Below are 72089 nucleotides of genomic sequence, written 5' to 3'. Positions count from 1 at the left end.
AGGTGAGAAGTCTCACTAATAAACAAAAAACTCTATAAAAACATGTCCATATTTTAGTTAATAACACAAAAGAGCATTAAAAACCCATTATTGAACTTTTTTTATAATTAAAGATTTCATTACTACTTACTATTAAGGCATCTTCTTGGTCCAACAAAATGTTCACCCTCTCATCTATCTAAGAAATTTGAGGGCATATTTTTGACAACTTAAGAACTTTGAATTTAATATATTGAATTTTTTTTTTCATCGTTGTGACCGCATCAATGGATTTTGCAATAATAGTATCATAGTCTTCATCAAAGCTCTCCTCCACGATTGTTGTAGATTCCAATCCTTTTCCTTGATCATCCAATTGTGACAACAATAACATTAACACTATCAAACTTACTCCGATACACTCAAAATAATAGCATAATAAAATAACATTTTTCTTGTGTCTAATTCAAGCAATTACAATGAGGTTTACCTGCCAGGAAGAAGAGCTAGGAATATCAATGTCCCTACCAAAGCTATGTTGATCCATGTGCTCTTGAGACAAACATCAATATAAAAGTGTTAGCAAAAAAACTTAATAATAAAATTTTGTGTTTGATTCATTGTTTAGAGGTTGGCTTAAATGTTGCATAGTATGTGCCACCCCCATGATAGTAGATTTGTTTGTATCTAGGTGATTTAAATTGTAATCAATGAGAAACTCTTCCCTTGCACATATTGATTTTATTGCACATACAAACACACAATTTCCCTTGCGCACCTCAAATATGTAGTTGGGTTTCTTAAGAGTTGACCCAAGTTGCATTCTATTTATAAAACTTGCAATATTTCTTGTTTCTCTTGGCCTTCCATCAATGTATTCAGCCAATCTTTAACTTTGGTTATTGGCTTAGTGTATGCAGTTAGGAACGAAGTACATACAACATAGAGAACTAACACATAATCTGTGTGAACATGCACTTTGGGAAAAGAGTTAATAAAGAAGATCCTAGATCAAACTGGTATATGTAAAAAGGAGGCATCTACTATGGCTGTAAACTTGAAGAATATGTAACATATAATGAACTATCACTCTTTTGCATTTTTTTTTGTGTCAAGTGTGCATCTATTGTTGCCATATCTCACTACAGTCTCTACCACATAAACTCTTCTATTCATATTCCATGTGTATCTTCCCTTTATGATCACTATAATGTAAAGGAGGAATTGTAGTAGAAAACAAAGTTGTACGATTGAATCCAAGGGAAGAAAAGGGGATGGGTGTTTTAACAAAGCTTTTGTTTCCACTGGACTTTGTGTTGACAATCTTGAGCAATCAAAGTTCTCAATAGTTGCACAAGACACCTAGAGATTTGGAAGGAGATTGTATACAATACTGAATCCTACAATATTCAATGTACAAGGCAATGCCTTTCCAAATGCGTAAGGAACAAGAACGAATCTCCAAATTTTTATTTTTATTTTAGATTACAACTTGGAAGCTCTTGAATATGCAAACTGAATTGGAGGATTTACTATGTGATTGTGTATATTGGTAACCCTTGAAAGGAATATTTTCTTGATGCAAACACTAGTGATGATTTAGCATTTTTAGAAAGTCAAGTCCATTGAGATGATTGAGAGGGGGGGAGGGGGGGAGAGGGGGTAAACTAGTTAACTCTTATTGACCTTATTAATTTTGAAACATATGATCAGCAAGTACAACAACCACAAGGAGATAACCCATAAAATGATGTACTAATATATAAGTTCCTTGTAAGAAGATGGACCTTGTTAGGAGTCAATGAAATACATTCAGTATATATTAGTCCCTGTCAGGAGACTTTGAATCCTTGTGTGGAGATTCCAACACTGTTTGTGGAAGGCATAAGGATCCATTGTCTAAACAACTTTAGGCGCAAGACCATCGAACTCACTATCCAACTAGCCTTTGTACTATCCTTCACAAAATAATACTAGTAAACAACTATCCACAACAACCTCTTTTCCAATGCAATCTCTCTACCATATTGTTGTGCCTAATCCACACCAAAACACTTATTTGATCTCAAGATATTCAATATCAGTTTCACTAGATCTTACATCCAGATTCGTTCACTCGCATTACATATACTTCTCTCACAACCACAATTGCAATTACACTTAACCAAAAGGAAAATAAATTTCCTTTATATCAAGTCCTAAAACTAATTTATTGAGCAGTCTTGAGGCTTTCTCACTTCACATTGACAATAGGACCACATTAAGATAATACAATGCATCTTTTATTACATCTTTTCATAATTGCATAACATTGTCATCTCATGGTCTTCACAAGTTCAACCTTAGACTTAGTGTGATCAACCACGCCATCTTCATCATGTCTTCTACCTCTATCTAACTGCACTTAATCATATTCTATCTTTTTTAGAAGATATAATCCAATTACCAAAAACCACTTCTCAAGAACTTTGCTAAAACTTCATCTTCAATAAATCTCAAGTAACTGTCAATTGTCTTCATATTTCTTCATACGCTCTTAGCCACATCATCATGGCACTTTATAGAACATATCCTCTACCCTTTTCCTCATCTTCAATCCTTGAACCTCACAATCTCAATCTTTGTATGTTGCTTTGTCAATTTTTACAGAATCATTAGTATGTTGGCATCAATGACAAAACACAATCATGAATACAACACACAATCATGCTAAAAATCTCCCAAATGCTCCAGTAATGCTAAGATACTCCCCCATAGGAATATCATCAGCATTCATGCTAGCAATTCCCCCCCTTTGGCATTGATGGAAACATAAATGAAAAACATCTAAGTTCTATGAATACCAAATGTATATCTTTGCTTTTGTACTCTTTCTTTTCAAATCATCTTCATCAATCAAATCTAAATTTTAGGATCAACTCTCCCCCATTGATATGCTTCCCCCATTGACATCAATGACAAGGGCATCATTATGTCAATTCTACTACAAAAGATCTTCAACAAGTGAAAGTATCCAAAGGCATTGTTAAATACCAATTACCAAGAGTCCTTCATGACTCATCTCAAACACAGATACTCCCACATATACGAAGCATCAAGCATCTAGTCCAAATAAACAATAGTGATTTGTACCGCTAGACTGATGCAATCTCTACATCAACTAATTAGAAGTAGACAGGGGCATGACCCCAAGCATACATCTCAAGTACTCAAATGTATCCTTCGGCAAGGGCTTTGTAAATATATTTGCTATCTTCTCCTTTGTATTGATATACTCTAATATGATCGCCTATGTAGCTTTCTCTCTCAAGACGTGATACTTAATAGATATGTGCTTTGTCTTGGAATGTAACACAAGATTCTTCGACATACTCACTGTACTTATGTTGTCACAATGTATGATAACAGGCTCTGTAAACTCAACTCTGATGTCCTTCAATATTTTCTTCATTCACATGATCTAATTGCAATTATTTGTTGTTCTTACATACTCTACTTTTATTGTGCTCTGTGAAATACAGTCTTGTTTCTTGCTTAGTCAAGAAACCAAACTTCCTCTTAAGAAAAATGCTCCACCACATGTATTATTTTTGTCATCCATACTACCTGCCCAATCCGCATCAGTATATGCACATAAGGTAAAGTCATTTGATCTATCATACCATAACCCAAAATTAGGTGTACCCTTCGAATATCTAAAAATCTTTTTTACTATTGCATAATGTGATTCTTTAGGATCATCTTGAAATCTCACAACAATACCAACTACATTAGCTATATATGGTCTTGTATGAATCAAATATTGCGAACCTCCAATCATAGATATGTACTTGTTTTTCTCAACATTAGGTGCCTCATCTTTGCTAGATAACTTATGACAAGTTACTATAAGTGTACCAATAGGTTTACAACTTTCTAAACCAAATCTTTTCAACAAATGTTCTATATACTTAGTTTGTGATAGGAAAATACCATCACTATTATGCACAATCTGCAGTCCCAAGAAATACTTCATCTCACCAATCATGCTCATCTCAAATTCCTTCTTCATTTCACCAGCAAATGCTTCACTTGCTTCATCATCACCTCCAAAGATTATACCATCCACAAACACTTAAACAATTCATAAAACATTTTCAATTTCCTTCAAATACAAGTTACTATATGTAGAACCTTTAGCAAATCCCATTTTTTCAAAATATTTATCCGACATTGTATACTAGGTTGTAGGTGTTTGTTTTAATCCATGCAAAGCTTTCTTTAATTTACAAACCATATCTCCTTCTATTGTCAAAGGAAAACCTTTAGGCTACTTAATGTAAACTTCTTCCTTGAGTTCTCCATTCACAAATGTTGATTTGACATCCATCTGATACACTTTGAATTTCTTGTTAGCCACATAAGCCAAAAATATTCTAATTGGCTCTATTATAGCAACAAGTTTAAATGTTTCCTCTGTAATGACCCCTTTTTTAATTTTTAAACCTATGTTTCAATTTAGGTATAAATTAGGAAATCATCAAGAAAACAACCTAAGATCCTTTAATATAAAGTTATGCGAGGAGTGGAGCATTAACATTAATTAATTAGTTTCATGGAAGATTTCTCCTTCTAGTGTCAAGTAATCTTTCTTCCTGATTAGGATCATTCTGAGACAGTAGAATGACAGTGCAGAGGGCGCGTGAAACAAGGTCCAAGCGTATCCGACAAGTCCTCGAAATAACTCTGCCTTTCCCTCCACCAACTCCCTATCTCAGAATTTCATAATCCAAGGAAAGATACAACCTTTCACACTATAATTCAAAATACTCCTTAATGTTATTCTATTCCTTTACACATAAATGTATTACTCACATCAATATTTATTAATAGATTATGTATTAATATATGTTTTGAACATGTATCATCATGTATATACATGTGTGTGTGTGTATATATATATATATATATACATATATGTATATGTATATGTATATACATATACATATATGTATATGTATATGTATATACATATACATAGATATATGTATATACATATACATATATGTATATACATATATATATATATATATATATATATAAAATGATAGCATTCAATATATTGCAATTGTTCATTTATGCCTTATTCATGATTTGGAATATTTGTTATTATTATGCGTATCCACATATAGGCTAATGCTATGTTTGAATGCTTTATATATAAATTGGTATGATTACACCCAATGTATATTCCGACTCAGATCGGTGGGTGAAGAGCATTGTCTTTAATTAAACTCTGTACAACGTTCTCATAATACACTACACCCGCAACGCAAATGCAACTTTTTCATATTAAAATTTATTAGTGATGTTACCATGAATACTATAGCAAATGGAAAAAGATGGTATTGTAGCAAAATTTGGAGTTGTACCTGTGTCCACGGGAATGACTGTTTGTAGTGTCGTCAGACGAGACCACAGCACGGAAGTTGGATGGTTTCTCAGTTCAATGTGACAGTAGAATCGTGGAGAGTGGTCAACCGCCAAGACAGGTGATAATTCGCAGATTATAATATCCTTTTTTACTTCGCACTTATTGGTTTGTGTTATATTCTCCTCTCTTCCTTCGGATTAGCCCTAACCCTAAATATAACTTAGGGCAGACACAGGTGAAGGGTCGCGCCCTATTATATGCTTAATCTTTTCTTATGTTATGTTTATTAATTAATTTTATGTACATTTATTGTTTAAGCATAGTATCTAAGTTATTCTATTCATTTGAAAGGATTAATAATTTATGGTAAGGATATTGTAACATTAAACATAAGAGTATTTAATTAGAAAGTATTTGTAGTAGTTAATGGATTAGGGTATTGGAATATAATATTTTGTAATAATTAATAAAGTAATTATAATTATATTTGGTAATATAACTAATAGAATGATCAACACCTCTTGTTGAGTTTAATATGATATTAATGTTATTAATTTATTAATATTATCATGATTTTTTTAATGCTATTGGTAGATATGGTTCAACAATAGTGCTATCAAAAATATAGTTAAGATATTAACTGAAATAATAAACAAATATAAGTATATTTTTTAGGAAGAAAGAATACATTAATTAGGGTTCATTACATCCTCATAATCTATACCTTCTTGTTGTAAATAACCTTTTGCATACCACTCTTGCTTTGTTTCTCACAACCTCTCCTTGTTCATTCATCTTATTTCTAAAAACCCATTTAGTTCCTATAACATTCTTATCCTTAGGTCTAGGAACCAGTTACCATATATCATACTTTTCAATTTGATCTCATTCTTCTCTCATAGCTTTAATCCAGAAATCATCTTTACTAGCTTTATCTGCACTTTTAGGTTCTACATGTGAAATCAAGCATATTTCTTCTCTTTGTACCTTTTTCCTTGTCATCACTCCTTTGTCCTTGCTACCAATAATTTGATCAATGGGATGATTCTTTATCATATTCTTATTAGGTGTCATTGTCTCAACTCTTAGATTAGCTCTACGTTCACTCCTTGGTTCTCCTCTCCATTTCACAATCTGTATGGCATTCTGCAAATCTATGTCAGTCTCATAAAATCAGTAATCACTCAATATTAGCTTGGTTAACCTTTGGATTAACCTCTTCATTAGAATTATAATCAAGCATTCTTTCTTGAATTCCAAACTTCTCATCAACCTTAACATCCGCGCTCTCAACAATAGTCTTAATTCTTTGATTAAAACATTTGTATGATTTACCCTTCAATGAATAACAAAGAAACATACCTTCATCACTTCTTGCATCAAACTTACCAATATCATCTTCTCTCTTAATGTAACACTTACTCCCAAAGATTATGAAATACTTAACTAAGGGTGCATATCCAAACCAAAGCTCATAAGGGGTCTTAATAGTGCCTTATCTGATTTGTACTTTGTTCATGGTTTATAAATTGTATTAATTGTTTCTCTCCATAATATCTTTGAAATATTGTTCTTAAACATCATAGTTCTTGTTGCATTTGTTACTGATATGTTTCTCCATTCCGCTTAGTTGTCTTAGGGGGAAAAAGTTGTCTTTTAATGTCTTTTACTTCACAAAAATGGTTAGACTAGTTTGAAGTAAACTCTCCACCTCTATCAAATCTTAAGCATTTAATCCTTAATCCAGATCCATTTTCAACTCTATTCTTAGACACATCAAACTTCTCAAATGCTTCATATTTCTCTCTAAGAAATGTTACCCACATCATCCTAATAAAATCATCAACAAGAATCGTGAAGTACCTCTCACCATAGAACGCTCTTGTCTTTATAGGACCACTCAAGCCTGTGTGTACTCTCTCCAACTACACTAGTGTAGTAAACTTCTTGCTTGGAAAAGAAATTTTCTTCTTCTTTTCCATAACACATTCCTTGCATACCATGTTAGTAGGCTTTACAATTTTAGGAAAATCTCTAATAGCAAGTGTAGTGCTCACTTTCACAATGTTATCAAAATTTATGTAAAACCTCTTATGCCACAACCAATTTTTATCAACCATAGCAACTAAGCATGTCATATTAGTAGGATTCAACTAAAAAATGTTACCTCTTGATCTTGTTCTGGTACCAATCATCTTACCATCTTTATCCTTGATTATACATGTCTTCTCTATGAATTACAATGGATATCCCTTGTTGACTAATTTTCCAACACTCAGAAGATCATGTTTCAGACCATCAACGAAATAAACATCATTAATGATAGTTTTCCCATCAAGAGTAATAGATCCTATCCCTTTTATGTGGCAGGCCACATTGTTTCCAACTCTAACAATTCCTCCATCACAATTGTTGAACTCAATGAATTTATTCATATCACTAGTTATATGATGTGAACAACCATTCTCTATGATGCAATCAGATTTCGTTTTCTCAACTTGTGATGCTAATGCCTTTTCTTCTTTGATTACTTCTTTTTTAGGACTTTCCTTTCTTTATTGCAAAAAATTATATTTCATCACTTTCATTATCACTTTCACTCAAGAATATTTCCACACTAGCTTCTAGATCTTCATCATTTGCATAAAGACATACTCTAGGTTTCTTAGGCTTGAAATTCCTCTTATACTTCTTTATTCTCTTAGGGAACATAATAACATAATGATCATATTCATTACAAGTCCAACATTTAAATGTTTTATTACCTTTAGGTTCTCTTCTCACAAGTAGGGCAATTCCTTCTTCAATCTTCCTATCTTCTTCAGATCTTCCTCTGCTACTGGTGACATAATCTCCACTACTACTCGCAATCCTTGTCAATTTAGGTCGAACATTCAATGCACTAAAAGAAATCTCAACTCTAGGTAAATCACCACTTTGTCTAAAACTTATCTCAGTTGATTCCAATCTTCCAAGAAGAGTCTCTCTTGTGAACTTTTTGTGCAAGGTATAACTTGTTGAATCATTTGTGTTATCTACTTATATGCAACTATCAAAGTTTTCAAGATCTTCCATACAATTTCATCTTCATCTTTTGTTCCATCACAACCCTTAATTCTTGCAACAATGTCTGATATTCTACCAAAATAACTTCTTATAGATTCATCTTCCATCATTTTGGTTTCTTAAAATAAACATTTACAAACTACAGTCTAACCTTCTTAGCATGCTTATCACCTTCATAAGTAGATTCCAAAGCTTTTTAAATTTCATGTGCCAAATTAAAAGATTTTACCTAACTATACTCGTTTGCAAGAAGGGTTGAAAAAAGTGCTTCCCTAGCCAGCATATTTCACATAAACAATTCTATTTGAGGTTCAGTACATTCCTCAAGCTTATCTTCTTCAACCACTTCTTTATTTTCTTAGTGATCAACCAATATCTTGGACCCATGCATAGAAAATGTATCTTTGTCTTCTCTTTCCAACTATCGTAGTTGGTTCCATCGAACTTCAAAGTTTCTTTTCTGAAATGACTCGTCATTTATCTCTTTGAGATGGTAAGCTTTTCCTTCAAGGACCTAATGCTCTAATACCAATTGTTAGAAAGTAAAGTCCACCAAGATAATTGAGACGGGGGAGGGGAGGTGAATATGTTATCCAATTAAAAATCCTCTTATTAACCTTATTAAATCTGAAACATATGATTAGCAAGTGCAACAACCACAAGGAGATAACAATACATAATAACACAATATTTGTTAACTAGGGAAACCCTTGATCAGAGGAAAAACCTCAGTGAGGATGGTACACATAAAATGATGTACTAATACATAACTTCCTTGTAAGAGGATGGGCCCTATTAAGAGTTAATGAAATACATTCAGTACATATCAGTCCCTCTTAGGATACTTTATATCCCTGTGAGGAGATTCCAACCTTGTTAGAAGTTGTGTCAACCCTGTTAGGATTTGTAGAAGGCAGAAGGACCCACTATCCAAATCGCTTCAGGGGTAAGACCACCAAATTCACTATCCAACTAGCCTTAGTAGTATTCCTTCTAGAATAATACCAAATGATCAACTGTCCACTAACACTCTCTGTCAAATATATTCACTTTGCTAACTTATTGTGCCTCTGTTGCACCAAACACTTTTCTGATCTCAATAACAGGTTCGTTGGATCTTACATCCATATTCGCATACATGCATTACATAGAATCCCTTAGATTGCTTACTCACTTATAATTCGCAATCCATGCTTATAATTCACAATCACTTGCCACAATTACTCATTTAGCCGCAAGGAGACAAACCTTCCTTTATACGAAGTCCTAAAACTAATTATTGAGTTGGCCTTGAAGCTTTCTCAATTTACAATTACAATAGGACCACATTAAGATAATACAATACATGTTATGTTACATCTTTTCATAATTACATAACATTGTCAGCTCATAGTCTTCACAAATCTACACTCGTGCAACCTCTAACTTAGTGCAATCAACCACACCATCATCATCAAGTCTTCTACATCTGTCTAATTGTGCTTAACCAGATTATATCTTTGTTAGGATATATAATCCAATTACCAGAAACTGCTTCTCAAGAATTCTACCATAACTTTGTTTTCAATAAATCTAGAATAACCGTTAACTGTCTTTATATTTCTTCATGCGCTCTTAGCCACATTATCATGACACTCTACAAAACATGTCCTCAACTGCACTTTTCCTCATCTTCAATCCTCAAACTTCACAATCTCAATTTATGTTTGTTGCTCTATCAGTCTTCATAGAATCATAAGTATGTTGACATCAATGACAAACATAGTCATGAATGCAACACACAATCATGCTAACAATCTCCCAAATGCTTCAAGAATGCTAGGATACTCCCCCATAGGAATATCATTAGCCTTCATGCTGACATTACCATCCTTCCATTGGATATTATAAGGGAAATTTTGCAATTTGTTTTGTCTATTGAAATTGTTACCAAAATGTGTTTTATCACCAAAACTCCCTTTCTTTGTGTTGGTAATGATAGGTTAGAGGTCCTTTAACATGTTCAAAACCTTATCCATTTTTTCTTCCTCTGGTTTTGTATTTCCAACAAGCTTATCATTTTCTCTTTTGTTCCCTCGAGAATTGAACAACTTAGGGTCATCTCTTCTCTCCAACTTACCTAAACCCCTTCTATTCTTTTCAATATTTACTACAATCCTGAAAGCATCTCTCAATGTCTTGGGGTCTTTATCTCTAAGTATGTGTGTCATTTTTCTATCAAGTGCAATAAAATAGGTCGTTAGGCACACGTTCTCATCTAGCTTCTTTACTTGAAAAAATTTATACATGCCTTTTTCAAATCTAACATTAAAATCAAAAGTAGAATCATTCTGATTTTTATTGATGTTGTTAAATTCATTCAACACAAAACCAACATTGGTACTATCCCCATATTGTTCTCTGAAACATTCTTAAGATCATCCTAGGAACTAATACTATCATCAGGAAGTCTCCTAAAGAAATCTCTAGCATCCTCTATGAGGGAATGTACAAACAAATTAATGACTACATCTCACGTTCCACCTCATAGTCATTCAACAGATCAATGAAACTTATAAGGTGTTCCTCCCCACTAATAACATTGTTACTAGCAAATTTTGTAACATTATACCTCAATTCATTAGGAACAGGGTTAAGATACCCTGGAATCCCTACAAAGGTTATTTTCTTGTGTATTTCTAGATATACATGTCTTATTTGAATTCCTAAGTTACCACTAGCACTTGGCTCAACAGAATTAACGAATATTCCTAAATTAGTATTTGGATGTGGTCCAGACACATTTTGGCCTATTGTAGTAGAGGAAGTCAAAGGACCATCTTGGGAAATACCCATATTACTTGTTAAAAGACCACAAGAAACTCCAGAAGACATACTTTGAGAAGATGCAAGTTGTTTAGAAGCAAGGTCAGAAGAAGACTTGAGGAACTAGAACTTCCTTCTCATTTCTACTACTTGAGCTTCATTCTCAATATTTTCTAGTTACTTAGCAAGATCTTCATGTTCTTTTCTATTTTTTCTAAGTCAAAATTAATTTTAGACATGGTAAGGGTTCCCTTTGATGTCAACATAGGTTCATTGATCTAAATACCCACAACCTTCTAATTGCCTTTATCTTCAAATTTGATTATAGTGTCTGTGGTACTTGCTTCAACCCTAGTTTCCTCACCTGGTTTATATGGATGGATATGTGCTATGATAGGTCCTTATTTCTTGTGCAAAGCATGTTCCTCATCTTGAATCTTAGTTCTCAAAACCCCAAGGTCATCAAATAGATATGTATGCAGTGATGTACATCTCTCTTCCAATTTCTTGTTTTGTTCTTTCAACAAGGCTATCTGTCTCAACAAATTTTATCTCTATATGAGAGCATTCATGGTTATCCTTTCTTTTTCTTTCTCCAAATGCATGTATCTGGCATCTTCTTCTACAACTTTCTTTCTGAGAGGATCTAACTCAGTAAAGAGATCATCGGGGTTGACTAGTTATAGCTTCTCATTTGTGGTATCATCTAGATCTATAATATTTCTCTCTGTAAAAGTAATATGCTCTGGATGAGACCTTCCAAGTTGGGTGCTCCTTATTTTCCATGTTTATCCATATCTTTGGAACCACCTTGCCTAAAAAAGGCATCTCTAGTAGATGAAACTGTTGTATCCTGGTAGATTATTTCCTCCTGAAAAGGATTAGTGAAATACATTTAGTACATATCAGTCCCTATTAGGAGACTTTAAATCCCTATGAGGATATTCCAACACTATTACGAGATGTGGAAGGCAGAAATATCCACTGTCCAAAAAACTTTAGGGGAAAGACTATCGACTCACTATCCAATTGGCCTTTGTACTATCCTTTGCAGAATAATACCAATAAACAATCGTCCACAGTAACCTCTTTTCCAAATGCAAACTCTCTGTCATCTTGTAATGCCTTATTCACACCAAACACTTCTCTAATGTCAAGATATTCAATATCAAGCTCATTGGATCTTACATCCAGGTTTGCTAGCTCGTATTTCATATACTTTGCTCACAACCACAACTATAATTACTTGCTACAATTACACTTAACCAAAAGGAAAAATAACTTTCCTTTATACCAAGTCCTCAAACTAATTGTTGAGTCAGCCTTGAGGCTTTCTCACTTTACAATTACAATAGGATCACATTAAGATAATACAATAGATGTTTCATTACATCTTTTCATAATTACATAACATTATCGGCTCACGATCTTCACAATTATTCACATGTACAACCTTGGACTTAGCGCGATCAACCACACCATCTTCTTCATGTCTTCTACCTCAATCTAACTACGCTTAACCAGATTTTGTCTGTGTTAGAAGATATAATCCAATTACTAGAAAGAACTTCACAAGAACACTTCCAAAACTCTCTTTTCAATAAATTTTGAATAACTATCAATTGTCTTCATATTTTTTCATGTGCTCTTAGCAACATCATCATGATACTTTGTAAAACATGCCCTCAACTACGCTTTTCCTCATTTTCAATCCTTGGACCTCATGATCTCAATCTTTGTCTGCTATTATGTTAGTCTTCAAAAAATCATTAGTATGTTGGCATCAATGACAAAACATAATCCTGAATGCAACACAAAATTATGCTAACAATCTCCCAAATGCTTCAGTAGTGCTAGGATACTACTGCAAAGGAATTTCATCAAGATTCATGCTAACAAATATGGTTGCATGCATATGTTGGGATCCATTTTTTTTCTTATAATCACAGTCTTTGAATATGACATTTAGGCTAATTTCATGACTGACAAAGGTAAATGGAAAACAAAAGAAAACATCAACCCCCCCGTGACACTTAATCACAATAGTGCATGCATATTAAGGAACAAGACATGGTAGATCCCAACAAGACAGTAACTTGTATGAGTGCCCTCAAATGAAACTAATCCAATCAGAAGGAAAAACAGCTTAAGCAAAAATACAAATGGAATGTGGCACTTTATCTCAATGTGTTTTTAAAAATTATTACAAAAGATGTCAACAAAGATCAGAAGAGACATAAAGCTTCTACAATGGAAAGTACATCCTAAGATGAGTCATCCCATGAAACAAAAATGATCCTCACACCTAAAACAACCAAGATATCCACTAGAGTACGAAAATGCAAAAAAAAGGAATTAAAATATACTTAGAGTAGAATCTGAAAAAACAACCAGCATCACTAGAAAGAGCATAAAACAAGCTTTCCAATGATATAAGTTTTCCCGAAACAAGGATTTGATGCTCGAGATATGTCTAGTGGAGTGCAAAAATGAACCCTTGACTTTGAAATAAAAATGTCATCATAAATTTACATCTAAACTCAAAAATAAGTGTACCACTATGATGGGCTAGGAACCAACTTCCTAGAGATATCTCATTCGCAAAAAATAGGGTTTGTATGCCCGAGATATGAGCAAAAAATCAAAGGTAGGTCCAAACAAATGTAGAAGGGCTAGTAGGCATGTTGATGCAATGCTAGCTCCAACAAATGATGAACCCAAATCGGATGGTCAAATAGACATAAAGGTAAAAAAACATTAGTTGCTAAAAAAAATGTTGGAAAAACCAGATTGCCAAAAAGGGACATTCTGCCTAGAAAATGTCATTCTGCAAGGAAGAGGAGGTGATGCCAGAAAGAATTTCAAGTGGCCATAAAATAGCATGTGGGGAAAAAACACCATCGCTACCCAAAAAAAAACATAAGATCAAAAAATTGTCGAACAACCTAGGAAACAACATGTGATATACTGTTAAACTATCTTGGAAAACATCATTCATAAGAACTAAAAAAACCGTTGAAAATAACCTTTAAGTGCCTAGAAAAATAACCTTTTGGGGGTCAAAACCACTATAATGCGTGGTAAGCCTCCAATCAAAGGGAAAACGTTGAGTCTCAAAAAATTCGATGATAGGGCCATAAAAACCTTTGAGTATAAAATCCTTAAAAAGGGGCCTAAATTTTAAAAAATAACTATGCAAGGTCAGGTATGAGCAAAGAGAGTAAAGATGTCGACATTCGAAAAAAATGTAGGGTGGAGGAGATCCCATGACGGGCAGAGGAGAGCCTAAGGTAGAGGGAAAAACAAAGCCCAAGGTGGGCCATTTGGGCAGGGCCATGAGCTAAGGTGGGTGGTTGGAGCACCTAAAACATATTTCCTAAGTACGTAGGGGATGGGAAAAGCTCACTTAGGTAGCGCGGTAAGGGTTCCACATAGCATCTAGGAGGACAAAGTGTGGTGCTAAAACCAAGGACGAAGTGCATGGAAATAAGGAGGAACTCGCAAGTCAATGTACTCCTAAAAAGAAATTTAGTACGGCCACCCTTCTTCCTTTTAAAGGCATGCAAAAACCTTTTTTTTTTAAATCATGCATTTTTAAAATAAAAAAATGTCATGTGTTTCAAAAAAAAGTCTACACAATTTTTCTGAAAATAAATATCGTCACTTCGACATTCGTGTCCTAGGTCGTATGACCTTGTAGTAAAAAAAATTGCCTTGGATTTCAAGAGTAACTGAATTGAATATGCCTAATATGAAATGGGGGTTTCCAAGCACTAGGAATCCAACCCTAAGGTCCATTCAAACCCAAGGTACTCTAAAAAAGAAAAATAAAAACTCGCCCTTGGATCCAATCAAAAAACCTTTGAAACCATCAAACCCTTGAAGCTCCAAAATTCTTCAAAAACAAGAACAAGTTGTAACAGGTCAAAGATCTAATACCATGTAGAAGTTGAGAAATACAACTTCATGGTACTTGAAGAACACCTGCATAAAAAATAACCTATCACAAGGAAGAATGGAACAAAAGGTAAGAAGATGGCTCTGAAAATAGGAAAAGATCTATTTTATGGATAATGAAATTGAATTACAAAATGCAAAAGATCAATCCTTCTAAAAGGAGATCAAAACCTAAGAGGTAAACATTTAATAATTAAAGCAATTATTAAATGTGACAATGCATAATGTGAAATCTTCAAAAGGCATAAAAGACAACTTAATAAAACAATTGGATTAAAGCTTTTACCCTAACAAGATACAATATGGAAGGATGAATGCTTCACTAAGCATCGAGATAAATGTTTTTTGAAAGGGAAGAGAATGTTATGTATTATATACTCCTAAGAATAATAATGATAAGAACTTGTAGTATGCTAAACCCTAACATATATATAGAATTTAACACACTAATCCCTCTCAATTAGGATGAAGGTTATGTACCTATATAGTTAAGCCTATAACAAAGGAAGATAATCACTCTTGTGTCATTATATCATCTACTGTAGAATTCATACGTTATTATTCGATTATTGGAAGCCATCCCTTCAAAGTTGTCTAATTTATTTTTGCATTTATTTCCAACAAATATCATATCAATCTTTTTGATAAAGAATATAGACAATTTCATGAATATATCACCTTTAATATATGAAAATGTTTTTGGAATTAAGTCCTCAATATATACAATTTCAAAATGTACTTAGTTTTGTGAGTATATCAATTTGAATATACGAAAGGGTTGTGTGCATGAAACCTTCAATACATATTGTAATGCCTCTTTTGTTTTATTAGACATTATGTTGTGTTAGTGCCTCTATGTAGTTTGATGAATGTATTGTGATGCTTTGTTTTGGCTCTAGATGTTTTCTTATTTCTTTATGTAATTGCTTGAGCTTACCTTACGATTTGATGGATATGTTCTTATATTCTTATGCCTATTTTTGATAACCATTGTGGTGTGGCTTGTTACAAACCTGATTTGGGATGTTAGACCTTATGAAATTATTGTGTGAGTTATGTCAACTCATTGTATTCCAGGTTATTTACTCGTGAGCTTGATTATTTTATGTGATTCAGTGATTTTTCTCATATTATTGTGTTATGTTAGCAATATGAGATTCCACTAGTTCAAATTATTCTTTTGTTTATTTTGGTATTACTAACAAGGTTATGATGGTATCTAGCTTATATAGCCTTTGATGTGATTTGACAGTTTCACTTATGCATGTCCTGGTGACTATTAGATTATGATTTGACAGTTTCACTTATCCATAAGTCTAGGTTAGTTTGAGACCCCAGCAACTACATAACCATCATGATCTCGCATACCTTTGCCAAACTCTATTTGACAGCTTTGTGTACCATTTTATCTAGAGAGCTTAACATGAGAGAGTGCAAGGCCAACGGTCAAGCAAGCTTCTAGGCAGACTACCAAACCATGGACCATATTTTCACACTGCGAGCTATTATAGAGGAGGCACGCCACTACAAGATGAAAGTTTATTGTTGTTTTGTGGACTTTCGTAAGGCTTTTGACTCCATCCCCCATGCTGCCCTTTTTTAGAGGCTTAGAGATATTGGTATTTCTAAGATCTTACTAACAATGATCATGAGGTTATACGAGAAGGTGGTTGGTAGACTCAAGACCCCCAAGGGTCTCTCTAATCCTATCTAAAGCACCATGGGGGTGAAGCAAGGTTGCCCACTCTCACCCACCTTGTTTGGGATCTACATTGATGAGCTCAAGACCTTTCTTAGTGACTCCTCTTCCACGGGTGATGACTGCCATCTACGCCAGGTATTGATCTTCATCCTCCTTTATGTTGATGATGTGGCTCTTTTAGCTTCTTCTCCTAGGGGGCTTCAAAGGCTCCTTGATAGACTTGCATCTTTTTGTGACTTGACAGCTAGTTGTGAACCTTGAGAAGACTTGTGTTATGGTCTTCAACTATCTGAAGACCTCACATCTCCATTTCCACCTCCAGGGTCAGGAAGATGAGATTACTTCATCTTACACATACCTTGGGGTTAAGTTTTATGGGGCCCATTTCAACTTGCAACCAGTCATTCAGCCTCAGATTTGCAAAGCATTGGGTTCCCTTGCCATGCTTGAGAGATGGCACTTTCCACATCACTTCCAAGACACCTCGACTAAGTTATCCCTCCTAGATTCCGTAGTCAAACCCACAATGCTTTATGGTTCGGTGGTATGGGAGCCTTCCCTTTTAGACTCAGATTGGGCATTGATTGAGTGTATTCATATTTTTCTCCTTAGTTGGATTATCAGATTCCAAAGATCCACCCCCCACAGTGTTATTTTGGCTGAGTTTGGTGCCCACCCTTTCAAACTAGAGGCCATTTTTTACCTGATTTGGTTCCTCCACTGCCTTCATGGCTTTGCGGACTTTGTTGAAGGCCAACACAGATACCCTCACTTGGAATACTGCTCTTCAGTTACTATTACAGACTCGGAGCCCACATCTAGGGCCCACTATTGGTACACTCAAGCTACTATCCTACTGAGATCGGTTGGGATAGATATAAATTCCCTACCAGTTCTCACTGGACGCTCCAACTCACCTCCTTCCCTCTCGACAGGAGTTGAAAAAATATGTCAGACTTGACATCTACAAACAATATATTATTCGTACCTAAGTTGATCCTCTAAGGGGTTTACGCCCAAGGATGGCATTCTATGCCGATCACTTCTTGGATATTCGAGACAAGATCATTTGGCATCCAGACTACTCACATAAATAGTGGTCCCATGCCCTACTTATCTCTCTTGGCTCATTCAGGGTGGGCTCTCACCGACTCCAAATTCAAATCAACCACCATATTGATAGAGAGGATTGGGTTTGTAGACTTTGTACCATGGTAGAGTCAAAATCTATGACCCATTTCCTTTTTAGATGCCCCATATACTACAAGATCAGAGGGAGATTCTATTGTTTGTTTAAAGAGTGCAGATCCCTCTCGGACTTCTTCAGGTACACAAATCAGCATTGCCTTCCACTCTATCTTTGTGAATCCATACAACTTCACAACCATGCTTTGTAGCTATCTTTCCCCATGAGTTGGATCCAAGTATAGCTTATCATGTCCTTCTTCTCACCCTTATCTCCTACCTGAGGTACGAAGCGACTATATAGTTCTCTTGAACCAGCCACTTCAGATCAGTAAAACCCCATAGTGTTCCTCTCCACCAACGACACTCCTCCCACAACACTCAGTGATAGAACAGAGCCCCTAGTCGCCCTTGTCCATCTCATTCCTTTTTGTCCTTCCCTTCAAGGAGGGATCCCTAAACCTTAAGCCTATTCGGGGTGACTCTTGCTCTCTTCTTCATCTTCTATTTTAGGTTTTGTGCTTGCTCTTTTGTCAGCATTGTTTTGTGTTCCTTTTGGTGCTATCTTCTTGGTCGTAAACTCCCAATCCCATAGACCCGTGTTGTGGTCTCTTCTAGGACATTAATATTATCTTATCTTATCTTATTCATCATGTCTAGTTATTATCTAGATCAAAGAGCATTATACATGTTATCGTGATGTCATCTCTAATTTCCAATGGTTTTATGATTTATCTTGTTGATGGATATGCATTTGGAGTTCTCCTTGTTATATTCTTGTAGTGTCATAAAATTATTATTTAATGTTTAAGATACAATATTTAATTGTGTTGTACATTAAGGATTAAACATGGAATGACCAATTGCTAGCATTCTAATATATATGAATGACTATACCTCTAGAGCACCCTCTTCCATTAGGCACACTCTAATTGTTGTGTGCATGTGCTTTGGCTATATATATTATGTCCATGTTGTGGTTACTAGACATTGTCTCTACTTGAGTTGCATGTTCGAGTGCATCATTATTCCCAGTGTTGGTTACATGGGATAATCACATTGGATAGTATGCATACCTAGCAAATCTCATTCACAAATAGAACAATGTATCCAATTTGAATTATTACCCTCCAGTTGTTGTAGAGGCAAGAGCCGAGATTTCATGCATTGTGTTTTAACCAATATTCGTCTGTATAGTTGGGTGATCCTTAACAATCACAAACATATTATATATTAATATGTGTTCATTGATATTATTTTAGTTACCAAAAAATTGTGCCTTGGGTGTAATCCAATTGTGAGAATTTAATAAATTAATTCTCTTAGCTTTTGGGAGTGTTATTTTGGGATAAGTGAATTATTTTATTGATAGAATATATAGAGAAAGGTGTTTAGTCTTATAGGCCATAACATGTGTATAAAAATGAGTTAATAAATACCTTCAATACTACAAGGAATATGGGGAGTTTAAACATTGAGTAATTACATTAGGATTTGGATTTGATATACTAGTTGAAAATATGAATCCTTAGATTTATCCAATGTGTAATGAGGTAATTTAAGAAATTTGAGAGCTCAAATTTGTCTCAAGGGTACCACAATGCTTTTAGGTTTTTGTGAGACAAGTATAGTTCACAATTTTGAAACACTTGTTACCGATTAGAATAAGCATGGATCTATTTTAGTATAAGAATGCAAATTTTTGAAACATGAATTGAAAGGTTAATAAAATCAATCTCTAGACCTTGTCTTCGATATTGAGTTAGATAAAACTAAAGGGTCACACATGATATTTAGAATCCTGGGAATAACAATATGACCATGACCCAAAATAAGCACCTTGTCTAATCAATTATAAATATGGTCATGAATGCCTAAGGTAAAGAAATATATAAGGATGAATGTATGCAAGATTGTTGTGACGATGAATTTGATACAAATTTCATTCTACTTTTGAAAGCGTTTCATTCAAATGATAAAACTCGTGATTTGTCTGTGACACACATATATGCACATGCTCTCGCATGAGCACGCACGCAGAGACATGCAATCTCCAAATTATATGATCATAAATTGTGCTTATGTTTGTGTGGGCATGTGTTGTCTGTCAGTGTGTCAGTGTGTGTGCACTCGTACATACTTATGTGTGCATGTGTGTACGTGCATGTGTGTGTGTGTGTGAACGCATGAGTGTGTGTTTGTGCATGTATGTGTGTGCACATCTATGTGTGTGTATGCGCACATGTGCAAGTGGGTGTGTGTGAGCATGTGTCGATGCATGTGTGTGTGGGTCAGTGGGTGGGTGGGTGTGCGTGCGCATGCATGTGCAAGTGGGTGCGTGTGTGTGTGTGTGTGTTGGGGGGGGGGGGGGAGAGGGGGTGCGCACATGTGTATGTGTCAAGTCACAAACTATTTAAAAACCTTAAATCTCCATATTATAAATCAATTTTTCATATGAATATGTTAAAAACTCATTTTTAATCTAGGACCCTAAATAGACATGAATTTGAGTCTCAATCTATTTTGAAATCTTTATTTTTTAAATTGAAAATCCTAAGCAAAATATTTTAACATTTCAAAGATTGAATTCCTACTCCCTGACTATTAAATTCTTAAATTTTAAATAAATTTGTGTCCTAATTTTTTAAGGTCATACAATTTCACATTAAGGGATCATTTTAAGGATCCTTCAACAAACAATGTGAGGTTACAAATACCACTTGATTGATTTAGATTATTATTTTTGGTAATGACCTTAATTGATTTAGGTTATATCACTTTGGTGATGATTCCTAATATTAATACAAATTTGTTGATGATCATTTCTAATTAATTGATTAAATTTTATTTTTCATTTGAAACTGCAAAGGGAGTGGTATTTAGTGTATATCAAGAGTTATGTGAGTGTGCAAAACAAGTTACAAGTGTAGTCAATGGATTTGGGTTCTAACATTCAATGTGATCTTAGGTTTCAAGTTATATACTTAGGGTTTCAAAGTCATATAGCTAGAATTTCAAAGTTATGTGTTGGATTTCATTCTTATTGAATAAATACAACGAACTTAAGAATACAAGAAGAAACAAATACACGCCTAAATGAAAGATTTCAACAAGAAACAAATAAACATAATAATTTCAAAAAAAAAGAACGTACAAGAAATTTAAACAAACAAAAAAAAAAGAATTTTGTGTGCCTGGTATAATAGAACTAAATTGGAAAGTTTTGTAGTCCATTCATACCTTCCTCTACGAAGCTTTGTCTTATGAGTACAATCTAATGTCTTTAAGAGCCCAAGCTCTCAAGAAAATGGTTGTTTAACTATCACCTCAAGCTTATATACTTTTTAACAAATTAAACAAATGGGTCTAGAGATTTCCTCGAAGACACTGTTCAAGCGAACACCTAAACATATTAAAATATTCACCACTATCGTAGGCCTTTGTTTAAAGGCCTAAGCGAGAATGGGTTCATTCAAATCAATGTGTTCAAATGAAGGCTAAAAACATCTTCATTCAAACACCCTCCTTCATACAAAAGTGCTTAAAATTGCCAAAAAAAAAATGTTCATGGGTGAGTACAATTCACTATCGTGGGATCAGGCGCAACATAGGCACCACTCAACACATCCATTTAGACTATTGTCTTGAATTGTTGCATACATATGTGAATTAATTTTGAGAAGTGTGGTGTGTTCTTTAAAGGCTAGAGTGCATTTGTATTTAATTTTTAGAAGTGGTGTGTGTTCTTTAAAGGCTAGAGTGCATTTGTATTGCCCATACAATATATTTGATGGTAAATTTGAACCGCTTTACGGAATACACTTACATAAAAGATTGAAATGGTAAAATTTACATTCCCATTCCACTTTTCATTTAGCTTAGGATCCATTTTGACAAAACGTAGAAATACTACATATCTACAAGTATCAAGCTCTTGTGCTAAGTTTGGCTAATTACTTGATATTAACGTGAATCCCCAAAATTTTAATTAAAACCTACATTTATATCAATAATCAGGTTGGTCAAGCTAGTGGTTTATTTTGCACAAATCGAGTTAATCAAACTTTTGTTTTATTTTGCACAAACATGATCTCTAGAAGGGGTGATAAGTCGTACGATGTAGTGTCATAAGATAGTAACTTAGATGCTTCTATCTTCCAACAAATTTTGTTCTTTGAGTTGTCAATATACCTCAAATGCAAGTGCCAATGACTCAAATTGTGATTATTTTTATCCACTTACACAATCCAATGTCAATGTTATGATGATCTATATGGAAACTTTTTGTCATTTTTATTAATTTAATTTTTAAAAGGAATATCTATCATGACAAGTTTGGCAAATCGACATTGCAGTACTATTTTTAGTTCTTATCATGATTTTGATTATTGTGATTATTGTGTGGCATTTCAGACATAGTTGATACATTTAGATGGCACTTTATTTTGGGGATATATGCATTTGAATGGCACTTTATTTTGGACGGTATACGTATTTGATAAATATAAATCTTAAAGTGCTTTATGGCACAATACATTGTTTGATGCATATATGTAATTAGAGTTGCAAAACAACTTTGTTCGAAATAGTCCTACGTAAGTTTCAAAATTGTGCATTTCAGAAATCCAATGTTGGAATCAAAGTAATCAAGACACTCAATACAACAACGTTTTTATATCAACTATCTGAAAGTAAATATTTAATCGAAAGATAACTCATATCGACTGATTCTCTTATTACATTAAAGGAAAAAATCTTATTACATTAAAGAATTTAATCCCACTTCTAGTCATGATGAAAAGGCCTATATAAAGGCACCTATTAACTGGAAAGCAAAAATGTTGATGGCACAAATTAGAACTAGTTCACATCAGCTACGATGTGAAACTGGTAGATGGCAAGTTCCAAAGGAAGAGTGGGCAGACAGAACATGTTTATTCTGCAATATGGGAACAGTGGAGACAGAGCAACACTTTGTCATGGAATGCTTGGCTTACAACGACATCAGATCTGATTATACAAAAATTCTGCAGAACAAGGACTTCAACTATTTATTTGAGGAAGATCAAGTGAAGAGAACAGCGGAGTTGATTATCAAAATTCAGAGAAGAAGAGACAAGTTAACCAAAACTTTGCAACTGACTAATTTGGCTCCTGACTCGGGAGGGCGATTGCATGGGTCCCATAGACTACTTTAGTCTCGTGGACGTCATTAAAATATATCATATCATATCATATCTTAGTGATTCTCAAAATGTATAGGCAGGCAGAGGTCTGTTATTTCTAGGATATAGACTCCGTATTTGAATAAAATCCTGCCATGGACAGCATGTCTCATGCCAGAATTCTTATTTTTCTGAGTGCAAGTGAGCTTCTTTGTTTGAGTTGAATGATCACATATAATATTTCAGCCATAACATGTTATTACCACCAGCAGGACAAAACCTAGAGGGAACCGACGAACGGTGAAATCGAAGGATGATTGATATAATCACTAGTTTGTGAATATCTAAAATAAAATGTACGGGATACTAAGAAAATGATGATTCCAAGACGTGCATTATACTTAATGGTTCAACATACTTAAATTACTTATATGATTAGATCCTCAATTCACATGACAAACTCAGTTGAATTTTTTTCAAGGAAGCTGACATTAAAACTCTGTTGTAAAAAATATACTTTCATCTTTTCTTTCCTCTTAATATTGTGTAGAAAGAGGTGCAACCGTAGAAGAGTGGTAACTATCAGTTTAACACTGCTTCCAACTTTAGATGGACAGCACATACAAACTCAATCCTCTTAGATCTTGATCTTACTGCTATTCCACTTTTCCCTTAACACTTGTTTTCAATGTTGAAACAAAAGTAATGCCAGCTGTTCGTCGGAAATCTTTTCCAACTTGTACAATTTATGTGCATCTGCCATTCTTGCTGCCAGTTGATGCTTGCACTGCAAGTTCATTGTTTTTTTCCATTAATGAGATACGGTAGACAGAAAGTAATACGTCCCAGAAGTAAAAAATTGAGAAACATTAATGCATGAGTATTAGGAAGAAAAAAAATTGAGAAACATTCATGCATGAGTATTAGGAAGAAAAAAACCTACACATAATTGTTCTGCTTTATTAACAGTCTCGTAGAAAAAGGAATAGCATGTACAGTGGTGCTCTGGAAAACATATATATTGATCCTTGTTTTTGGATTCTCCAGCAACCTGAATGACAATAAATGAGAAAAAATCCCAATGTCTAGTGTTAAGATGAATACATAAGTAAATTGATAAAGCAGATTGGGTACCATGAAAACTGCGCGGTTACTCGGTTCGCCAATTATGAGCGTTACACCACCTTGATCTAATATCCGCATTGCTCGTTCAAAATTCCTCCCGTAAAGAAAGTGAAGGCTGTGTCATGAAAACCACAAGCTACACATTAAATGACATAATCAATGTGCCATCTGTTAAAGGAAAAGCAAAGAGAAGGTTTCAGTGATGTATAATGAATCTCTCTTTGTTGGGTGTTAAAGGCAATAATCACAAGGCAGCTTGTCTGTTCCTGGTAAACACAGAGTTAAGCAACTAACATGGCAACATTCCTATGCATTTTGTCTCTACTGTTTAGCTACATTAACTAGTACGGAACATTAGACATAATAAAGTAGTTGAAACAAACATTCCTAGCATTCTCCCCTAGACAAATTGGTCTGTTCGATCTGTTACATATACCTACATTGTGTCTGAAAAGCTGTTTACATTTCTTGTATCTTAAAGATAATTTTTGAAAATAATTTGCTCGTACAGTCTACACAACTTTGTATCTTACATATTTCTTAAGGGATATAGAATGGTAGCAGACATTCTAGGAATTCATCATATGCTGATCACCCATATATACTGTTATCTTCTGATGAAAAACACATTTTTTCTTCCAAATGAACCTTTCAGAAAGTATATGTCTCATTTCTCAGATCTGCAATGTCCCCTTTCTGAAATTATATTTAATAATTAACACTTAAATTGAAATTAAAATGTAAAACAATAAAATTAAATTTAAATTATATCTATAAAAGAACAAAATTATAAATAACCATGACCAAAGTTCAGTTAAGATTGATGAAGGGTCAAAAGATATGAGATGAAAAGCTGTGGCTCACTAAAACGTGAAATATAAAAGGGAGAAAAATATATATTTGAAAGGGAGGTAAGGATCGGGGAAGGAAGAATTGAAGTAGTGAGTCTTTCACAGGAGAAAAGAGAAATGGGAAGAAAATAAGAAATTGGTCCCTTGAAAGCAGAAATGAAGGGTTGTGACACTTCCAAAGGGTGGTAATTATGGAAGGTTCTGACTCCTCATAGAGCAGCATTAATGAAGGGTTGTAACTCTAAGAGTTGAAATTAAGCAAGGTTGTGACTCTCTCAAAGGGCATAAATGATGGAAGATTATGACATTACAGAGGCTGGTGATTCTGAAAGGTTGTGACCCTTGCAAAGGGGCAGACATGGCGATGAGGTGTGACTCCTTATATTGGAGAATGTAAAAGGAAGAAGATTTCATTTGAAGAGATTATCAAAGCGAGATTTATTCAGGGAATATTATATTATTTTCAAAGGGGACGGTGAAAAGTGGTGACTCGATTCTTATGAAAGATGGTGAAAACAACATTGAAAAGACGTAATAATAAAGCTAAGAAAATAATTATTGATGCTGTCAAAGATCACATACTTCCATCTATATCAAGTCTCACCTCTGCTTATGAAGTGTTCAAGACTATTCAAGGTACATTTGAGATAAATAATGCAAGCAGAATGCTAACTCTAAAACAACTCATAAACATATAATGAATAAAGGGGAATCAATTTCCTCCTATTTTTTGAGAATCTCTAAACTGAGAGACCAACTCTCTGCGATTGGAAACAAAGTAGATGATTTGGAACATTCAATAATAGCTCTTAGAGGACTTCCAACATCTTGGGAATCATTCATCCAATGCATTAGTCATCCAACTCTTCCAAAATTTGATCAACTCAAGAACGTCTACACCCAATAAGAATCTAGACAATTTTCAAGAGGGATTATGCCAGATAAAAAGGGAGATTGCATGCAAAATCAAGCAACAAAGGGAAGAAAACGAAGTTTAAGTGAAAAAGAGGAAACAATAATCATCATCATAAAAACAGAGATCTCTCCAAGATCCAATGCTACAGATGTGATAAATATGGGCACACTCGTAGGTTTTGTCCAGAAAGACAGAAAACGGAAGCCGCAGTAGCTGAAGTCAAGGAAGCAGAAAATTCCTTATTTTTCTTATCCTTATCAAGCAAGATAAACTCAAACGAGAATGTTTGGATAATCGACAATGGAGCATCACGTCACATAACCGGATTTAAAGACAACTTTGAAACTTTTGAAGGGCACTCCACAAAAGAAGTTATCGAAGACAATTCCACACATCCAGTAATAGGAATTGGTACCTGCTCTATCAAATTAAAAACCGGATTTACTTTACAATTGAAAGATGTTCTCTTTGTACCAGGCATAAAAAAGAATTTGGTCTCCATTTCAGGCCTGGCAAATCAAGGATGTCATATCTCCTTTCATGAAGACAAAGGCTTATCCTAGCCTAAAAACTCAAATATAAAGAATGCTATTACTATAGGATCTAGAGATGGTAGTCTATACAAATTATGTAATGTTCAAGAACATGCTCTAAGTCACAAAGTATCAAACTCAAATGAAATTTGGCATAGAAGAGTAGGACATCTAAGGTTTAGTACTCGTCCTACTATAGGGAAGATTACTACAGGAACACCCCATCTAAAATCTGATCATGTTGGCATTTGTAAAGGATGTGCTTTAGTGAAAAACTTGAAATGGTCTTTTCCTACTAGTGAGCATAAATCAAAAGTTGTACTAGAACTAGTCCACGCTGATTCGTGTGGACCAATGTCCATACCCTCCTTAGGGGAATCTTTATTGATGACTACTCTAGGAAAACTTGGATTTGCTTTCTAAAACTTAAAGAATCAATAAAGTACTATTGAAATTCAAAGAGTTTAAAGCTTTAGTAGAAAGGCAAACGAAAAAGAAAATAAAAACCCTAAGATCAGATAATGGAGGTGAATGTAATTCTAAGAATTTTAAGGATTTCTGCACAATTTGTTGGGATTAAGAGGGAGTATACAATACCTTATAATCCTCAACAGAATGAGTAGCTGAAAAGAAAAAAAAACTATATTGAAGCTTCCAAAGCCATGATACATGACCAAAATCTCCACATCTCATTCTAGGCTGAAGCTACAAGTACAGTTGTGTACATTCAAAATAGATGCCCTCACTCAATCTTTGATAATATAACACCTGAAGAAGCATTCATAGGAATTAAACCAGATTTAAGACATCTAAGGATTTTCGATAGTCTAGTATATATCCACATCCCTAAAGAAAAAGAACCAAACTAGAACCCTCTCGAAAGAAAGGGATATTTGTTGGGTATAGTGAAGCTACTAAAGGATACAGAGTTTATATCCCAGGGCAAAGAACCACTGACATTAGTAGAGATGTCAAATTCAAAAAAGACACTACTTTCAAAGGAACTCCAAATATAGAAGATGAACCCATCACAGAATTAGATGAAAATAACACAAATGAGAATCAGAGGGAGAGTAACATGGGAAGTCATGAAGGAGACCATGAAGGATCTTCGTTTAATTGTGAGGACGCTATAATTTTAAACAACGGGAAAGGGCCACTATGGGCAAGAAAGATGTTCAAAGAAAACAATATTGAACCTAATGAAATTTTCAGAGAGAGCAAGAAAACAAGAAGCATATCATGCTATGTTGCACTTATAAACGAGCTTACAAAAACTAAACCATGAAATGTAGAAGAGGCTCTTTCATATCACGCTTGGAAAGATGCAATGATTGAGGACTACCAATTTATCTTAAAAAATGATGTTTGGGATGTTGTACCTAGACCAAAAGACAAATTAGTGGTCTCTTCAAAATGGTTATTCAAGATTAAGTATGCACTAGATGGCAGTATTGAAAAACACAAGACCAAATTCGTTGCCCGAATTTTTTATCAAAAGGTTGGAATTGATTATAAAAAAAAATTTGCTCCAATTGCCCGGTATACCTCTATGAGAACCATTATTACCATTGCAGTGTCTAAAGGATGGAAGATTCATCAAATGGATGTAAAGACTGCCTTTTTGAATGGTGTCATTGAGAAAGAAGTTTACATAGAATAACCTGAAGGTTTTGCGACTCATGATAGAAATCTCTATGTGTAAACTAAAGAAGGCTCTCTATGGCCTTAAGCAAGCTCCTAGGACTTGGTATGAAAGAATGGACAGTTATCCATCCAAGCTAGGATATTCCAAAAATGAAGCTAATACTAACATATATTTCAAAATATTCATGGTGACACGATCATACTTGTTCTTTGTGTTGATAATTTATTGATAACTGGTGAAGATTATCTTACTGCAAAATGCAAGCAAGATCTTATAGCTGAATTTGAGATGAAGGATCTAGGTCTTCTACACTATTTTTTGGGTCTAGAAGTATGCCAGAAAGATAATTACATTTTCCTAAATCAAGGAATGTATACCACTGACTAGATTTGGCATGATGGATTGTAAACCTCTATCCACTCTAATGGAAACAAATCTTCATAAGCTTAAAAATGAAGCAGCAGATTCAAAACCTACAGACCCCACATACTATAGATGAGTTATTGGATCTCTTATGTATTTGGTAAATACTCGCTCTGATATTTGCTAATCTCTTATGTATTTGGTAAATTCACATGTTCGAACCTAAGAAGATTCACCTAATGGTTGCTAAGCATATTTTGGGATATTTGTGTGGTACTATTGGACTTGGTCTGAAGTATGAGAATGTTGAGATACAACTTCATGGGTATTCTAATTCCGACTGGGCAAGCAGTTCTATTAATTGGAAAAGTACTACTGGGTGTTGTTTCAGTGTTTAGTTGGAAACAATCAGCAGTTGCTCTTAGGCTCTACCAAAGCTGAATACATGGCAGTGGCCATGGGAGCTCGTGAAGCAATGTGGTTGAGGAAGTAACTAGTTGGGCTATTTGGGAAGCCCCTAAATCATATTGTGATTCACTGTAATAATCAAAGCTACATCAAACTTTCTTTAAATCCAATCTTTCATAATCTATCCAAACATATAGAGATCCCTTACCATTACATAAGAGATATGGTAGATGGAGATGTCATCAAATTGGATTATATCAGCACTGAAGAGCAAAGTGCTGACATATTTACCAAGCCTCTTGCGAAGCTGAAAATAGAGTACTTCAGAGGTAAACTTGGTATGATTAAATTGTAACTTAAATTTCTAAGATTGAATCTCAGTCTTGTGTAAGTTGATATACTCGTGAATATTTTAAAAAGATATATTGCAATATAGTAAGTGAATATTATGAAAGGTGACGATCGTTCATGTAATGTATGTGTAAAATCACTATTGTGAGGTGACAACCTTAACAATAGTAAACTTGTTATCATGAAAGATTGCATTCACTTGTGTGTCCCGGAAAGTGCCAGAATTCATGATAACGAATTTATCAAGATCAACTGCATTAAGTTGATGTCCTGGAAAGTGCCAGATATTTTGATACTAAATGTGTTGAAATAAATTGGTTATCACTAAGGTTGCTCCAAATTGAGTTAAAGATTGTGATAGCTTACTTATCATAATTAACTTCATTTTGTTGTTGTCCCGAACTGTGTCAGACATCATGATATTGTGATTGTTGTTTATTCATGACAGACTACATTAATTTGTTATCCTGAAATGTGTCAGAAGTCATGATAACTTATGTATCAAAATGGAATGTATTGATTTTTAGGTTGTGATATGTATGACCTTATTGGCATCCTAGGATCAAGTTGTTATCTAATAAGACTTCATTTCAATGTTGTCCCGGAGTGCTGGAAACCTAATAACAAGATCTAATATATTCCATTAGTAGATAATCCTCTTTTGCTAAGAGGGAGTGTTGGGAGTATAGCATCATTCGGATTGAAGAATGTATTATGATGTTATTAAATCAACATATATATATGTGTGTGTGTGTGTGTGTGTGTGTGTGTGTGTGTGTGTGTGTGTGTGTACTTGTGAAATATTAATATGTCATATATATATATATAATTGAATTCACAAATATATATATATATAGTTGAATGTACTCATAATAAACCTGATTATCGATCTGTTGTTAGACAGATTTATTTACTCTCAAATCAACCCATTATGGGGTGTCTAATTAAATCAGAATCAAGCCGACTATATTCAGTTTTGGTCAGGCTTGTATTAGTGCCAATTCATAAGAGGAATCACCCACGAAGGGCCATGACTCCTCATGGCTCAAACCACAAAGGAGTCATATTCCTTTATGGAACTCCTTCACATTTGTATATATGGTAATTGGTGATCTGCCTGGACAATATCAATTGAAGGCATATTGTCACAGTCAGATCATTCGACATTTATTTGAGAATACATTCTTAGAGTCAAGTCAATATAAATATATTGAATTTTGAATTCAGGTGTAAGTAAATACTATCAACATTGGAAATATTGATACAAGCATCACTTCAATATAATCTCGGTTAAACTGAGATATATTCTCAGGTCTGATACACACACACACACACACACACATTCTTTGTAAAAGAACATAAACCAAGTCTGAGGTAAATATATTGTGATTATATTATCTCTACCAACCCGATTCATATTCCTTAACAAACCTTTCACCACAATGTATGAAGAAGAATTCATTTTGAAATGGAAGAGAAGGTTGAAAATTCATTCCAATGAAAGCTGCAGGCTCGAAAGATAAAAGGCAGCTAATATATTAAATAGAAGAACAGTGAATACATTAAGTAGAAAAGCAGTGATCATTGAAGGAGAAGAAAATCAGAAATTGGAATAAGATACGATTTCAGAAAATATATTTATATTAATCTGCAACCCTGTACTTGTCAGTGGTATTATGTATATTATGTAATAAATTGATGGATCTTTGGACTTGCATCTGATAGAAGATGAAGTATTCCATGAAGTAGCCCAGATGAAGGTTGTCATTCCATGCTCCTGGGCTAGGTGGAAAGACTCAAGGAGCTTTGTATGGTCTCCCAATTAGAAGTGCAGAAATCATTTCGCTATTTCAGAAGCCTTCCAAAATGCATGTGTTCTTGAAATTTTATCTTTTAATTTCTCATTTTTAATTTGTAATTTAAGTTGATGAATTGGTTTTGGAAAAATAAAACTGTGTTTTAAGTATTTGATTTTAACAATGTTAGCTTGTCACAATCTATAGTTCTGGTCATTGCTGTTTCTCGGTTAGATTGTGTGGCAGTTTTATGCATCAATATTTTGGACCACACTCTCTAATCCCTAATCAGGATGAAGTATTTGTTTTGTAGAATACTTAGGTGACTTATGAAAGTGAGCAAGTAATGTCTCCCAACCAGTGCTCCATAATGACAATGAGTTGGATAGATAGAATGTCAAGGTAATCCTACATGTTGAATATTATGTCTAATGTCTCTTTTTTAAACCTAATATTCTGTCCTCAAAGAAAGAGTATCATTGTCCTTGTAAAAATAGATCAGATTTACTCTTCATTGCATATATTATTTGTTTATTATTTATTTATATTTTTCCATATTTTAATTTAAATATTGTTATTTACTATTAAATCCTTTTGCAGAAAGCAGACGCTACAGTCCTCCCATCCCACAATTGTTTGTCCTCAAGCAATGTTTGAATGATCATGGAGACCTATCCATAACCCACCTTCTATTGCACTACTTTGATATTAACATATATGTTCTCCCTTATTTTGAATGTGAAATATGATTGATAGAAGAAGCTTGCGAGCATAAGGCAAGTTTTCTCTCATCTTCTTAAAAAAGGATCCAGACCATCCCATAATGGTGCTAGTTGAATTTTGCAAATACCGACGTTTGCGTGATAGCATTCTTCACATTCATATATTTTGTTTACTCCTAGTTATTCTATCTTTTAGATCAACTAAAAATATAGAGCAAAACACAAAACATATACTTGAAAACATGGAGTATACACATGACTGCATGAAGACACAAAGCATAGACAAAGTAGACACATTAATGCATGAAGACATTGAGCATACACAAAGTACACACAAGAAAATATCCGAACATAAAGCATACACATGAATATGTATGTAGATACAGCTCACTTGGCTCACAAGAGGCAAAAATGTCCGACCAGGACCAAATCCATCTCTTGGAGTAACTAATCCACAGGAGGCAAGTGCATCCAACCGAAACAAGATCCATCTCTAGGAGTGATCAATCCACAAGAGGTAGGAATGTCCAAACTAGGACCAAATTCATCTCTTGGAGTAGCGAATCCACGAGAGGCAGGAATGTCCAACCGGGACCAAATCCATCTCTTGGAGTAGCGAATCCACAAGAGGCAGGAATGTCCAACCAAAACTAGATCCATCTCTTGGAATAACCAATCCACAAGAGGTTGAAACGTCCAACGAAGACTAATCCAAATCTTGAAGTAACCAATCCACAAGAGTCGAGAACCACCAAATGGACCAGATCCATCTCTCAAAGTAACCAATCCACAAGTGGCAGGAACATCCAACCAAGACCAGATCCATCTCTCGAAGTAACCAATAGACTAAGAGGTTGGAACATCCAACCACAGCAAGATCCATCTCTTGGAGAAATTAATTCAACACTTGACCCACAAGAGGCAGGAACATCCAACTAGGACTAGATCCATCTCCTCATATAATCTAAATTCCTTTTTATCCTAGACATACGACCGTTACTTTTTAGTACCCTTCCATGTAGGGTTAATTCTCAAAACCCTTGTCCCTCTTGTCCTCTTCTCAGTTTAGAATGTTGTAAATATCTCTTTTTGGATTGGCATACTTTCGTCCATGCAACACAAGGTTGGCTTTTCTCTATATGGACTGTTCTCTCATCTTTCAACTCTACCTTTGATATATGGACTGTTATCTTATCTTTCAACTCTACCTTTGATATATGTCTACAACTATGCTCTTGAAGTTTTAAATATAGACCAAATCCTTGGTTTGTTCGATTGTCCTAATGATCTTTATCCCTTAAGAAATCTTATCCAAATTTTCATTTATTTTCTTTGTAAATTTCATCAAATAGATTATTGACTTGCTTAAGTTTGCTTGAAAGAACCTTTTGTTGATTCTTCCTTCTCTAGAAGTCTCATGGTTGCCCAGATAGCTGTGCAGTGAAAGAAAATTGCCATCTCTTTGCAGCAAGTACTATGAGTGTAGCCACATATTATAACTTTGTGTGATGAAGCTGATTTTACACCCCCATGCAGGATGCCATTTTTTAATTTTGTCTGCTTTAGCCTAATATGCAAAATCTTGTCACAAACTTTATTCTTGTCATCAACCAACTCATCGTCCAACTCGATATTCCCCCAGTGAAGCCCTTGGCTTTTGACACGTGTGCGCTGCAGATATGTCTATGCAGCAAAGAATCGCCCACAAATCTGCAGATGTGCAAGCAACCGTTGAAGCATTGTGAATTTGCCAACCTACATTGTGACACTTGAGAATGATGGTTTCTTTGTGTGTAATCTGTCCGACTCCATCAAATACCCTTTTGCAACCCTCATTTGGCCTTCTTCCATGCTTATTCAAACTTCTAACAGCTTCTTGGACCGATTATTCACTCACTTGGTTGTTCATATCCTCCATTATCCACCATTATTGGCTCTATATACCACATTGTTGCTCTGATATCCTCTATGTGCCTTGAGCGTATTTATCTTTCTTATCTCGTCTCTAGCTTATATCATCTTTGTTTATTTTCTACTCGGTTATCCATCACCAAAACTATTGAGTCTAATGGTTGTTCGTAGAGGTGGAAACACCAAAGCAGGGGTTTGACTGGCAAGCCTCTTTATGGCCATAACAAATTTCCTTCTTCACTTGTGTGTAGGCTTCTATTACAAGTTTGTGGGTTCGAAAATCAGAACACATTATCAGCAATTGAATCAAGTTCTATTATCTCTACTCTTCTCCTTATTTTATTTTCTCATTAATCACTCGTAAACAGTTGAACCTTCCACAATACTAAGTTGTCTTAGAATCATAATCTATTTTTTTTATGTCATTTCCTTTTATTTCATACACTACTCTAATTTGACATCATCTATTATTGCTAAGTTGAAGAACTTAGCCCTTTGGAGAAACATAGAAACACTCCTAGGTTGTGGGTCACCCAAAACTTGAAATGAATCTCCAATGGTTGGCTTCCTCTTGGTTCTCATCTAACTACTAAACTTTTAGAGGGAAAGGGTTAGTGAGAGACATGAAACTAAAATCTAACATATAGGGTGACTCACCAAACTTAACAGGACCATGAGATTCATATAACTAGATTCTTGTTTGTAATAACTATGCTAGAACAGCACAACTCACTCCTATATATCCCTCCATACATATTTCATAACAAGGTTCTAATACTAGACCCTTCGAAGGAAGAAGAGAACTTCACAACTTTCACCTGAGACATAACTTATAACCTACAAGCAATATATTTCTTTGCAAAAGGGTGCTAAATATGAGACAAAATTAAAGATATTTACTAGCAATTTGATCAATCACTTATGAGCACACAATTAGACAGATGAGAAAAAATGAAACAACTAAATAATTGGTCTCCAGAGCTATCATTGATATTCATGTCCAAAGATGAGATACAAAAAATTATGAAAACTGTCACAAAGGGCTCCAAAAAAAGTCACTGAGTGCAAAACTGCATAATGAAAAATAACTTCAACAATGATGTTACAATATTTATGCTTCTCCAAAAAGTTGTTGTATGATAATATAATAGGTCCTCAGAGTCATTGGTCGGATGTAACCAAAATGCCTATTTTTCAGGCCTTCAAAGGACTCAAAAAAGTCTCATAATAGAAGAAAAAGTCAAGTTATGATCTTGTCCACCATGAAGACTCCTCAAAATGCTCCAACCCTCTCCTAAATTGACTCAAAACTCCTAGATACCCTCCATTAGCTCAGCGAACTTTCTCAACTTCCCCCTAGATGCTTGGCCCCTACTCATAAATGCTTAGCCATACCTTTATGACCTGGTGCTTGTCATCAATTAGAATCTACCCTCTTTGACTTTATAAATAAAGGCTATTCTATTTCTTTGCCTCATAAATATTATTGAAGTTATTTTACACATCTCACTTTAGTATTACTTTTACATTGAAACTTTGATGCAAAAGGAATAAAAGTATATATAAACAACAAAGAGCACTAATAATGGGGTTATGAAGCAAAGATTGTGATGGGACTCAAAAATGCATTCCCGTTTTGAGTTCCTTTCCAAACTTTTGAGTCACTTTGAGCCCTATAAACACATTTTCTTACTTATGTACCCGGCTGTCGTTTTAAGGCCTAACAGGTGTTTTATGTTTCTACCACCTTGCATTCAACATATCCATGCGTTTTATAATGATAAACTAACATTTTGAATCATTTCGCGAAATTCTGTTTTGAGTGGTGTTCATTTCTGCATTTTTTGCCCAAGTATCAAACAGCGACAGAAAGCCTAGTTTGCATTCGAATATCTTGTACCCGATAATGTTTCATGACTCGCCGCTTTGGGAGTATTTAGTATGCATATCAATGAACCTATGTTTCAATTTTCGAATCATTTCGATATGTTTTGACTAGGTTTTGAATCCCTCGAAGTCAATTACTTATCTCTGTCATGCTGATGTATATTTCTCAAAATCTGGGAAGCCCTATTTGACCAATTATAACTTTGACCCAGTTAACCATACTAAGAAAATTCCTTTTGCATTGCATTCTAGAGGTCACACACTTGCTATATTTCAAATTTGAGTTTGTGACAAATCCGTTTGATCAGTTTGCAAACACGATTCCGAATGCAATTTATAACTTTTTATTGGTGTCATAAAATGCAAACTGGTCAATACCCCTGTTCGAGATGTCATAACTCTAAAATCCGTGATTGCCTGGATCAAATTGATTGTACCATTGCATTCTACTCCAAAAATACTTTAAGTGTGCTAGTTTGTAAACCTTGAAGAATCCGTCTGCACACTTTCCCACAGCCATTCCATTTGCAAAAAACACTTTTCTACTGATGTTTCCAATCCTGCAATTCTGAGTACCTAACTTCGTACGCTTGCCAAATGCGTCCTGTTATTCATCATGAGCCCAAATCACAAAATTACATTCTCCTCATGGCAATGCACTAATTCCCCAATTTTTGAAGCTAAAAACAAATGCGTTTTATGGTTTTTAACATGTTATTTGCTGATAGTTTTTAACTAGGCAACTTTGACGGTCAATATTTGTTTACCCTGATGTCGTCATGCAACGAGATCTGGCAGGGTGCAAGAATGCGGAACAAAGTATCAGCATGCCAATTCTTAGAGCCTAGTTACTTGTTTCAATCAGTTTTTAAAGCTAGTTTCAGAGGCTCCCGGGCAGAAAATTCACAATTTGCAGATAAATTGAAAACATGTTCTAAATGATAGTTTAGTTGTCGAATTTGAATCCAATCAGTACCAATTGTTCAATGGATCACTTTGCAATGCCAGTTGTTCGAAAATGAATTTTTTTTAGGCGGGCCCAATTTGGGGCCCAACTAATTCCATCAAATTAACAATGACTATAAAAGCTATGAAATGATTAGTGGATGAAACATGCTTACTATATAGTAAGCACGTCATGGAGTTCTTGATCAATTTACTGAGCCAACTTCCCACTTGAAGATTTTTGAGGACTTTTATGGAAGTTTGTTCTGGCTAATTGCTACTTGAGTGCACTTTATAGATCTTTTTGAATATAACGTCTTGTGAGCATTGATCCTTTAACTTTTTTTTAAAAATGTGATGTAAAGGTATTTGATCTTCCCCGATGGCATAAATGAATTCATGTGAGAGAAGTGAGAAAAAAAGTCCTCTTTCAAAAAACTTGAGACCTTAATACAATACTATATTTAGTTACTCATACCGAAAAGCACGTTAAAAACTATAAGGCTGTCCAAATGCCCATCGATTTTTGAACCTCCATATATATGGAAATCTCAATTGCATCAAAGAGAGTTTAGGGGGGTTGCAGTGCACGGCAAAAAAGGAAGGCGTGTGCGATTTTTTGAAGGAGATTTTCAGACTATTTGATATGTGTCACAGGGAAAAGGGGCAGGGCAATCTACAATGAGATCGTGTTGTTGGTTTTTTCCCATCTGCGACAGGAGCAGAGTTTTTGCACTTTCCTCATAACATGGTAGGATGGAAGGCATTCTTTACACCTTCCTCACTGCTCTTTTTGATCAAGTTGTGGCATGCCAAACCCATAGGAAGGAGATGGCACGTTTGGCAAGGAAGACAACCAGCATGTAAGAAGAGCCCCACATTGAAGGAGAGAAACCTGCAAGCACAAGAAACAAAGTATCCACAGTGTTGGATGATATAAAGTCACGGCATATTGTAGGTATCTCTGACCCTTCAAAGAAGGCATTGGATGCTATCCATAGTGGTAGCAATATTTGAACCCAAGGCAAGGTAGAGCATCCCACAGAAAAAGATGCACTTAGAGATAAAGTTAGTTGTTACACACGTACATGGCCCCTCACTTCATTACCTATGGATACCGCATCTTAACCATGAAAGAACATCAATTATTTATCAAGTTTTCTCCTGCTTCCCAGTCACTCACCCATGAGGAAGGATTCACGCATTGAAAGCGATTGCCTCTGTTTTTGGAGCTCTTAGGCTCAACACTGTAATCCAAGCAGCGATTACACTGTTCCTTTGTCCCACATTGACAACGGCATGGCTTTTTTACCCTTTTAAATACCAAAGCACATTCAATACAAGTGTCGAAAGCATCTTGTTTTGTGACTCAAGATACAAGAATCGTGTGGATAGGGCCCGTCGTGGCCATTTGGATGGCAAAGTCAACGAAATTTTGACTAAAACCGAAAGATGAAAGTGATGTGGCAGATGAAATTATTTTGTGGGATCATAGAGCCTAATGAGAAGGGTCGCGATGCTACGATCCATCGTAAGATCGGAGTTTGAGTAATGAGGCTTTACAATACTACGAAGAGGGAAGTTTGGTGTAAGATCAGGAAAGGTAAAATTGACATTTACGAAGTTACAACGAGTTCGACCAACGAGCATAAGATCATAAGGCTCGAATGGTCAAGGGTCAGAATTCTCATAGTTTTGATCTTACACTTGAGGAAGATGGATGTGGGGCCCGCTCAAATGGTGATGGTCAAATCAAAAACCAACACTTGGCACATGTGGATTAGAGAGACAAGGTAAGGAATGAAAAATTAAAGTTTAGAAATATTCAATGCATTCAAAAGTTCAAATGTTGAAGTTGCAAATAAATTTAATGATTTTATATAGTTTATACTATATAGTTTTTTTAATTTTTTCGTTTTAAACTCTGTTCATGGCCCGAGGGCTGGAATTTCAAATCGACCTTAGAGGCATTATTTTTATCAAAAAAATGCACTATAATATACCGTTGGAATCAACAAGAGATGAACTATCCATTTCTGCAGTCAGTTTTTATATAGGTATTCACCAGAAGCAGCTATAGGAAGATTTGTGATTTCGAGGCATCTTCAGTGCAAAGGCAGATTTGATGTTTTTAGATGAAGTAATATCAAGGTTAGATCAAATTTTGATGTGATCAAGTGCCCTGAGCAGCTATAAAGGTAGAATTGAATGTTTTAAAGTAAGCAGTTGCAAGTGACAAGTGTTTGCCGACAGTACAATTGAATTTCATGGCAAAAGTAGAACATGACAAACCAAGATCAAATTTGAATCTTCAGCACATATTATGATGTGTATTTGATATTTTCTTTAGAGGATATTTTGCTGATTACTTTAAGGGGATATATCAAATATTTCTATAACAGCATTTATGGTTTTGATTACCAGCAGATGAAGAAGATCAGTTTCAACAATATCAGGATGAAGACAATTTCAGCAGGACACATGTCAGAATCAAATGGCATTTTTAAAAACTTCTTCTTGTCTATATTTTCTTCTTCTTTGCTTTTTGTAAGGGGTTCCAAGGGTTGGAGAATTTCCTAACTGCTGTAATACCATTCTCAGTATTTTCCTTTGTTATGAACTGCAGTAATGTAGTTTTCTTCTAAGCATTAGCTAATATAGTCATTCATTTTGTATTTTCTGAAGTTTTGACATACAGATGATGTATTGATTTCAAGGAATGAATACAAAATTTTACTGGAAATTTCATTCTAAAGTTTATCTCCTTTTCTGTGAGTTTTGTAGTTTTCTGTGATATATGCCCAAAGTGCATATTGTCCATTTGCAACTTGTGTTGAAGTTGTATGTCGTTGTGTATCTTGTTGTTGGGTCAAGAACCTAAGTAATTTCTTGATATGCCACTGATAGAACTGCAAGGATCATAGGGGGATTGGATAAGCACAAATTTCATTTGAAGATTGATGTCTATTTGCAAGTTAAATAGATTGATCAGATGTCTAGATATATGAGTATACTTCAGGTATCCATGTGTATGTTAAGGTTTAGTTGATGCCCAATGGATAAGGGACTGATCAGCTTAGAGGTTGTATGTTTTCTGCTGTTGCATACCTAGGTTATGCTGAAATCCAAATCTTTAATCAAATATCAATTTACCATTTTATATACTAAGAACTGAGAGTGTTGGTCATTGCTTATTCGCAGTTACTTTTTGGTTGTAGTTAGCTATTATGATCAAGAAATTTATCAGCAAATCATAGAAGAACATAGATGATTTCTGCTATAGGGGGTAGTTGTGATAAGAAGAATATCAATTAGCAAGATCAATCCCTAAGGTTTGCCTGCCTTGGCCCTGCAGAGCCTAAAGTGAAGTGAGTCTTGATGACTCTATTGATGTTGGCCTAGAACTAAGATTTAGCCCTGCTGAATATAGGATTTAGCTCATCCTTAGGCTTGTCCCTGTCTTATGCTTCCTAGTATTAGGATTAAACCCACCTAATATGTTCCTTACCCAAAAAGAACTCCAACAGATTGTAAAAGAAACGACAGAAATGCCTTAAGTGCTGACCGACATACTTCTTATCATTTTGTCACTTCTTTTTTCCATGTTCTTGCAGCCAAAGACTACTACAGGTTTAAAAATTTCTGGAAGTGTCTGTAGTGATTTCCTGGCCATATGAAGAACATTCTATGCAGGTATTGGTAAGTTTTTCTTCTAATTAACATCAACAGATTTCCACAATCCATTAGAAATGTGTAGTTTTATTTCTGGATTTGATTGTGTAAGTTTTTTTAGCATCAATGTTTCGGATCAGACTCCGTGATCCATCATCAGGATGAGAGAATGCAAGAATAAAAATTATTATGCTTAAGCTTGCATGTGCTTCCTGCAGATTCTATTTGTATCGAAATTAGTAGAACAATTGATATTTCTGTATCTTTTAAGCTCTTGAGAGCTATTGAGCTCTGTGGCCATTCATGTATCTCCACCATTTTTTGACAGGCATTTTTGTGAGACTGAAACCCTTGTTATTTAAATAGCCAAAAATGATGAATAAAGAGGCCTCCATTTGCTTGCAAACTGGCCTTGGTTTCATTGTCTTGGCATATTTATCAATACTCTGCTTTCTCAAATCAATGTATCATAGATTTCTATTTTTGATATTCGGTCAGCTCTCTGTGAAAGTTACTCAAGGATTTCTGTAAGGCCAGTGATTCTCACATTTTGAAACTCTAAGTCTTTTAATATCTCTGTGTTACTTGATTGGGAATAATGCCAAACTGTGAGATAAACCTGTGGGTTTACTTTCCCTGCTGGCCACGGCTAATATATTTTGTGCTTATGCTTGATACCATTATAACAGCTATAAACAGAAGGGTTTTAGCAAATAAATGGGGTTTTCTTGGTTTAGATGTTGTGTCTTCATCATGATAGAATTCACAAACTACCCTGTCCATCATGGATCTCTGTATGTTTATGACGACCATAGAACTGTTATCTCCATATTTCTGCTATATTCATTATTGTATCACAGGCTGATATGCTATTGTGTTCACCGACATTGTATTTACATGGTTGATTGTTTTCATTATACTAACATTGGTTCATTGTGCCCCTCTTTCTCGCGCAGTTAGCATGCTATAACTTACCCAAATCACATGCAATTGGATCTATATAACAATCTCTCTCCTGTAATGTTGATTGCATATTTATTGTTTCTTTATGTCAACTGTCCCTTCTTTGTGACAATGATCTTTCACTGTTCCTTATGAATGCACACTGATTTGTCTTATGCCAGTCTTTACACAGATTGTCCTCTGGATATATCCTGATTTGCATTATTCCTTTGAAGCATGTATGATTTGTCAGATTTATTTTGTTCTCTGATTAAAACTCTTCTTATGTTCATTACTCTGCTTATACCATGTGATCATAATGTTACTGCCTTCACAATCAGTGTTCTAACCCAGTTGCGAATGTCTGAGACTCTGTTGAACTGAAGCTGAAGCATTCTCAATGTTGTAATCAATGCAATCAGCAATAGTATCCTGATCAATAAATAGAATAGGTAGGTCTTTCATAGTTTGAGCTAGATTACTTACAGAATGTAAGCTGCATGAACACCAGTACTGTGAATATATTTGTTCTTTTCTTTTCTTCTTCCATTGTTCTGTCAGCTTATCTTTTCATCATGAATATCCTTGTTAATTGTGTTTGACAGCTCTTTGCTTACAGTTGCATGCACTATTACTCATTACATCTCCACCTAAGATCATTGTGACTTGACATTGATACCATTGCTGCCGACTGTGACTGTATAGATTGATAGATGTCACTTCACTATGTCCTTTATGATTATTGTTCAGTCCTTTGTAGGATGTGCTACTGCTTTTTACAAACCATAAGGTCACTGTCTGACAGAAAACTGGGCACTGTTCTTCAATCTGAACTCACTGTTACTATCTGCTCACAATGATGCTCTGTGAAGATTAATGTCTTTATATTACAGCATCGTTGTTTTCTATCCATTCATGACTGTCATTGAATGACTAGAAACATGGCACCTTGATACATAATTGGGTCACATTGTCTTGTAAGCATTACATTTCTCAGAGTATATTGCTGCCTTGACTAAAACACAAAGTCATGCTATTATTAATTCAAAGTTTACTATTTGCTATTCCTGTAGCAGCTTTCATAATGTGGCACTGTTTACTTTGAATGACTGTAAGTTCTTTGAAATGATGTCTCCTAGTATTCCTTCAGTGCCATTTAATCACCGGTTAAAGTGATAATCTTTGGATGCAAACAAGAGTAAAAGCTATTAAACATTCCATAGCATTTATTTTTACCTTTGAATCTGCTGGGGAAGACTATGGCAACAACAGTAAATGTCCTGTGTTTTCATTTCCACTGTTCTGGCATTGTTTTCATTGTATAAAAAACATCTCCTTTTCTTTTATTGTTGTCCTCTCAATGTTTTGGGACCATTACACTTGAGAGATTGTTTGACTGTATCCTTTACTAATTTTGACATCACTATTCTTTATGCTCTGCTGTCCTTTCATGAAGTAATTGTGACTATCTTTGCATTTTGTTGTAGCTTCATTTGTCATCCTGTAGCACGCTGACCTCAACTCCTGTGAAAGCCCATTTGGCCCCACGTGTTACAGGACAAACACTTGTATCTACACATGAAACAAACTTATTGGATAAAAATGAGCATATGAATCTTGCTTTGATATGTCTTGTGTACATCCATGACTAGCTAGTTGTTATTATGCATATTAGACAGACTGTATATTTGCAGATGCATGTAAATTTAATGTATGATGAGCTGGCATTGCTTAGATCATTGATCTAACGTTATTCTTATCACTTAAATGCAGGAATTTTAGGAGCAGCAAGCATTCAACAGTTGGATGCGAGGCAAGTGAGAAGGCTAGAGACAAGACAAAACAACTCAAAACATACTCGTCATTCAGGCAATGCCGAGTCACCCTCCATTACCTGTGCATTTATGTTTTATAGCATCTTCAAATGTCTAATGTTATTTTCATTTTCATAGTAATGGTTAGTCTCGCGGCTTCTGTGAGACATTATTCATTTGCATTCTCAATAAAGATTACTTTTCCTCAAAAAGTTTTGCAGTCTCTAGTCTCTCCTATATCACATGCATCTACATTATGCAATATAACATTGTAATCTTTTGTTCTTTTCTTTATGCACATGAATGTGGTACAACAGAGTTAAACTGTTATTTGCTTCATTTAAAATTCATAAAAAGCTCTACTTGATTGAGCCTAGTAGCGAAAATCGGTAACAGTTCTATTCATTTATCTTATTTGCATTTTCGTAGATTAGTTCTTTGGTTTACATATTATTTCATTCCTGCTAAGTCCATACTCTGCCCATACAAGATGTGAGAGTTATGCACTGGTGTCCATCAGTTGTGTTGTAGTCCTTGAGCCACGTTTCTGTCTCAGGCAGTGAGCTTAGAAAACTTAGGGCTTAACTCTTTCAGTTAGCTCTTTCACTTTTCGTAATCAAAACATTTTAATTAATTTATCTATCAAGTTATTTGTATTTGATTTAGCTTAGTTGCAACACTTACACATAAATGCTTAATTGGTATTTAATCAATCTAAATTACATCTGATCATCTAGATAATCACATTTAATCAACATCTAAATTGCATCAAGGTAACCATGCAGCTTCCTTCATCTTAAGTTCAATCTCCCTAGCACTCCTAGCTAGCAACATGAGGTGGTGCAAGGAAGTCATGCATCCCTTCAGGTTTTAACCAGCCTCTTGGTAGGTGCATTATTTTCTTCCCCACATTTTGATGAACCTGATGTGAACAAGCACCTTCGATAAAATTTGGATGTGGTGAAACTCTATGAGCTTTACGACTCGGACTACGATAGGAGCATGGGTACGAAGGTTTACTAGGCATATGGATCCTCCTGACTGATACAACCCTAATAGACCAGGACCTATGTTTTCAGAGCATGTGGATGTTAACCATCTAAGTAGATCTCAATTATTCTTATGACTATCACTTCTCTAGGATCGGGATCTCATCATATCAGACCTAACAACTATCCACCAGAATCTCCTCTAGCGGTAGACCACAATTCAGCTCTTATATTGAATTCAATAAGTTCCAATTCAAAAGTTTGAAACATTCCTCAAGACAAAAAAATGCCCTTCATGAAGAAAGGGATGCCATCTATAACTTGCAGGAATTGTTGGTGGCAAACAAGGAAGGCCTCGAAGTGCTCCTGATAGTAGGGGAGATAGCGCATGAGAACATACCTCTCCCTCCTCCTAACCAACAAGGATCGCACTCAGGCCTGATTGGAGAACAGATGGACCTTAACATACCCGGGGCATCCATGCACACGGTGGAACCTTCCACCAGCAATCTTCCTGGGAGTGGTACTACAGCTATCTCCAGGAGTGGTGGTGCTTGCCCCAGTGTCATGATAAATGGGAAAACTTTCAGGTTTCGTTCACCAAATACTGGCGGCTACCTTTGGAGCTGGCGGTGGACGAGCTGCACACAGCAGATCATCAGCCCCACCTGGAAGCAGAGGTGATTCTCCTCTCATCCACCTAGCAATCCAGTACCAAACACTGTATTGCAAAATATAGGTCAGCTGCAACAACAGCTAGCGAACTTGTCCACTGCAACCAACCAGAGTTCTTTGACTCCTACCTATCGTCGCAGTACATTGACTATGCAAGTGTTGAGTACTTTGTTGTCACCGGGGGATGAATCCCTTAAGTTGTCCAGTGATATATCGTTCTTTCTATCAACCAACACATATAAAGTCTATGACTCCCCCAGATTAATAAATAGAATATTAATAAATAATCACCCCTCAGAATAGTCAATCTTCTTCAATAAAATTAGAATTATTATTATTTACTATTACATCATATTGTAAAAAGGGGGCATTACATTATAATTTATAGTAGTGAATTTGAATTATATTTGTGTAATGTTGGTGTATGTGCTTATTAATCTTCTGATACTAACCTGGTTGCAGGACCTATACCAGGATACTAAAGTGACAACTCCCACTCCCAAGCATTACTCAAACCCTACAAGAGAATTTTAGGGCAGGTTAAGTCCAGTAGGAGACATTACAAGATCACTGGCATTTAAGTACACTCTGAGATAACTGTGATATGTATTTTTATCTCCAGGGGGTAGAAAGGTGACATGACAAAGTGAGTCCACAAGTCACCTTTCTATTTCAGTCATTTTCAGTTCCCTGTAGTTTTAACATACTTCAGTTCCCCGTTTTAAGTCATATGTATTATGCTTCACAAACATATTTTAGTTTGTTTCCAAGAATTGAGCATTCTGACCAATTGAGTTTAATTTAATCAAAGGGCGAATGCTAGGTGCTTTGAGTGCTCAGGTCCAGGTTGAAAATTTGATGATATCTGACAATGCTCAATAGGTTTTTAGTATGTTTGGAATAAAGATAATACAGAATAAAAGTTTGCAAGTGATGAGTTGGTTGCAATCATTTTCTATTTCACATCATTCTGCTTTTGCAATTTATGCAGTGTGTTTCACATACAAATTTCAGTTTTACAAGGTGAATTTGGTCAAGCAGTGATATTCTTAGAAGCCTTACAAACCCATAGCCAGATTCGGATCTCATAAAAGGAAACATCTCCATATTTTCATTATTACACGAGTGCAGGAGTTAAATTACAGTACAGAAGACAAGGTGCAAGGCCTCCCTTGCAATCTACAGTTCAGCTATATGTAATGTCCCCTTTTGCAAATGCCCTAGTTTTTGCCATAAATCACAAATTCCAAGTGCAACAAGAAGTAGGATAAAATCAGTAACATCATGTAACTGGTTGAGATTCTGCAACATGTTAGAAAATCATTGAAACATCATCCACAAATTAAATCTTTATTACAGCCATTTAAAGTGTAGATCTTTCCTACTAGGGTTAAGAACATTGATTGATTGATTGAATGAGTTCCTTTGATTTGATGATTTGAGGTTTTGGCAAGATGATTAAGTAATTGTTCATTAAATAGCTGAAAATGATGATATCATAAATGCTAGTTTCATATATTGGTAGATGATGATTCAACGGATGTTGATTTGATAGACTGATGCTTGATTACTGAATTGTATGTTTTCTTGATACCAAGATGAAGTGATGATTCATGTGGATTTGTTTGCTTGATCTTACTGATTGATTGTTTGGTTGATACTTGAGGGATTAATGATTGATGGCTGAAGGATTTGTTTGGATGGATTCATAAGTGATGATTGTTAAGTCCTTCAATACTTGGAATGAGGTCTCCTTTATACTTCATTGGTGAAAGGGTCACCACCTTTCATAAGAATTGGGTCACCACTTTTCATTGTTGCCTTTGAGAATAATATATTATTCACCAAATTCATCTCCCTTTGTATGCTCTTCAAACGAAACCTTCTCCCCTTTATATCTTTCAATATAAGGGAGAAGTCATGCCTCTTCATCATGTCTGCTCTTTTGCAATAGTCAAAAACTTTCATAATTATCACACTTTGGAAGAGTCACAACCCTTCATCCTCTTGATTTATTATTCTCTTTAAATTCCTCTTTTCTCTTTCCTTAAATCTTTCTCAATTCTCATCTTCTATTCTTCCTTCATGTCAAATGAACTCCTCCCTTTTATATCATATGTTGAGGGAGTCATAAACTCTTCATTGCATGCCTATTAACCCTTCATTAAACTTAATTGGTATCTATTATATCATATTATTATTTATTTAATTCTATTTCAGAAAGGGGACATTGGACTATATCTCAAAGTCCCCACAAGTTCACAATGGTGATGGCACCTGTATCTCCAAGTTCCTGCAATCTTGATGGCCCACATATGGAGTAATCTGACAACCCAGGTTAAATTCCGGAGGAAATTGACAGAATATATACTTCTGGGTTGGGTTGCTACCTTCAGGAAATATTAGGAAATATTTGTTAAGCCAAAGAGAAGATCTATTCCTATTTTACATCTATTTCAGGCAGCTGTCTTTAGAACTCCCCTAAAGTGATAATGGTTCTTGCTAGTCTTTGATGCTATAAGCTATTAAGCAGCACTTGACCCCTTTATAATTTATATAATTTGGGCGTTCTAATCTAATCATATCGAGATTAACTTATGTTGCTTGAGCTACCAAAGAGAATCCTTTGAGCAGTTCCCATTAATGGTTGATGATTTTGACAAGCCTGTGCTCCCTAAAAATTAGGTTAAAGCTTATTGTAGTAGAAAAGTTTCTGGTGTAACTGTAATGGGATGCAACCCGGTTCAATTCCCTTACATCCCATGAAGGCGATCGACAAAGTCCGCATTCCGGAAGATAAGTGGCAAGGTGTGAATGCGCCTAAGAAGCCAAGTATACAAGCATGAAGTGCATTCAAGTGTGACAGACGTTTGCAATCTTAACACCGAGATCTACCGAACTGAAAAACCAAAAAAAAAAAAAAAATTACCATCTGATAATTATATTACTTTAACCCGGAATCAAGCTTCTACCAGATACCTAAAGAATGGAAAATGTACTTTTATAGTCTCTTCTAACTTATTAAAACCCTCTCCATTAACCACTTTCTGAAATTCTATTAGAAGAATCACTTGATTTCCTCAGAAGTTATGCAGATCATCAGAAACTCTATACAATTTCACAATGGCTCTCTGAATTCAAAATAAAAAGAACTGAAAACCGAAGCCCTATGAACCATGAAATTATATATGTAAAGAAATAAAGAAATAAAGTTGAAGGCTTACATGGAAAGCTGCTCATCAGACACTGCATCCGAATGCAGAAAACCACACCCAAATCCAATAATATAAAAATAAAATTAAACCTGAATAGACTGAGTGTAATTTAAGTGATACGTGAGATTTTTTGGAAGAGGGGGAAAGACCTGAATTCGACGCCTTAATGCTTCGGAAAACTGCATCTCCTACTGCTGCAGCTGTCATGGCGGAATCTAAAAAAATTTGAAATTTTCAAATGTGTAGAGATCTCTACAATCGAAAGGATTCCGGATGAAGCTTACTAAAATTGATTGAGGTGATTTAAAGCAAGGAAGATCTCTTCGGGGTGGGTTTATTTTGATTTTTTGGGCAAAAGACCATTTTTTTATTCAACTCATAGCTGCATCAACAAAGAGAGCTACATTAATAGATTTTTTAGGCGTTTTTGCCCATGCTAAATTTCGGGTAGCTAGATCTCCTAAATTGTGAGTTGGATTTTGTCGAAATGTTTGGTGTGTCTTAATAGGTGAGTCAAGAACTTGAAGCTAAGTTTTTGGCTTTTAAGTATTTAAAGATATTTTTGTTTAGATCTTGGAGTGCAAGGTGATCGAAAAGTGTCATTTCAAAAATGTTCACTCGGAACCCCACACATAGACCCTCTAATGAGCAACACCTGAGTGCCCAATAAAAAAATCAAATCATTCCAATTAGTGAACGTTTAATCATCATGACTAAGTTGTTTATAATGTGAACTCGCTCACTAAGCAGAAAAGGCAGTGAATGGGTCATTTTAATTAAAACACATTGTCCCTTTCGTTAATAAAAATCTCATCTTATTACAACGAGCAAAGCACCCCACTTAACCACACCTGACCTTGTACCTAATCACCTAAACACATTCGCAGTTCACTGAATGTCACGTTACCACTCATGGGTTACCTAGTTATTGTGTAATGCAAGGCTAAGAGGCCAATAGAAGACACTCCCAAGCTATACACAGAAGCCAACAATATATGAGAAACCACAAGAAATTATATTGAAATCAATGCAAATATGATTAGACAATCTTCCTTCAACATGTCAAGCATAAGGCCTACTTGGTTGCAGCCATAAACATTCCAATTATAATCTGCGAGTATGAAGCTCGGACTTACAAAGCCAAAACTTATTATACTCTTTTTATCTAACTCCATCCTTGTCTATTATAATCCTAGATCTCAAATATATAGCTAGCAAGACCACAATTTGGTCTGTCAAGCAAATTATTACAAAATATAGGTCATGCCCCAAAGGAGAAATCATTGACCTTACAATTAAGCAAGATAACATCTATGGGGAAAAAGATAGGTCCATGCATGATCCAAGAAGACATCCCCAAGGTCGTAGAAAGCCTCGATATCACATGTAACCTAGTTGAAGCCAAACTCATGCATTACTCGAGGTGCTAGGAAAGAACATGCCACGAGAAAAGAGAAAGGATAACTCCCGCATATGATCAAATCAAGTTCTGCGAACATAGGACAAGGATCCACGATAGGTCCACATTAAGAAGTTAATTACGCAGAAAGAAAGAACATGAACAACAAGAGTCATTCCATGAACAACAAACAAGAACAACTAAAAGGAAATATTTTTTGTTGATGCAAGATTACCAAAGGACCCAAGATGCTCCTGCATCACTATGCCCTTTGAATCCTAAACCTACTCATTTTTATCAACATTACCTACCAAAATTATCTCCTATGAATGCTTCTTGCTACTTCTATTTCATCATGTGTGTCAATGATTTTAGTCTTCTACTACCAAATGAGAAATCATAAAGTAGCAATATATCACTGTTATTTATCAGTTAATGAGTGTATGTTATTGATTTCCCTACATTGTTTATCATATGTTTCAATCAAAATTATTGCATGAAATGTGATAGAAAGAAAGAATTAGAGGAAATGCTAAAGAAATAGTATACATTATTGATTTAATTATTACTTTGTGTTGTAGTTTTTGTGAATCTCCGTGGTTTTTTCTACTTTTCATCTTAAATATGAGGGTTTCTTTGTGTTTATATTTGTCTTTGACATATATATTGAATCATTGCATTTAATGTGGTTTAATCATTGCTGGGTGTTGTAAATTATACAAAACATGAAAGTTTCTTCAAAAAAATATTTTACACTAGTACATTTGGACCCTGATTGTGATGGCAAGTCATTGCAATTGCAATGTCTACCTATCGTCTAAGTGACAAAACCATGAATTGGCTCTCGTTGGATGGGCGTCAAACTTTTGTTGTTGCAAATTGCATTAGCGAGGGTATCCATCATAATAGTGATGAAATTAACTGGTGTAACTTGGAAGAAGGAAGGGACAATAGTTCATGTTCATGGCGTAGCAATTGGGATAGTACGATGTCATAATTACAATGTCTTAAGCTTCTAGTTTGTTGTCCCAATTGCGACGTCGATGTGATAGTTGTATTGTGGAAGTGGCCTTCATCCATCGGGACTAGCTATCATAATTGCGATGTTGTTGTGATAGTTGTGTTGTACAAGTGATGACTAGCCATCAGAACATGTTGTCACAATTGCAACAGCTAGTCAAATTATTATTTTTTTAAATGTTGCTCCTAATGCCTAGGTTGCTTCTATTGTCAGATAGGCTTCAAGCTTTGTCTCACATGGAGCTATGTCTTAGAGTTTTATTTCCAGAAGGGGCTAAGTGGCATGGACAAATGCGACATTGAAAGGACACCTTTGATGAAAAGAAATGTGGTTAAAGAACTGGGTCATTGTGGTTTAAGTGAGTCAGTTGCAGTTAATAAGAAGCCTTCCAATCAATTTGGACTACAGTCTAGTTCTGTGTGAAGTTGTAAATGATGGAGTCTTACCACAAGTTTTCCTCAACAAGAAATGTTGTTGAGTCAACTAGTCATGACAATCCTTTTCCAAGCACAAGATTAGGGTCCCTATATGAAATAGAAATATCATAGGGATTTAAAATGGGGAAGACTTACACAATAGTAGGAAAGCCTATAGAGTGTCGAGAAATGGATAACCTTGTGAATAGGGATAAGGAAGCTACATATGTTCACAATGTTATTCGCTTATTCACTCCAATAAATCAAATGTTGAAGTGTAGAAATTACACATCATCAGATGTGCAATGGGCTTATCTTTCCTTAGACTCTAGCGATCACTTAGAAATCTCTATCAAATGTTGGGGGAAGGGATATCCATCAGAGATTGATTATTCATATTCATTGATCCCTATAGGTGGAATATTATGTGAAAGAACTATCACAAATTCCCTGTACACAAACTCCCACTTGTTTGCAAAGCAAGTTCAAGAGCATATTGGATGTTTTCCTATTGAGGAGGAAACCCTGATTGAGGAAGAGAATATGAATTATCATACTGCAATGAATACAACTCAAAAAGGATTTAGCTCATTAATTAAGAAAAATATTCTCAGTACCAAGAATATTCTGACAGACTTAGCAAAACATAATTCACCCATAGCTACTCCTCCAACTGGAAGTTTCTTTAAAAGGATCATCACCAGCTCCACAGAAAAAAGACCAGATCTGGTAAAAAGGAAAGCTTTGGCAAGCCCCAAATTCAATTCTAAAAATCTTGGAGGGCAGGATTTTGTAAAGGAAAATCTAAGTGAGTTGCAAATAAATATGGTTCATCAATCATAAAGAAGGATTCAAAAACACCCAGTGTAAGAATTGGTAGCAGCTTTGCAAGCCAGATTTCACCAAGGATAAGTCAAAAACCAAGCAACATATTATGTAATGTGAAATCATTCATTCCATTAGTTTAGCAGAAATAGACAGTGATATCAGTTATGACAGGTGAATTCTTGTCAGATTCTGAGAAAAAACTTTGTATTTTATCATATGCATTCATTGTTTTTATAGTATTGAACAAAACATATTTTCCATTATTTTTTGACTTCTCTCAAATGTAATAGGGATTCCTTTGAATCACTCGCATGTCCTTATTTGAAATCATTTTCTCATTTAGCTTTGAACTTCGTGTGATAATGTTGTCCAGCAACAGTAACTTATCACCATTTTCAGTTTTGTTTATTTACTATCACTTCATTTTGTAACTAGGAAAATCATTGTTTTTCTCATTATTTGGTTATCCTTCTCCACTATGGTTCACAGTCTTCCATGACTCGTGACTATGATAACAACATTATCACTATTCATTTTAACGCTTCATTTTATCATCTACTAGTCATGTAAACAACTCTTTTAAATGTACTTACAAGAAAATGAAAAGCCATACATTAAGATTAGACTAGTCAAGCATCCCAACATTGTACAACTATTTTAAGTCATGGAAAGAAATACCAAAATCCATTTTGATATGGAATGTGTTATAGGAGAACTCCTCAACAAAGTTGCTATGGGAAAGATAAAGGAGGATGTAGCAAGGAAACATTTCCAACAAGTTATCAATGTAGTGGACTTTTGTGACAACATGGGAGTTTATTACAGAGATTTGAGACTGCAAAATTTGATTCTAGATCAGAGCACCAATCTAAATGTCTTAGATTTTGGATTAAGTTCAATGACTCAACAACTCAAGCATGATTGTCTATCACATACAACTTTTGGTACTCCTACATATGTTTCACAAGAGATGATTACAAGAAAAAGCTATAATGGTGCCAAGGCAGATGCATGGTCATGAGGGGCTATTTTGTTTGTTTGATGGCTAGTTGTCTACCTTTTCAAGATCTCAATCTGATGGTCATGCACAATAAGATATACAATTGATAAATTAAATGTCCATCTTAGTTTTCATATATGTGACGTTAGAAGGATAATGGACACGTTATTAGATCCCCATCCTAAAACCTTACTCATTATTCCCTAGTTGATGGAAGTTCCATTATTCAAAATACAATGCAAACCTTTACATTTTGAGATAGAGGATATGACCTTGTTAGAAGAATTTTTGACAAAGCGAGCTTCAAGATGAGTCATAATTCATCCCCCTTATAACACCCATGTAAAGAAGTTATCAAGCTTAAAATGTATTTGATGTAATTTATTTTTCTCATGGCTTCATCTATTGCACCTACTTGAAGAGAAAAACATAGCAAAAAGTGAGAAGAGCTTTACATCTACTCAATCATTTTCTAGTATATGCACAAAGCTTGAGGAAGCAAGTAAACTTTTGAACTTCAATATGAAGAAAATAGATTGCATAATCAAGATGAAATGAAATAAGAATGGAAGAAAAGGTAACTTGGTATCTTTTGCAAAGATTTTTTAGGTGACACCTTCATTCTTTGTAGTGGACTTGAGAAAAGGCAATGGGCATACAATATAATATGAAAAATTATGTAATCAATAGTTTAAACCTACTCTCAAAGATATTGTATGGGTTTGGCAAGATGATGATCATACTTTGGGACTTGTCTCATTCTTAAGGAAGAAGCTAAAATTATTAAGTCAAATTTGGAGAAACTAGATTACAAATTCAAGATGTTCAGATAAATGAATTGTACATTTGAAACTATTGGAAATATAGATGGAGTAATTGAGAGGCCCGGGGGGGGTGAATCAGTTACCACAAAAACAAATCTATAGATTCCCTAGATGTCTTAAAAACTAATTACTGTTGTTACACACACAAAAAATGTTGTAACTCGGTAGATGTATGTTAACTTATTACTAATCTTTAAGCATTCATAGAAATTTAACATGCATGCACAAAAGAAATAACATGAACACGAGAGACACCAGATTTAACATGGAAACCCAATATGGGAAAAACTACCAAGTAACTAGCTACTGATTTTCACTCTTCTGAAGTGAGCCCTATTAGGAGCCAACCTTGTCAAAGGTTACAAAACACACTGTTAGGTGTGACCTTGTTAGAGGATTTAATCACCCTGCTAGGAGTGGCCTTGCTAGAGGACTTTAGAACAATTTAATAGAACTGTCCACCATGTTAAAGGATTTACAAAATGGCTATTAAACCAACTCTGTTAAGAGATTTAGAAATCACTGCTACAATTGTGAGAAAGTAACAATGAGTTGACCTAAATGAGATGCAACTGAACTTTGTTGATACAGATCTCAATTCTGCTTCACTAGATCCTCACTGATTGAATAAATCTCTACTACTCCTCAAGGATATCTGATCCTTCTTCAAAATTTGCTCACACCTTCTTCTTCACAATCAATACACTTGCATGCTCGCTCATTCATACTTTAGAATTCACATCTTGACCTTTTATTTATACCTTACAAATTGTCAAGTCGGCTCATTTACAAGTTACAATTACCAATAATCATTACATTAGTCGGCTACAATTATTATATAAAACAATTAAACTTTATTTCCCAAAACAATGAAATCCTTCATTGGCCGACCCTGCTCGGTAAACACTGATCCATAAATAATTTCTAGTGTTAACCAACTGAAGCTTAGTGAACACTGTCAATTCTGCAAAATCCTTTGGAGACCAAGTGAACTCAATAAACACTGACTTTCCTTCACTGACCTTATGAGCTTGGTAGAAACTGACTTCTACCACATAAACCTTCAACGCCCAAGTGAGCTCAGTAGAAAACTTTTTCCACAGAGTAACTTTCAGGAATGCTTGGTAGACTCTGTAATTTGCTTTGCTGACCAATTGAGCTCAGTAGACTCTGTCTGATAATTGATATGACATTTGTGTAACATCAAAGACAACACACAATTGAACAATTGTATCCAACAATCTCCCCATTTGACATTGATGGCAACACAACATGTCATAGTAGATGAAATTTGAGAACAAGTCTTTCTCTAATAGAAAATTTTCTCCCTCTTAGATTTTATGCCACAAACTCTTCTCTAATGTTGTAATCTCCCTTTGTGAAGGAATTACATAGCTTCTTTTCAAACAGAAAACTCTTCATAAACAAATTCAAATTTTAGAAAGATATGATAGTATACTCTTCCTCTTTGACAACACATGCCAAAGACAACACAAACCAAATGAGTAACAATGTACCTTGAGTAATGATTCATATGCAATGTTTCTATGACTATGCTACATCAATTGAAAAATCTTCAACTTGATACCTGTTGATGCATCACTAAAAATTCATTTTAGTGAGCTTCAGATAGGGGAATGACCCCTAACTTACCTCTTAGATATAAGAATGCATCCTTAGGTAATGGCTTGGTGAATATGTCAGCAATTTGTTCTTTTGTATGGACATATTCCAATTTGATCTCCTTATTCTACACCAATTCTCTAATAGAGTGATACTTTATTGAAATGTGCTTGGTTTTTGAATGCATCACTAGATTTTTAGATATGTTGATTGCACTTGTATTGTCACAAAACATAACATAAGCTCTTTGATCTCCACCTTCATGCCTTCCAATAACTATTTGAACCAAACAATATTAGAACAATTTATTGCTACAACAACATACTCTGCTTTTGTTATAGATTGGGATGTACAATTTTACTTTTTACTTGTCCAAGAAACCAACCTCTTTCCAAGAAAGAATGCTCCTCCACTTGTACTCTTTCTGTCATCAATGTTTCCTGCCCAATCTGCATCAGTAAACGCTTTCAAGTTCAGATTACCTCCAAATTTGTACCATAATCCATAATCTTCAATGCCTTTCAAGTATCTCATGATCCTTTTGATTGTCATCATGTGATTTTCTCTTGATTTTGCTGAAAATCTTGCTACAATACCAACTACAAGAGCAATATCTGGCCTCGTATGAACTACACACTACAACTTTCCAATCATTGATCTATATAAGGTTTGATCTACCTCTTTTGATTCATCATCCTTGGTAAGCTTTAGTCCAGTACACATAGGAGTTCCAAATGGTTTACAATATTCCATCTCAAACTTTTTGAGTATCTCCTTGATGTATTTAGATTGAGTGATGTAGATACCATTCTTACTCTACTGAATTTGAAGACCAACAAAGAATTAGATCTCACCAAACATTGACATCTCAGCTTACTTGTTCATTTGCTCTTAAAATTCTTTGCATAGATCATCATTTCTTGTAAACAAAGTGTCATCCACAAATATTTCTACCAAAACAATCTTGTTATATGGTCCTTCCTTGATATACAAGCTACTGTTATCATTAGTTCTCTAAAAACCAATCTGAATAAGATAGTTATGCAATCTTGCATGCCATGCTCTAAGGGCTTGTTTCAGACCATACAATGCTTTGTGTATTTTGCAGACCATGTCCTTCTTGTCTGGGTCAATAAAGCCTTCAGGTTGTTCGATATAAACTTCTTCATCCAGAATACCATTGAGAAATGCTGATTTGACATCCATCTGATAAACCTTAAATCCTTTGTATGCAGCATATGCAAGTAGGGTCCTAACACCTTCTAGTCTTGCAACAGGAGCAAAAGTCTCTCCATGGTCTATTCCTTCTTCTTGAGAATAGCCTTTACATACCAATCTAGCTTTGTTTCTTGATACCTTACCATCTTCATTCAACTTATTTCTAAATACCTACTTAGTTCCAATCACATTTTTCTCTTTAGGCCTAGGTACAAGAGTCCATGTTTTATTCTTCTCTATCTACTCTATCTCTTCATTCATAGCCTTAATCCACTTTCATTTTCTAATGCATCTTTGACATTTCTAGGTTCAAAATCAGCAAGTAAACAAGTACTTTTTAGCTTACTTCTCGTCATATTACCTTCAAATTTGTTTCCAATAATTTGATCTAGTGTATGATGTCTCCTGACATACTTGGCTAATACAAATTCCTTGCCTTTTGACTGAGTTCCATTGTCTTCATTTTGAATTTCACTTTCTGGCTCTGGTTGATTTGACTGTTGCTCGGGTCCTTCAAACTTGGTAGGTATTGGCTCAGTAGCATCTGAATGTGACTCGAGTTCCTGCAACTCAGTTTGAACTTCTTGCAACTCAATTATTTAAGACTCAAGAGTAGAAGATTCCTGATTGATAGATGTATATGGTACTGTATCAAGTTCAATGAAAACAAATCTCCTGTAATCTTTCGGTTCCTTTTTGCTTTCTTCTTCAGTCCTTTCTACAAACTCATCAACTTTCACATGTGCACTTTTTATGACTTTGTGAGTAGATAAATTCAAACATCTATATGCCTTACTCTTGCAAGAATATCCCAAAAATATGCCTTCATCACCCTTCACATCAAATTTGCCTTTTCTAGATTCTTTCAAAATGTAACATTTACTTTCAAATACTTTCAGGTAACTTACATTGGGTTTATAGCCATACCATAACTCATAAGGGGGTTTTAAATGAGTCATTCTTCAACTGCACTCAGTTCAAGGTATGAACTACAGTGTTGATAGCTTCCTTCCAGTATTTGATAGCAATGTTCTTTTCAATCATTAGAGTTCTTGCATAGTCCATGATAGATTTGTTCCTCCTTTCAGCTATTCCATTCTGTTCGGGAGTTCTAGGTGTTGATACCTGTCTTTTGATTCCTCTTTCAATGCAAAAGTTATTGAATTCATGGGAGATGAATTCACCACCTCTGTCTTACCTCAAGCATTTTAGTCTTTTCCCTATTTCCTTCTCTACTCTGGCCAAATACCAATTGGAACTTCTCAAATGCTTCTGATTTCTCTCTCAAATTCATGATAGTCATCATTCTAGAGTAATCATCAACAAAAAGAATGAAGAACTTTTCTCTAGTATAGCTCTTAATTCTAATAGGTCCACACAAATCAGTGTGCACAATTTCCAAAATTTCTTTAGACTGATAATTCTTACTTTTAAAGCTAGTCTTTCCCATCTTACCAATCTAACAATTCTTGCATAAACCAACATTAGATTTCTTTATACTAGGAATGCCTCTTACTTTCCTAAATTTGCTTATTTTCACCAGGTTATCAAAGTTCACATGACATAACCTTCTATGCCATAACCAACTTTCTTCAACTTGAGCAATAAAACATGAACATTCACCAAGTTCAAGATAGAACAAGTTACCTTTTGTCTGTATGCATGATCCAATTAGCTTTCCTTTGTCATCCAAGAGTCTTACTTTTCCATGCATGAATTCCACCTTGAATCCAATATTGAGTAGTTGTGCCACACTCAACAGATTGTGTTTTAGTCCTTCAACCCAATAGGCATTATCACATACAAGCTCTTCGATTAGTGAGATTCTTCCTCTTCCTTCTATGCAACGAGGTTCATTATTACCAAACCTCACACTACCACCATCATAGTCTTCAAATTATTCAAACTTAGTTTTATCACCAGTCATATGATGAGAGCAACCACTGTCTATGATCCATGTATCATTTTTGCTCACATGAGAGATAAGTGCCATTTTATCTTCGTCGTCATTATTAGATTCATCTTTCACAACAATGTAAATAATTTCATCCTCACTATTGTCAGAATCCTTAGAATCCTTAGCCATGAAACATGTTTTCTTACCTTTGTCCTTGAATGATTTGAAGTCTTTCTTGCTATTGCACTTGTTACCTTTTTTCTCATCCTTGTTTTGCTTGTTTGGGCACCTAGCAGCAATATGACCAATTTCCTCACATGTAAAACATATTAAAGGAACTTTACTTTTGTATTTCCCTTTGCCTCTAGAATATTTTCTTGCTAGTAGAGCTTCAACCACCTCAAGATCATTGCTAGAACTTTGTTCTGATTCTTCTTCACTTTCTGACTGAGAATCATTTATCTTCTTGCCCTTTTATTTGAGTGAAAGCTTGGCTTCAAATGCTGATTCAATGTTCTTGGAAGTTGGAACATAGTTGTCATAGTTATCTAGCTCAAATGCAGTCAATCTTCCTACTATGGCCTCTAAATTTATATTATGATTTTCTTCACATCTTCTTTCTTGAATTGCAGAAACTCTAATTGCATAAATGGGAAGCAATGTTCTAAGAACTTTAGTTACAACTATTTCATCCTTGATATCTCCTCCAAAAGCTTTGATTGCACTGATGCTTGCTTTGACTCTTTCAACATATTTAGCAATGTTCTCATCCTCTCTCATTCTCATCTGATCAAATTGTCCTCTTAGACTTTCTGCTTTGGCTCTTCTCACATTATCATCACCTCCATAGATATCATTCAACTTGTTCCACATAGCAAAGGTAGTTTTGCAGTCCTTGATATCATCAAATTCTTCATAGCTTAGGGTAGATGCAATGTCTATCATCATGGTTTTATGAGTCTTCTTCTCAGCAATGTCATTGACATATATTGTACCAGTAGGAGTTGTATATTCTTCATCAAGATATTTCAATCATGTATCTCCAATGGAAGCCAGATGGAGTCTCATGAGACCTTTCCATGCTAAAAATTTATCCCTATTAAGCCTTGGAATTTCCCTCTTGTAAGACATTCTGATCTTTAGCTTAGATCCTTGAAATCCTTCCTGCAAGCACCAAAAGCTCTGATACCAATTTTTGGAAATATAGATGGAGTAACAGAGAGGGGGGGGGGGAAATCAGTTACCACAAAAAAAAATCCACAGATTCCTTAGATGTCTTAAAAACTAGTTACTATTGTCACTCGGTAGCCACACATAAAAATGTTGTAACTTGGTAGATGTATGTTAACTTATTATTGATCTTTAAGCTTTCATAGAAATTTAACATGCATGCATAAAAGAAATAACATGAACACAAGAGACACCAGATTTAACGTAGAAACCCAATATGGGAAAAACCACCAAGTAACTAGCTACTGATTTTCACTCTTCTGAAGTGAACCCTATTAGGAGCCAACCCTGTTAAAGGTTACAAAACACACCATTAGGAGTGACCTTGTTAAAGGATTTAATCACCCTGCTAAGAGTGGCCTTGCTAGAGAACTTTAGAACAATTCAATAGAACTGTCCACCTCGTTAGAGGATTTGCAAAATGGTTGTTAAACCAACTCTATTAAGAGATTTAAAAATCACTGCTACAATTGTGAGAAAGTAACAATGAGTTGACTTGAATGAAATGCAACTGAACTTTGCTGATACAGATCTCAATTCTACTTCACTAGATCCTCACTGATCAAATAAATCTTTGCTACTCCCTAAGGATATTTGATCTTTCTTCAAAATTCGCTCACACCTTCTTCTTCACAATCAATACACTCGCATGCTCACCCATTCATACTTTAGAATTCACATCTTGACCTTTTATTTATACCTTACAAATTGTCAAGTCGGCTCATTTACAAGTTACAATTACCAATAATTATTACATCAGTCGGCTATAATTATTACATAAAACAATTAAGTTTTATTTCCCAAAACAATGAAATCCTTCATTGGTCGACCTTGCTCAGTAAATACTGCTCCAGAAATAATTTCCAAAGTTAACCAACTGAAGCTCGGTGAACACTGCGAATTCTGCAAAATCTTTTAGAGACCTAGTGAACTCGGTAAACACTGACTTTCCTTCGTTGACCTTGTGAGCTCGGTAGAAATTAACTTCTACCATAGAAACCTTCGACTCTCAAGTGAGCTCAGTAGAAAATTGTTTCCATAAAGTAACTTTTAGGAACGCTCGGTAGACTCTATAATTTGCTTTGCTGACCAACTGAGCTCGGTAGACTTTGTCTAATAACTGATATGACATTTGTGTAACATCAAAGACAACACACAATTGAACAATCGTATCCAATAGAAACCATAAAAATAAATATCCAAAATCATTAATCCTTGTGAAGAATAATTTTTCTCAACATAAAAAGTTGTAATGAGAATGTAATAATAAAATTCACATGTCCAATTCTATTAATTTAAAAAAAAAATTAACTCATCCACAATTTCAAAAAAATGATGACCTCAATTTAAATATTAATGACAAAGGAGAAATAAGAGCAATTGATGGTTCTTTGATAGTACATAAACACTTCAATATTGATTTTCAAGTCTAATCCAAACGTTGACAAATTTCAACTTAATGAACTCTTAAATTCTATATTGTTTCTAGATTCGATTGTGTATGTGTTTTAGCATCAACGTTTTAGATACATCTGTGATCCATCATCAGAATGAGAGAGAAGGATAATAAAGAAAAACATATGTGATGATGGATTATAAGATGTATCTAAAACATTGATGCTAAAACACATACACAATTGAATCCAAAAACAAAATTTGTCAACATTGCTTATTTCAAATAGACCAAAACTATCCTATTATGATAGGAAGAGATAATTATTTATGCATCTCTGTATCAAGGCAAGGCATCTAGTAATAAGCAATTTTATATCCCAACTCCACATTATATCTTTCTAACATAGACAAAATGCATTTATAAAATGCTAATACTTAGTAAAGAAGATGCCCATAAGTCTACATATTTTTCTAGCATGGATGATTTGGTAGTTTTTCTTACTGAAGACTTGAATAGGTGCAAACAAACAAGCACATACTCCATGAAGTTCATCAGGTGCTTGCCTGAAAGATATCAAGCAGTTATGTAACCATGAGCCAAAATACAAGAAAAAAATGAGTTGAATTGAATGGCTTTAACTTACCCCAACAAAAATACAAAGAAAGCTAGTGCATGTCTTGAAGCGTCCCATGTATGAATAACTTAGAAATGCTCCAACAAGAGAAAACATATAAACTGTTCTAGTCCATTTGCTCGCATTATTTGTTGTCGATGCATTTCTTTGCTTAAGTACTCTTGTCAGGAATAGAACCAAGTTTACACCTACTCCAAAGAATGCTAGTGTCTCAAATCCTTGGTTTACTATTAAAAATCATGTATAATTACAATGAATCAGTTTGTCATGGTGTACAAGTGTCATAGCTAGTATGACCAATCAACTTACAAATTTGTGGACATATGTTGTGTGAGAGAACCCCAACCACTAGTTTATTACTAAGATGCATCATGTACAAGATCAATTAATTAAAATTTATGCTTCTAAATTTGATTGTCCAATTATTTTTACATCAATGTTTTAGGATCCATCACTTTCTCATGGTGCTCTTTTCCTCTTATTTTGATGATAGATCATAGAGTGTGATCAGAAAAGTTGATGCAAAAATAATCACATAATTGAATCTAAAAGCATAAAATTTGATAGTTTCATATGAATTTTGAAAACCTTCTTGTTCTCATCAAAATTATATTCTTTTGAAGTGTCGTATAACTTGGCCAGTTATCAAATTATCTTGTAACTTTTATCATCATTCATATGATATTTTTGTACAGAAACAAGAAACAAAGTTTGAGAGTACATAATATCAAAATTGCAAAATTTCCAACCACCTGTCCGAGCTTTGAGAACAAGTCTTCCAAATCTATCAATAGTGTCATCTTTGGTATATTTAAGATTCTCCTATTCCATGGTGTACGGAACTGAACTTTTATGAAAGTTTAGCTTTATCTCCTTGGGCTTATTTATCTACATGCATTCAAGAGGAGGAGATCAACTGTGTACTGCTTATGGTTTTCTTGGTTGAAGAGAACAAAATTCTTACAAGAATTTGATGCGATGGTATATTTTAATTCTTAATTTTCAAAGAATATATATCAATATCATATTAGATAGATAAAATGCTCTTGAAGTTGAGTCTCATAGTTATCAAAAAGCAACCAAAAATGAGAAACATGAAATGTAATAAAATGAGAAACAAGAAATGTAATACAAATGGCAACATAAACATAATTTTTAGAGGTTGCATAAAAGAAATAGATATATAGTGTGCAAATTAGTATATACAACTTGCATACATTTTATATATAAGTTCAGTTAATTTACATAACAGACATGCATTTTATTTATATAATTTGCATGTCTCCCTCTCACACATACTAGAATTCAAATTTAATATGTATAACATCCACAAATAATCTCTTTAGCTAATTTTTTAACTACTACTTTAGAATAAGAATATCTTACTTAATTACATGCATAACAAATAACAAAGTGTGAGTAATTTGTTTTAAATCACATGATGATGATAGATCACAGAGCATGACCTAAAACTTTGATACAAAAATAATCACACAACCGAATTCAGAAACATAAAATAAGATAGTTTTATATAGATTGTGGAAATCTTCTTGTTTTTATATCATAAACTACCATTCAAAACATTAGTGCAGAGAATTTCATCGGAATGAATCCAAAAAAATAGATTATCAATATACATAAACTATAGTAAACCTAAATTGAATCCAAAATAATAAATTACGAAGATAATAGATTGTAAGAAATAAAAAACCATTGACATATATACTGAGATTTCTTATGTATTTGATCTCACAATTTATAGAGTTCTCATACTAGGTATTCTTTTTCCTCTGTTGATTGATTGTTGATCTAAATTTATTTTGTTGGCTAACATTGAAAATATATGTAAAACGATATTATTAATAGGCTATGTAATGTGGCAATGTGTATGCAAATACGATAAGACCATATTTTGCAGTTTAATATTAAAGTATTCAATATAAAATGGATGTGTCATCTTCTATGCTTCAAATGATACTAGCAATTTAATTTTAAACTATTTTTGTTTTAGTATTTTATGGAGTGAATACAACTAAGTAGACACACCACACTTCTGGAACTTGACATCTTAGGATGAAGTGGGGTCAAACAAATTCTTGCATAGCCCTTTAGCATATTTAGGCCAATGCATTTATTATTCTGTTATGATGTCATACTCTAGAATTCTCTATTGACACTACCAAAAATTCATCAGTCACATCCAGTTGGGCAGAGAAGAAGGAAAAGGCCAATAGACTTCTTTGTCAGATCTTTGTCCACTTCAGAACCAGCATTGCACATACAAGAAAATAAGAAGTGTTACTTTTTAATAATAGAACAATATTGACATAGCACTCAAATAATTTGCATACACCCAAAATATTATCCAACAATTAATGTGAGCAAATTGTGACATTACTTTATGTTGAGATAATGGGTGTTGCACACATTGCATAATATTGTTATATTTTATTTTGTTATGTAATGTTGTGCCTAGATGGACGTGCAACATGTAAAGATTCCCATAGAATATTCTTGATGAGTTGTATTGTAACATTTTGAAAATATTTCATGTAATTATTTAATATTGGGGAAAAGAATTAAATGCCCAATATTAAATGTGGGGTCAATGGGTTAGGTAGCACATGGTTTTAGCACATGGTTTATGTAATACCACTTAGTGGTTTTGTGGGACTTTCTACTATATAAGCAGCCACAAGGGTAGTTGTTGTAGATAGAGAAGAGAGAGTGACAAGGAGAAGACAAAAGGCAAGAGTCGAGCGGGACAAGGCTTGACAGGTTAGCCAAGGGAGCATTTGTGAAGGTTGAAAGCATGGCATGGGATGTGTGGATTCATGCTTATTCACATAGTTTGCTCGGTTGTGGCTATGGCCATGAAGGCTTCCATGGTTGTATGACAATGGTATTTTTGCTTAATAATACATGGTGATGGATGCTTTTGGAGGTTGGGTTTTTCCCTCAACAAGGGTTTCCCAGGGTATATCTTGTGTCACAATTTTGTGGGTATGTTGTTTATTCTCTTGCATGTGGATTTTTTAATTTCGTGTTTATTTTAGATTTATTATGGGTTATGTGAAAACGGTTATATTCTTTACTGCCAAGTTTCCTTACAAGTGGTGTCAGAGTTATGGTTTTATTATTGTAACCCTAGATTGAATCCATGGGAATGCATGAGAGGATAAAAGAAAGGGCAAGATATATGAATGATTTATTGCAGATCTAAGGGTTTTGGATTTGTTGTTACGATGGGATGTTAAAATATTTGGGCATGGAAAATTGTTGGACAAAATAATTTTTTGGATGTTTCATTTAAATGAGGGTTTTGGGGGGTAGCATGCAGAAATGACCTCTTGGGTAAAAACAAACCTCACCATTGGATCCGGGTCGACATTTCCATAAATTTTGATATATATTATGCCCTAGTTTGGCCATGTTCAGAGGAAATGAAAGAGTTTTTTGGTTTCAGCCCATGATGGCCGTCAAATTTAATCTTGTCAGAATTTTCGTCACTGAAAAAAATTTAAAAATAAAAAATCGTACTGAAAATGGTAAAAAAATAGTTTTAGTAAAACGGCCATAACTTTCTCTCAGAATATCGGATTTCAGAGTTCTTATAGGCGTTGGAAAGCTAATTCAGAGCACTACAACATGGTGTAGGTTTGGTTCTATGATTTTAAAATTTTGTTAGGTTTTAAGAGCCCTAGAGACAGATGTTTTTTATTTTGAGCACGGATTAGGGCATAACTTGGGCATATGGAGTCGGATTTTGGACTTCAAGTAGTCAACGGAAAGCTCTTGGAGAGCTCTACAAATTGGTTCAGATTTGGTGTAGATTTGGCATGATTTATTTGGTGATATATTTATCTGAACAACTTATAGATATATTTTGACTATGGTAACATTATGAGTTTATGGCATTGGAGATTTAAGATTTGATGTCATTGTATACTCAGTTCATATATCAGATTGGTCTCATGATGATATGGTTATCAGTGTTTGGTTTGGATATGCATGATGACTTGTTAGGTCTACAAGTTGTGCAGTGTTGTAAGCGGTCTATACTTACAGGTTGCATTTATAGCTTGGTTATGGGTTGTCTTTGCCCATTGATCTTTCATTATTGATGCATATTCAGATTGGTGGCTTGGATTTGGGTTGTCTATACCCTAAGTCACATGACTTACTATTTTCTTCATGTAGAAGGGATGAGATGTTGTTACCAGGTACAGTCGTGGTGGAGGATTGTGGTTGACTATGCTGACAGGTTGGACATATTGAGAACCAGATGCTCGGTTCATGGATGTGATCATGGTGTCATGGATTTGATCATGGTGTCATGGATTTTGGCATGACATGATTGGTTATACAGGTACATTCTTGATGTTCATTAGCTTGGATTTCTGATTCAGTTATGGTGGTATATCTTCTTGGTTGAGGATCATGGTTATTTGGTTTCTTTTTAGGAGCTCATGATGTGCACTTTGAGTTCTTTGATGGTTTGATGCCTTGGTTGATTCTCATGGTTAGAGGATGGTTTTTCATCATGATGTCATGGATAGCTTAGATACATGGTTTAGTGGGAGCTTGTGACAGTGATGGGGTGACAGTGCAGGATTAGTTCCTAGTTTGATTTGGATCTTCATATAGGAGATGGATTTTATGATGCCATAGGTGACTTGGTACCACAGTTGAGTGGGAGTTGTTGGCATTGATATATTTATTGAGTGTTTGCAGATGTTGGAGGTTTGTCTTAGATCCTGTTGCTGCATAAGCGTCTTTGACATTTGCATGGTGCACTTGTTATCTTCATGGTGTTTGAAGATGGTTAGATCTTGAGGACTCATGGAGTTCTTGGTTATCTTCATGGTATGTGGAGATGGTTTTCTTCATGGTGTGTGGAGATGGTTGCATCTTGAGGATTCACAGGGTTCTTGGCAAAGGTGTGATTTATGCTTTTATTTGGCATGTTATCCTTGGTATGAGGATGGTTTCATTATTATGTCACGGTATACTCTTGATACGCGTTTAGAGTTGTGACATGCTATGGTGTGTTCATATGGAGCATGTTATCTCTTTAGTTGAGATGGTAAGATCATGTTGTCATGTTTATGTTCCTGAGACCATGGTTGGAACTTTGACATTGATCTTGGTTTAGTTTCTTGGTATTGAGTACACTGATCATAAGCTGGATACTTCATGATATTACTATGTTACATTTGGAGTTGGCATGAATTGATTGGTTACAGGTGCTCATGGATACTTAGAGACGGTGGTGACGCTGATTTCTCTTGGATTAGAGAAGTATTTGTTGGGACAATCGATGGTTTCAGCAGGAAGTCCGAGGGGCAGTCACCTGATATGGACTTGAGAGGAGATTGTTCTTAGATGAGTCTTGGTTGGAGACTTGGGTATCTTGATGAGCATTCTCATTCCCCACTCTTGGTCGACTCGGTGGTTTGCTACTTGAGAGGTATAGCCCATTGTTTCTCTCAGTTGCATTATATTTATGCTTGTCTTTCATGGATATGGATCTTGAGCTATGGTACATGAGTTAGTTCTGGAGGGTTCATTTGAGAGATGGTTTAGCATTGTTTATCTCCATGTGCATATGTTGTTATGCTGGTTGAGTTTGGGAAATGGTTTTATATTGGGCATTTTCCTTGGATTAGGAATGGTTATTCCTTAGTTTATGAATGGTTTAATGAGTTTGATCTTCTTGTGAGAGGCTTACATCCATGATTAGTTATATGGTATGGTTTGGGTGTTGTTGAGGCTTCTTGTTGGGGTTTTATGGAGGAGATCATACTTGCACAGTTTACATCTAGAGGTGTGTGTAGAAGGACATAATACAGGTTATGATTTGCATGGTTTCTCTACTCTTGGTTATCTTCTTGGATGTTCAGTTTTGCCTACATTGGATTTGAGATTGGTTAGAGATTGTGATCACTGGTTTGTGCTCATGTATGTCATGTGAGAGATGACATGGTTATTCCTTTATCTCTTTCCTCTGTTGGTTGTGGTGAATTTGGGAGACTATTGGAGACCTGTTATGAGAATTGTTCTTGCAAGATATTAGTTTATGTATTGTGGATGTCCTTGATACTACATGGATTCACTTCTTTGAGATGTTGTGAGTGGATTGGTTATAGATTTGACATTATCTTTTGCAGTGGGAGATTCTTGGTATATATGTGGCAGGTATTGCTCTTGAGGCTTGTGATTGCAGGTTATAGATTGGATATGTCGGTGATATGAGATTCACTTGTTATACCTTTGAGGTATGGATAGTTGGATGGGTTTGGCACTTTACTGTGGGTGCTATTTCAGCTATGGATATTTTGACAACTACGGATACATGTGATTACCTTTGGATCAAGTTATTTGTGCTTGGAATTTTAGTTGGTACAAGATTTTATGATCTTCTAATGCGACAAGTTGGGTGACTTTCTCTTTGGATGGCTTTTATGTATGTCTAGTGGCAGTGGCATAATAGGAGGTGAGATCATTCATGTTCGAGATGCTGGATACTTTAATTTTGTTGCGGGTACCAGGATGGAGCACTTGGTGTATTTTGATCCATGATGGTGGATGTGCTAGGAGGGATTGTTCCCTTGTTCATTTATGTGGCTACGGATTGACCCTATGCAATGTATACAACAAGTGGGAGATTGTTGAGATAATGGGTGTTGCACACATTGCATAATATTGTTATATTTTATTTTGTTATGTAATGTTGTGCCTAGATGGACGTGCAACATGTAAAGATTCCCATGGAATATTCTTGATGAGTTGTATTGTAACATTTTGAAAATATTTCATGTAATTATTTAATATTGGGGAAAAGAATTAAATGCCCAATATTAAATGTGGGGTCAATGGGTTAGGTAGCACATGGTTTTAGCACATGGTTTATGTAATACCACTTAGTGGTTTTGTGGGACTTTCTACTATATAAGCAGCCACAAGGGTAGTTGTTGTAGATAGAGAAGAGAGAGTGACAAGGAGAAGACAAAAGGCAAGAGTCGAGCGGGACAAGGCTTGACAGGTTAGCCAAGGGAGCATTTGTGAAGGTTGAAAGCATGGCATGGGATGTGTGGATTCATGCTTATTCACATAGTTTGCTCAGTTGTGGCTATGGCCATGAAAGCTTCCATGGTTGTATGACAATGGTATTTTTGCTAAATAATACATGGTGATGGATGCTTTTGGAGGTTGGGTTTTTCCCTCAACAAGGGTTTCCTAGGGTATATCTTGTGTCACAATTTTGTGGGTATGTTGTCTATTCTCTTGCATGTGGATTTTTTAATTTCGTGTTTATTTTAGATTTATTATGGGTTATGTGAGAACGGTTATATTCTTTACTGCCAAGTTTCCTTACACTTTAGAGTTTAATCGACATAATATGAAAAGTACAAGCCAGGTGTTTTCTCTATAGTCCTCAACAGCTTGGAAAACTCTTCTTAGCCTTTTTCTGTTAAACCATTAGTTCACAATACATATGTTGAGAACCTACGTTGACATATCAAAATTTAAAAAATGCATAGAATTAATGTTTACCTCCTGTGTTGTTGACATATTTAAAAGCATGCAGGGAATGCAGTCTATGTGATCATCTTGAATCACTTTGTTAGCATTTAGTCTTTGATAATAGGAAAAAGAATTCATTTACTTTCTAAAAATATTAGAGCTCAAAAGTAAGTTTAAGCATATGTATAGTTTGCAACAATAGCCTAGCAATTAACTAAACTTGCTAATGCAAAATTTTAGATGTGAATGACATCATACCATTGATTTGATAAACTTGTTACTTCTAGCCACATTGAAGTTGATAAAACATCATTCAATGGTTACTGGAAGAAACATCCCAAGTCTAAAGAATGTTTGAATCTAGGTATGTTCTTCCTATCATGTGATTCTTCAACCAGGTAGGCTTCTCCAGTGGGTATCAGAGTCTCATCCAAAATAAGATTTTGCCACTCTAAATCGAGAATGCACATGTACTAGTTGTATGTTGATGTTGATGTTGATGGAGCTAAAAAAATGCACCACATTTATATTTATTTAATAGGTCTATTAAGTCTTTATATAGACCATCATGAACGTTAGAACTCTAGCTATTATGGATGAGAGAATGTCCTCAGCAAGCTAGCACATAGAAAGTCTTAATTTGCTTGCATGCTGAGGACATTACCCTTGCCTATAAGAGTCAAAGTTACAATTTTTGTGATGGGCTATAACTTAAAATACCTAATTAAAGACCCCTAACAAAAATGCAAACCTATTGAGTTTTTTAGCTCCACCTAATGTCCTGTGCATATGAATTGAGATTGCATATTGAACTATGGCCTCCTTGTACATTGCCTAAAACCAAGAGATTCACACAATTAGTTTTCATGCAATCATAGGTTAATAATGTTGACCTTCACTTGGTTTTGAGAATAGTTTAATATTTTGTACTAATCAAGGCCAACAATGTGAAGGTGGAAGCTCATTTGCCTGCCCCCCCAACATCTAAATTCCCTGTTAACATCTAAAATTCATTCATTCTATTAATAAAATGTAACATTCATGACTTAGCACATGATAACATTCATTAACACATAAGTTTCATTAGAACATTCACATTAACATTAAACATAAGATTCATTAGAACATTCACATGAATAGTCAATAAAACATAAATAAAACATCTAGACATAAACATTAGTCCTTATCAAATAAGTTACATAAATAAAAATCTTTTTTTTTTATCTTTTTCTTTTTTTATCCTTCCCTATATTGTTGCAGAGGCATATCCATGTTCTCATTGACATTTCTTCTTACCTGTGGACATGATCTCGCCATCCTTTACAAATGTAGGCCCTCTATAATAACAAATAAAAGGGTTAAATTTAAACAATTCAAGACTTCAAAGACTTTAAAGAACATTGTAGCGCTCTTTACCTTGTCCAACCACATCATCTTTCCTGACGACTTGAAGCTCAACATGCTCATTAGGAACAACCTTTACATCCTCTACAATTGCAATACAAGATGTTTTCTTAATCCCAATATATATTATAGTTAAATTTCTATTACTACACCAAATTCAATTTAAAATGTTTACTTGTATTAATAATTCAGAAATAGAAAATTGAATAGAAAATATATACCTTTTGTACTACAATGCACATTCAAATCAATGCCTCCATGGTACTTGGCCGGTGTACCAAGATTGGCATGTTGTGTAAATAATTAGCTCATTTATCAAAAATATATACATATAAATGTAAGACAAATACTAAAAAATGTTAATCATTCATTTTAATACATATAAATATATTCACTTCAAAGTTCTAAACAAATATATAATCATTATTTCCTTACTTAAAACAAATATAACGACTTATATTTTTGGAACTTAATATCAGATATAGTAATTTTTTTTGTTTTGTTTAGACTACAGGAATCAGTGCAACACGGCCCCCTTATAAACTGCAGTGCACCTGGTAAACTTTTTAATGTGACCGGTAGCGCTAGCGCGACACGCCCACTGGTACCATGAGGACGGGAGAGACTAGAACCCGTGACCAACCCCCTGCAACAGGAAAGATTTAGCCAACCGAGCTAGGGCCCCCGCCCTATCAGATATAGTAATTGCTAAAGTACTCAATTTGAAATAAAAATCAATTAACTTATTTACCTCATCAATAGATCCAATAGAAGAACCTTGTGCACTTATTACTTGGAGTCATTCAACCAAGACTATATAGCCTTATCTGTAGGCTAATTTCTGGTCCTCTTCAGAAGTTGTTTATTTAAACTCCAAGGCCTACATTTTTTCTTGATATCATGATTTTAAAAAAAAAATCAATTTCATCAAAAGACTAAATTGTTTACACTTTACAAATATTTGCATATAATTTTTTATTTACTTATACTTACAATTCATACAACAAGTTTTGAATATCCACCTGAGCTGAGCTTGTGCTGCCTGTACTTCTATTTTATTACTTCGATTGTGTTTGATGTGTCAGGCAACCTATATGAAGTTTGAATATGTTAGATCACATAAGTATTAAGAGTAGTTAGTACATAATTTCATTCTTAATATTATGAGATACCTTATTTCCTTGAGTGGTACTATTTCTCCTTCATGTCTTGCACTTTTCGCAATGGCATCCTTTTTAAGATTCTCCCACTTAGTAATAGGAATATGGGGGGGCACTCATAATAAGGGTTGGTTTGTATTTTGGTCCTATAGTTGCACCTAATATACTTTAAAGCTTGCCCCGCTTTCTCAAGGAGCCTAACTCTTTGAAAGACGTTGGGTCCAAAAAGTGTTGTCGTGACATCAATAAGTTTATCCTTTAACTCTTTAGTTTGTAAATTCCACCTTTTAAGAAAAGAAAAAAATTGTTAGATTCATAAATATATTGAAGCTACCTTTTAAATTACTTAAAGCAATTGATCAAAGGAAACATGATCTAGCAATGAAATCAAAACATGATATCCTATACGTATGGTCAGTCCAAATATGCGCAAACATTTATCATTAAGTTTTTCAAAAAATAGATTATTCCTTGTAA

The 72089-nt window shown here is 34.8% G+C and overlaps 1 protein-coding gene and 1 pseudogene across 1 annotated transcript; one reads left to right on the top strand and one right to left on the bottom strand.

Annotated features, from left to right (window-relative positions):
• Positions 1-23667: 23667 nt before the first annotated feature.
• On the bottom strand, positions 23668-48521 carry SSN2 (zinc finger SWIM domain protein). The gene is made up of 5 exons (XM_089800390.1): positions 48185-48521; positions 48045-48066; positions 24407-24512; positions 24216-24323; positions 23668-24059 (listed from the first exon to the last, which is right to left on the bottom strand). The coding sequence occupies exons 1-5, from the start codon at positions 48240-48242 to the stop codon at positions 23958-23960; spliced, it is 396 nt and encodes a 131-aa protein (XP_089656516.1). The 5' UTR covers positions 48243-48521; the 3' UTR covers positions 23668-23957.
• A 3761-nt stretch (positions 48522-52282) lies between these two features.
• LOC149539031 (CBL-interacting protein kinase 2-like) lies at positions 52283-53506 on the top strand (annotated as a pseudogene).
• Positions 53507-72089: the final 18583 nt, after the last annotated feature.

Source organism: Cupressus sempervirens, chromosome 9, assembly GCF_028749045.1.
Source record: "Cupressus sempervirens isolate cs-2001-9-10 chromosome 9, ASM2874904v1, whole genome shotgun sequence".
In the NCBI taxonomy this organism is placed as follows: Eukaryota; Viridiplantae; Streptophyta; class Pinopsida; order Cupressales; family Cupressaceae; genus Cupressus; species Cupressus sempervirens.
This window is presented reverse-complemented; position numbering and strand designations above follow the sequence as displayed.

Bases quoted from the DNA above. Each gene is read 5' to 3' on its own strand.
- SSN2 (XM_089800390.1), bottom strand. From the start codon at position 48,242: ATGACAGCTGCAGCAGTAGGAGATGCAGTTTTCCGAAGCATTAAGGCG. The intron at 24,513-48,044 runs GTAAGCCTTCAA...TTCATGACACAG, and splicing joins TCTGATGAGCAGCTTTCCAT to CCTTCACTTTCTTTACGGGA. The intron at 24,324-24,406 runs GTACCCAATCTG...ATTGTCATTCAG, and splicing joins GTAACCGCGCAGTTTTCATG to GTTGCTGGAGAATCCAAAAA.